The sequence below is a fragment of the Saccostrea echinata genome, unplaced genomic scaffold (genome assembly GCF_033153115.1).
Source record: "Saccostrea echinata isolate AGI-Se365-2 ecotype Australia unplaced genomic scaffold, CSIRO_AGI_Sech_v1 ptg000042l, whole genome shotgun sequence".
NCBI lineage: Eukaryota > Metazoa > Mollusca > Bivalvia > Ostreida > Ostreidae > Saccostrea > Saccostrea echinata.
Genome location: NW_026889791.1, coordinates 2,032,562 through 2,104,650, shown reverse-complemented (window position 1 = coordinate 2,104,650; position 72,089 = coordinate 2,032,562). Strand labels below are relative to the sequence as shown.

The window sequence follows — 72,089 nt, the reverse complement described above, 5'->3', positions numbered from 1 at the left end:
CTTTAAACAGTATTGAATGAATGAGCAACAGATATAAATTCTGATAACAAAATATTGTAAAATAATTATATTATTATTTTAACGCACATATTGCACAAATTTAAAAAACGTTCCTTTAATGTGTCCAGAAAATCACCTGTGATTGTTATTCGACCAAAATTATACCAAATCCTATCTAAACTGCATCAATGTGCGAGAGATTGTCTTGCTTCCATATCTTTTTTTCTAATGTACTGGGCGGATGTCCATTTTTTTTTCTATTCTCACAAAACGAGAGGAATTTCTGCTGTTAGAGGTGATCAATCTAAAAGAAAGGATCAACAACCTGCCTAGCATTCACTCAACTTGTATTTAAAAAAAGATGTTCACTTTTAAATGTCTAGTAATATTGCATTGATGAAAATCATTATAATGTGCTTCAACTGAAATGTAATGTATACACTAACTTCTCGAAAAAGCCTAACCGGCAATACAACATGTCTTTGTTTCTATTTATAGACCAAGGGCAGTCGTTACAGCAGCAAATAAACAATCTACAAGAAAAACTCCAAAATTGTACCGGTGAGATAACGTTTTAGTTATTGAAAAAACGTTGTTTTTCTTCTCTGTGAGAAAATGATACATACATGTACCAGCATACATGTATGTATACGTTAAAATTATCGGACAATTGTTAATTGCTAGCAAGTTTGATATTTGGTATTAAAGATTTTTTTTTTATAAATCAGAAACTCTGACGCATGATTGTGATCTCAGTACCCCCCCCCCCCCACCCCCCATCGAAGTCAGGTTAAAAAGTTTTATGCATTTATATTGATGAAACATAACAGTATTTAGTATGGTTTTGGGGGAGTTCATATTAAAATAAAAAAAAAAAACAAGAAATTAATTTCTTGACAGCAAATCTGTACCACGCCGATCTAAACAAATGAAATGAACGAACAGACAGTGCTTGGGATCCCATCAAAGAAGAAACCTGTAGGCTTACTGGGTTTTAAAAAACTGCACGTTTCTCCTTTTACTTTGATTTTTATGCTGATAGAACTCTGTGTTGCTTATAACATTTTTTGTTAAAGCAAACCATTCCCCATGATTTTTCTTAATGAAAATTCTTGGCCTGGAATGGATATTATAAACAGATATGCATATTTATGCCATAATGGATAATATTTTAAGTCGGTCCATCGTGTTCGTGCATGACTTGTATATTAATACATTCTACATAAAGTGTTGTTGCGTCCTTAAGTCTAATTTTCCTTTCTCTGATGTTGTAAGTATATTAACCATGCTAATATTTTAGTAATAAAACATTGTATTGACTGAACTTTTGCATCAACCAAGTTCACTATATAAGTTCAGATTCAAATTCAGGTATAAGAAGCGAACAAAAGGACCCCCTTATGGTAAATTAAATTAGAATCAAATTTTGGTAATTAAATTTCAACGTTTTGCATTTCTTTTAAAAAGTTTACCTGATGAAAAATGGATCCAATATCTACTTACGAAATGATGGTCGAATCCTTTTGCCACCTAAAATGGCGGTACAAATTAACAAAATTTCGGATGGTCTCAATTTCATGCTAAGGCTATTGATAATGATTGTGAGGAAATAAATCAAGAAACGTGTGTAATTTTTATGCACAACAAATATAAACTTTAAAAATCCTAAATGTTCGAAAGGAATTTCTTAATGAAAGAAAAACGCCTCTAAAATATTTCAAAAAGTTTTATTAAATATTTAAATATAAATGTTTTTATTTGGTGGATTTCAGGGTAAAGATGTTCAAAGAAAATGCAAAATGTATTCATGTTTTTATTGGATACAGTTTGCACCAGGAATGCAAGTTGTCATAATTTCCGGTAAAAATAAAAGATATATAACCATGTATATATAGCTACTGCTGTGTGGGAGATAGAATCATCATTTGTTTTATAAGTCATTGGCCGATTCATTGCACACTGATGAAGGAATTTATTACATAGAATAATTTAGGTTTAAAACCTACTTTTTCTTGGTTTTTCTAAATTTGTGAAATTTCTGGAAAAAAAATCTTTTCAATGTCAGCCGAGGAATGGATTTTGAAGATGCTAAGGTTTATAATAAATACGAGTTTAAAAAGCAATTAGTTATTGAGAACACTTTGCAATTGTTTACTAGAAGTCCAGTTAAGATGAATTTTTCCTTATCATTCTGATAATGCACATAAAGAGGGTTTCTAGTTCTGTTCATATCATTATTATATCTTAGAAATAAAATGAGATGGGGAGATCAAAAGATAACAGTTACCTCTTTCATATATATTAAACAGCATGTCCAGATGTGTGGATTCCTTTAGAAAACAACTGTTACTTATTTTCTAATGCAAGTGCCACATTTGATGCAGCAAAAGTGAGTAAAATTAAGAAACTAAATTCAGTACCTTTTCAAAGCTGCATTGCTAATAATTCAAACGAAATGTTCAATGTAATTCTACACATGATTCAGAACTGTTTGTAAATGCTTACACAGTGCTCATTGCTTTATAGGATATTTGTAACAGAGCCGGCGCTTATATTCTTGAAGATCAAAGCCCAAGGGAAAAGTCACTAACAAAAACAAATGGTAAATATTTCTCTTTCAAAAATCTTAATAGAATTACTTGTTTTCTTTGCACCATGATATTTCAAACTTATGAAGAAAGAAAAAAAAATGCACCTCCGTAAAAATGCGAAGAAACAACATATTTAGAGAAAAATTAACCTAAACAAAAAAGAAAAAAGAAAAAAAATCCCATTCTTATCTGGCTTTAAGGTACAAACAGGATGTGGATTGGCGCGACAGATAACCGTCAAGAAGGAGTCTATGTCTATGAATCCACGGGGTCCAGGGTGAATAATAGCGATTGGGTCACAGGTCAACCAAACGGAGGAAGAAATGAAAGCTGCGCAGTAGCTTACAAGGAAGAAAATTGGCAGTTGCATGATTATCCATGTAATTATAAGTTTGATTACGTCTGCAAGAAATCAAGAGAGATTTTAGTCTGATGTCGGCATGACCTTTACTTCATACAACCCTAACAAAAATACTATTGTGAACTATAGTTTAGTAAACTATAGTTTACTGTAGTAACTATAGTTTACTGTTGTAAATTTTGGTTAACTATGTTGATATGTTGACGCTTTAATTTACAATTTTGACTATTGTGATACACAGCTACATTAAGGATCCCCATATCTACATCAGCTTATACATAGGTTTTCGAAAACAATGATCACATCCTTTGTATTCTATTTTGAGGGTAAGAAAAACTTAAGGGGATAATAAATAAACATTTTACAACAAGGAGAAACGGCATGGAATTCACAGAATGTATATTATCATGTACAAAAAGGAGAAATGTACAACACATTTTTTGTATGTTTACAAAACGTGTATGGCAAAATAAAATTTACTCTGTATTAAATATTTATCAAAGGTAAGCGAATTGATGCAAGGTTGAACACCCCCAACTCTTCACAAAAAATATTTAAAATCAATATTTAAATGACTGGAAAAATGATTTCGCCGGAAACTCTAGCGTCGTAAAGAAATTGAAGACTTGATGAGTATTTTCAACTGAAAAACCTTTAATTTAGTATTTTATCTCCATTTCTTTATACACATGATCATTTCATTTATTAACATGTGAAAATAGACACCTTCATCAGAATTGTTTTAACATTCTATGTCCCTTTGTTTATGAATGGGTGTATCTATGAACAATACTGCAAAATAAAACGGTGTTCATCTTTCCTTAGTCACTGAATATGCAAATGCTCTCATTTTTAATTTTCCTTCAATGTTTTCAAAAGTATACTCAACAGACAAACGAATGACACGAGGAATCGGTCAAACATACACATTATGTGAACAGCCAATTCTTTTCAAAATCCTCAGTTTCAATCATGTTTGAACTCAACAATCTTGCAAATCAAGAACGTGCAGTTTTATCTTCAGTTTTATAGCATGTATCGTCAGGAATATTGACATCAAGATAACTAGGTTTCAAAACAATGTTTTCTCATCTCTCAACACTTTCTGTTTTTTTTTTTTTTTTTTTTTTTTTTTTTTTTTTTTTTTTCCTCTCGTATTTTGGATTTATCAGAGGTAAATTATTATCTGTGGTCCAGGACGACTTTTTTTTTTTCAAGAACAACACTGACAATTTCTGATCTTGTGTGTGCGACAATTTATGAAACGTCGATATAAGAATACCAAATGAAATTATGAAAAAGTGAAATATGCTACATCTATTGGAATTACGAAAAAAAATATTAATATCTGACACATTCCAACAAATATCAGAACAGCAAATTACGTGTTCTAATGAGGTTTGTAATACTTAACTGAATATTGAACGAAAGTTCGATCTCGCTGTACTGACTGAAATGACGTCACTGACTAGTTTGAGAAAATTGCAAAATTGTAAAAGTCCGAGTGAGATTCTTGACTTGACGGGAAATGCCATGTGATTTTCCGATTGTTCCATTATTGTCTTTAAAGAATAACGACTTTTGGTCGTGAATCATTAAACTTTTTTTTGATAAAATGTTATCGACTTAACAGAAAAAGGCCGATGTTGTTCTCAACTTGACGGCCAAGAAGTTTATGAGCCAATGCTCACTAATAAAACCCCCGCTTTGATGTGAATAAACATGCATATCCCAAGTGTAATACGTAACCGCAAAAGTGATGACGTCATTATCCTAGAGCTGTACCAATGATATTGGATATTGAGGATGAGCATGGTAGACTGGCATTGGCAATTCAGTGTATACATGGTGTAGGAAATGATAACGACTACATTTCCCAGTACTTGAAAGAACTGGAGCAGGAACGTATACACTTGGGATAGGGGAACATTCTGATGTGAATGTACACAAGTTCAGTTATGGACAGACACAAGGATGAACAATAAGTTGACATCAGATTCGTACAAAAATTAATCCCATCATATGGCATGCCTAAACAAAGAGTGTGCTAAAATTTCAAGCATCTGCAATTAGTAGTTGCTGAGAAAACTGTGACCAAAATTTGTTATGTATGGTACGGACAGACGCACGGATAAACAGGAAGTTGACATCGGATTCGTACAAAAATATTCCCACCATATGGCATGCCTAAACAAAGAGCGTGCTAAAATTCCAAGCATCTGCAATCAGTAGTTGCTGAGAAAACTGTGACCAAAATTTGTTATGTATGGTACGGACAGACGCACGGATGAACAGGAAGTTGACATCGGATTCGTACAAATATGAATCCCACCATATGGCATGCCTAAACAATGAGTGTGCTAAAATTTCAAGCATCTCCAATTAGTAGTTGCTGAGAAAACTGCGACGAAAATTTGTTATGTATGGTACGGACAGACGCACGGATAAACAGGAAGTTGACAACGGATGCGTACATAAATGAATTCCACCATATAGCATGCCTAAACAAAGAGTGTGCTGAAATTTCACGCATCTGCGATGAGTAGTTGCTGAGAATACTGTGACGGAAAATTTGTTACGAACAGACAGACAGACACTCAGACAGACAAACAGACACACAATGGTCAAACAGTATACCCCCCTCTCCTTCGGAGCGGGGGTATAAAAAGCCTGTGTGATGTTCCATTTGTTCCATAGTTTGTGATTGGTATACAAATGTGGGCAAGTGAATCTCGGGAATTGTTGAAAAAACTAGTATGAATGGATGATTGCATGCATTTTTTAATAAATCCAATTAGATTGATCATTTTAAATTGATTGTAATCTTTAGGATACGTATTGTTTATTGCTGTCTTACTATCCGTAATTTTTTTTTTTTTTTTTTTTTTTTTTTTTTTTTTTTTGCTTTAACTATAATGCTAGTGTAATATCTAAAAAAAAAAAATGGGTGACCTCCCTTTACTTTTATTTATATCTTTGATGATGCTATAGCAGGCGACCTATGGGTTCCTTGGAACCTTATAGTAACGATTGGTAAGAATACAATTCAATAAAAACCATATTCAATAGGGTTATTTTATTCACATACATATGGCATCATCAATTTGGTCTTTTTAACTGTGATTCGACCTAAGGAACCATGTCGAAATGGACAGACGTACTGCGAATACTTCTCGAAACGTATAAAAAAAAAAAAAAAAAAAAAAAAAAAAAAAAAAAAAAAAAAACTGATGCCAGAAATGTCCTTCAATCTTTTATTTAATTCAAACATATAAATGACAAAAATTTCACTTTATTCAAACCAACTTGTACAACCAAAAGAATCCATAGGTCAGCTTTTTTTAGTGTGCAGTACCGTACAACTGACAAGGACAGGAATATTGACATGGTGATCATTTACATAAGCTAATGCATGTAAATAATGTTTAAGAGGATAGAAATGAATTATAGTATCCAAACAATTTTGATGCAAGTCCTTTCCTCTCTTCTGTCTTTACTATTAAACCTCTCTTTCTGATGTTGATCTAATGTTCCCTTAGAATCCCCCCCCCCCCCAAAAAAAAAAAAAAAAATCGACGGCAATTTCATCTGCGATTACTACCAATTAAAATTAATGGAATGCAGATGACACACATGTAGAGACAAATCAACCTTAGTCCGGCTTCCTCCACAATTTCCTGTATCGGGTCAAATTTCTACAACAAAGACGCATAAAGTATCGCTCTATGATATTTACGCTGCATTTCATTTCCGAAATTTTGCATTGCATATCCGAATTTTTTTTTTTTCATTTCCGACAGCTCCTTTTTTATATGTCTGGATTTTTCAGGGTATATTTTCCGCGATTTAATGTCCATGCATATGGGATTAAATTTTTAACAAGATATAAATATTACGCTTATTTCAAACCATATTTTCCCAATAAAAAAAATTACAATGCACAGTATACAAATGTAACAATATGTATAATTAAAAGTTTTGCATGAGTTAAATGGGCACTCATGTTCTAGTTCATAAAATCCAATTTTTTTCTAGGATTATATGTTCGTGACTGCGCGAAATTTAATGTTGGATATCATTAATTTATGCTTTAAAAATATTTTAAAAGCAAAGTCTTCAATTGTTTTCATTGCTGGAAAAGTACTTTATGATTAATGTCGGAGATGAAAACTTTAAATGTGGGAATTTAAACCTAAAACTAACCTAAAATATTCCGGAATTATAAAGTGGAATTTTTCTTTCGGAAATGAAATGTAGCTGATAGTTATTCTATATGTCAGTTTTCCTATTTGACATGTGCATTACCTGTAAAAGATGTTTCTGAACATGCTATAATTTTTAAGCCCTTGACTTTGACCTTCATGTTTGACCTTATTTTCAAAAAAAAAAAAAACTTTAGTGGTTACTTTTGAATGACATATGATTGAGCGTTCATATTTGACACAATATGCCATAAATAATGGCATCAAATCTACTAAAACACCGAAAGCGGTGGAACACAATTCTTTGAATTTGTTTGTTTGGTTACAATTACGTCAAAAGGTAGGTTAAAATAGGTAAGTTTGAATGGGGAAACAAGAGACCCATGGGCCACATTGCTCACCTGAGCACATTGGCCAGGGAAAAAAGCAAAAATCAGTTCAGTATTGAAAAGTTTACAGGGAGGGGGGTGTTGAATTTTAAACTACCTGATGATGCTTTAATATCAATATAACAAATGGCTTTGCTGTTCTTGAGCAGAAGATTTTTTCCCATATCTTCATTTGTAAAAATTTGATTCCCCATTGTGGCCCCACCCTACCCCCGGAGGCCCTCATTTGAACAAATTTCATTCTATTCTACCCAAGGATGCCTCCATATCAATTTGACTAATCATGACTTTTCTGTTCTTGAGAAAAAGATTTTTTGCTATATATTCCTCTGTAAACTTTGATCCCCCATTGTGGCCTAACCCTACCCCCGGGGTCATGATTTGAACAAACTTGAATCTTCACTATCTGAGGATGCTTCCATATAAATATGACCAATCATGGCTTAAAGAAGAAGATTTTTAAAGATATTTTCCTATATATTTCTATGTAAAACTTTGATCCCCCATTGTGGCCCCACCCTAACCCCGGGGGTTATGATTTGAACAAATTTGAATCTTCACTACCTGAGGATGCTTCCATATAAATATGACCAATTATGGCATTCCTGTTTTTAAGAAGAAGATTTTTAGACATATTTTCCTATATATTTCTATGTAAAACTTTGATCCCCCATTGTTGCCCCATCCTACCCCCGGGGGTCATGATTTGAACACACTTGAATCTACACTACCTGAGGATGTTTCCACATAAGTTTCATCTTTCCTGGCCCAGTGGTTCTTGAGAAGAAGATTTTTAAATGATGTCATTATTTTTTCACTAATTCCTAATTATCTCCCCTTGAAAGAGGGCGTGGCCCTTCATTTGAACAAACTTGAATCCCCTTCACCCAAGGATGCTTTGTGGCAAGTTTGGTTGCATTTGGCCCAGTGGTTCTTGAGAAGAAGACAAAAATGTGAAAAGTTTACAGACAGACGGACGGACAGACGGACAGCTAGACGGACAGACGGACGCCGGACAAAATGTGATCAGAAAAGCTAACTTGAGTCTTCGGCTCAGGTGAGCTAAAAAGGAAAAATTCTATACAAATACATGACTCCATTGTTAAAAAAATTATTTTAAGTTTACTTGAATAAGGTTTAAAATTAAATTATTAAAAATAAAATAATAAAATTTTGTAAAATAAACCTAAAAATATTTTCATACTAATTTTCTTTCAAATAAGCCCATCCTGATTCCAGAAAACTCGTCAATACATTGTCCTAGACCCAATTTCAAATAAAGATAATGAATGATTTTATTAAAAGCAGTCTTCTACTAAGAAAGAAAAAAAATTGCTGAAACCTCCAAATATCGACTTTGTAAATGAATGCTCTTGTTTATCAAAAAGTTTTTTTTTTTCTTTAGAATGTTCCTCTTCTAATTTCACTTTCTTGTTTTGAACGTTTTCAAATTATCTGGCTCGTATAATAGGATCTTTTTTTTCTTTTCTGCTCGAAAATAATTTGATTGGAATTGGCACTATTTAATGCAGTTTCCTTACACATCATTGTCGATAACTTTGAAACTTAATTTACACTTAAAGTTTTGGTTGCACTTGTTATAAATCTTTAAGGAGCGATTATTTGTTCATTTCACGTATTTAAAAAACGATGAAATTGTCACATATTCCAGGAGACAATATCATTAAGTGATGGTATCGATTAGATACAATTCGACCGTTTAATTTTAGAAACAAGGTCAGTTCAAGGTCATTATCTTTTCATTGCCCTCAAGAATAAAAAAAAAACTGTTGCCTATCATGTGATGCCATCTTCAATTTCAAACGAATAAATATATTTTTTTTCCTTTTTTTTTTTTTTTTTTTTTTTTTTTTTTTTTTAATAAAATGATGTTACCATAAAGTGTCTTCCAGATCATACTACCAAATTGACATAAATTACTAAACTAAGATAGATATTGGCTAGTCCGAATTTCCTCTATTTTTCCTAAATTTTATGGAAAAATTTGATTTTTTAATATGCTTTGAATATTGAAAATTTCCTTATTTTCACCCAAGGTAAATAAGTCATAAAAAGAAAATATTTTTTTCAGAAGCCCGACAAGAATCCCTCCTTCATTTTAAGAGGATATTTTTCTTAGTTGAAAGGTCTACCTACCGGTTGAAGGGTTAAACTGAACTTTTTGTAAGCATCTAATTTTGCAACAAATCGATTGCGGAGGAATATATTGTTCTTGATGTCTCCATACATTATTTCAATATGAGCTTCCTTGACATAAATATCAACAGTGGTGTTTTGATAACGTCTTCTGAAAAGTTCATCATCTAATTTTTGGCCAAGATCGTTAAATACATCTTCATATTTTGATAAAACTGATTTGTTTGTCCAGCACAGCAGATGAAGATCTTCATGACATTTCCCCTTTGTACCTTGCTTTAAAAGAAAGTGACTTTTTTATAACAAATTGTTATTTGATAATGTGAAAAGATTTCACTGTATATAAACTTTATATCATCTTTTCATTTCTTTTTAGCACTGTTCCTTTGAGAAATAAAAATGAAAAAAAGATTATCACACCAATGATTTCAAGATTGAATGTTCTTTTTGAAAAAGAAAATAGACCTACTTACCAATGGGTGTTTTAATTTCAAAACATCACCATATTTCTGAAATGAAAACATTTCCAAAGTCTATATTTTACAGTATGTGCTCACTTTATATGTATTCACACAGTTGCTAATCACATTTTATCTTTTGGTTATTTTTTTTTCAATCAAATGTATTTTTTTTCTTACATGAGGAGAATACATTTGCTGTGACCTTCAACTGGACATTTAGAACTATTGACGACAGATTATCAATTAGCAATAGTTACTTTTACTCATAATCAGACTTTTTTTTTAACCGTAAGTCATTGCATTGATACATGTAATTTAACAACAAATGTTTATGATAAACGTGTTTACATAATCTTGTCTATCATCAACTTCTTTTTTTATGTAGCAAGATAACTTTGCCACCTGCATATTAAATTTATGCCTCCTAGTTAATTCGATACGCAAGACCATGCTCTACGTACGATTAATTTTTAGAAACAGGCAAGCATTGACAAACAAGTTGATGAAACAGGAATATCAACGGTCTTGCTTTTAAAAAGTCAACATTTCGTTAATTTCGTGCTCGACACAATGACTTATCAGCAAAACCGATATACATGTATCATGATGTCGAATGTTTTTCATGCAAATCGTTCAGTATCTTTTGCACACTTAATTGCCTATTTTTTTGTTGTTGTTGTTGTTGTTGTTGTTGTTGTTGTTGTTGCCCATTCATGACAAGGAGCATAACGCAGGGTGTGAATGATCAAAAATGCATTTTAGATAACATGTCTAAAAAAAATATGATCATTGACCTCAAATTTTATATTAGTAGAATAATAAAAATGTAGGTAAACTTAGGTTTTAAATAGTTTTAGAGTTCCCATCCTTCAGATTTCTAAAGTAAAAACAATATGGATAAAAATTTTAACTGGAATAATTCATAAGATTCTAGCAAAATCTCCAATTGTTTACTTTGATTTAACATCTCTTTTCTATTTTTATTTTTCATTATCCACAACTTCACGTAAATACAGTGGTTATATTTTAATAATTAACAAACGCAATAATCGTCACAGTTAAGGGAAAAAACAAGGTATTTTCAGAAAAATACGCAGGGACAACTAACATGAAAATTGTTCTAATATATTATAATGAAGTTACAACCATAGCTCCACGATAAACAATAATTGGATTTTCATTCCTGTTAGTGGAATTTTTGTCGTCTGAAAAAAAAGCCATCCTGAAACATGTCTGGACAATTTTTTGAAGTTAAGTACGATAATCCCTAATTGAAATAAGTATTTTTATAGCTCAGTTATCTTTCTCGACTATCAAATTTAAAAATCGCCCAGACTATTAAAAGGTGCGTCTTTTACTGGATATATATTCTTTTAAATAATGCGCTGTTTAAGGAAGTGGAATTTTATATTGTGAAACTAAATTTACCTGTAGTCTGTATCGGTCACAAATCTGTAAAAAAAAAAATAGAAAAAAAAAAATTCCGATATTGCGATTGATAACAAACTAAGCATTATTGAAAGTTGCTGTTTTAGAATAAGGGGAATGGTATATGGTATACAGAAATTTCTTAGTGGTACTTAAATCTTAATGCACATTTAAACATCTAAAATTTTCGTCACTAATAAGGAATAGAATTTTTAGCCAACAAGCATATATTCATGCTTTACGCTCTCTTTACAGTTTGATTGATTGATTGATTGATTGATTGTTTGTATGTTGGTTTATGTCCCATTCGGGAATCTTTCATTCAAAATAGATTTCACCATATACCGGTGAAGGGTATCAAATTTTGACTTTTACTCAGCACTCAGACCCATTGAGCAGTAAGGGATCTATATCGTATTAACACCTGCAGTGAAACGCGGCCTCTTTTTTAAGGTGCCATCCAAAGGACCTGCAACTTTTCACTTCAAAGTACCGAGCGCTTGGCAAAGTAACAGTTGCTACCGAAAGGAGCCTTCTACAGACTGAACTACCGAGAAGGTTTTTACCCTTTAATATCAAATTCATTTCTTAAAATAAATACATGCCAGCATATCGTTTCATAAGTCCACTTTAGCATCATCGCTGATAAAAAACAAAATTTAAAAGTATATACATGTACAAGTACAGTCGAACCTCGTTATCTCGAAAAAGAGGAAAAACTTCAAGATATATTTAAGGATTCAAGATATCAATGGTAAAACATGTATACTTGTAACAGGGACATTTAAATGCCTCTGCTGGGGATTGAATTCGGGGCCTCTGGCTTGCCAGTCCAGAGCTCTACCGATTGAGCTAAAGGGTTAACCCACTAGCCCAAGCCAGTAGGAAGCCATGTATCTGACACTACCCCATTGTCCCCCCTCCAGAGAATGAGATGTCCTCATCTCTTTTTGGAGTACCGACGCCTGTGGGGCGAAGTTCTGTGGTCAATCACTTTCACCCGCCAGAGAACACCCTGGTCACAACGTGGGCGCCAAATGTAACAGAGACATTTATATGCCTCTGCTGGGGATTGAATCCGGGGCCTCTGGCTTGCCAGTCCAGAGCTCTACCGATTGAGCTAAAGGGTTAACCCACTAGCCCAAGCTAGTAGGAAGCCATGTATCTGACACTTCCACATACTTATCATTGGTATTCGAAGTTTCGGTGTTCCAGATTCTGAAGTTTAACTGTATTTTCAAAGTTTTAATTCCTGTAGATAACCAAATGTATCTAAGTTTTTTCTTCAATTACTTAAGAATTTTCCCATTATTTTTTACGTCATATACACGTATTTACTTGGGTCGCTTACCTTTTCAGAAAAGTCGTCACAATTTGCCATGATCCTTGATGTTCATTGTACGTAGAGGCAAAAGCAGTATTTTCCTAAAATATAAGAACATCTTTTTTTCATATTCTAAACTTAAACCTCTTTTCCTCATTACACATGATCTAAAAACTAAATCTAAAGTGAAAACTAAACAATGTAAGCATACTGAATGCATGTTAACTTCGTAGATTTTCGAAAGGCGATAAATTTCGACAAACTAAAGTAATTGGGTAATACAATATTTACAAATAAAAAAAAAATGGACTGTGCTATACATGTAATTCATACTAAATTAATGTATCAAACATATATAATACTTGGTTGGTGAGTACACCCGGAGTAGTTTAGGGGTATTTTCAGTGACATTAATAACACGTGAGATAGCTACATGTACGAATAAGCATTTAATTAAATTCCATTTATTTAAAAGTATTTCTTAAGAAGTACTTAAGTGTATACATATGGAACAACATAACTTTTTTATGACATTGGCCAAAGGCACCCTGTAATAGTTAACATATATACTGTCTTGAAATTATTGTGTTCTGATAAGGTCATTTACATAAGTGAAAGAAAGTGTTAGGAACAATGCGCAAGGGCGAAGTCACAAATTAATAGCGGGTTGTTCATAACGGCGCGTTGCTGCTCAGCGCTAACGCGTTGTCGCATTTAAAAGTGTAACAGCGCGTAATTCGAAACAAAAAGCCCACGCAATAGCACAAAGTGACAACGTACACGTGCGTTGTCATTTTTTGCTAGCGCATTGTTCTGACGCATTTTTACACTTTTGCAAATGACCCTTTCGGGACACCATATGAAATGAACTGTTGTTTACATACATGTAAAGGATAAATCAAATTTATAGGTACTTGTAAAGAATTAGATTGTCATTATCATTAAGATAATGTACTCTTGATCTGTATAGTCCTTGCCGACTTTTTATATAGATAATATCAAGAATACCTATTTCAAGGGAAAAAGGAAACACATACACGATCTTACCTATTTCCGCTGTTGTGTTGCAAATAAAATTATTAAGTCGTGCTAGTCTTTTTCCTAACAGATACATGTAGTGTTCTAACATGACAGCTTTGTTCGGGAGTTTTAAACGCAACTTATCTTATGGTTGATTTAATAGGCCGAGTTAGATATATCAGGAGTCACACATTTCAAGAAAAACAAAACGGACTAGGAAGAATTGGAGAAACGAAGATAAACATGTCATATCACCTCTTTCAAACTCACTCAGGTGGTTAATAAATAGGGAAAATATATTTATTTCCAACAGGAAAAGAAACTCGCTTTATGTTTTAGATACAGTATAACGTGCAGGCGCGGATCCAGGATTTTTTTTCCTTGGGGGAGTCCACTACAGTAAAAAAAATTTCGAACCCAATGAATTTCATTTAAGGATTCAAGATATCAATGGTAAAACATGTATACTTATCATTGATCATCAAGGTTTCGGTGTTCGAGATTCTGAAGTTTAACTGTATTTTCAAAGTTTTAATTCCTGTAGATAACCAAATGTACTTAAGTTTATTCTTCAATTACTAGAGAAAAAAACGTAAATACCATTTTCAAACGTGAAAAACACCTATTTTGTGGTGGCGATGGTGGGGTCCACATTTTCTTAGGGGGGGGGGGGTCCAAAGTCATTTTTTATTTGCTTCAGTATATACTTTAAATAACTCTGCAAATTCCAGGGGAGGGGGAGGGTCCGGACCCCCCGAACACCCCTCTAGATCAGCGCTTGACGTGCCATCACAAGGGTTTGCTTCCGCCGTGTTAAAAAAAATAATATTTAATATATACAAGAATACGATTTTTTTTAATTTAATTTAATTTTTTTAAAGATTTTGAAAAAAAATATTTTTTACTTGCCGGATGCAAGCTGTGGTGCAAGAAAGCATCTACAATTAAATTTTGATACAATGTTTTCCTTTGGATGATTAATAGGGTGACCTGGTTATTTTATGCGGTTTGGGTCAAGAAGGATAACTCAAATTTAATGGAGCATCAAAAAAAATATTAAGTGCATTATATTTCCTGTACATCGGCAAATTGAGGAGAGCATCTGATCAAGTTAAAAAAGTCTGTAAAGATTTATTTCATTCTATAAGTCATTTGCCGTTCAGTGATTTTCTGTCAAGCAGTATAAGTAAGTTTATTACCTGTTAAATTTTGGCATTCACTATCCGCCATCTTTGATAAAAACTTTTTTGAAACAAATGCAAATTTCAAAATAAATGAATAGCAATAAATATCAATAAATTTAAAAAAAAAGATTTCATCGCTTTATGCGCCATGTTACAAGCGATCGGGACGAGGTCTTTAGGGCGTGAAGCCCGTACAAAACTACAAGAGCGAACATGTCATCCATCATACCAACCCAAAATGTTGGTTGATCAATGCAGCCAGTAACTTCCAGATCTACAGTGGCAGTATCTAAGTCAGCATTTGCAATTGTAACCTGAATATCTGAATATTGCTTTAAACCCCCAACAGATGCTTTTGATGTGCTTCCTAACATTGCCCCCACCAGAAAAGTAGTAGAAATGTCATATAAAAGTTAAGATTGGAAGGGATATGATTTTCAATTTCGCCCAAATTTTTTTTTATCGAGTTTTCTTTGAATTGGGGTTCGGTGGATGAAGAATCGTTGCTTTTTGATATGCAGCCCGTTGCTCGATTCAAAATAATTGTCAACCAACAAAAACACTTTAAATGCTTTTCATACAACTTTTAGTGTCTTTAGGGGGAAAAGTATTGCAAATATTTACCCCGTTTGCAAGCATTGTAGTTGGTCTTATCCTTTTATGAATTGTAGGTTTGGCCTCGGAGCCAATCCTAAGTCTCCTTGCCAAAACAATCAACCCTACAGGCCTAGATTTTCACAACAGTGTCCTAATTAAAAATTCCTGTAATTTTTTCAATAGATTATGCGACCTCGGTAATACAGTCAAATCATTTTTTTTCAAGGGGTTGGGGATCCATCCCATTCAAAAAAAATTCCATCCCAAAAATGTCTTGACAAGCAAAAAAATTTTCTAAATGTGGAAAGAACTAACATTTATGTATTTCGGGATGGTGATGGTGGGTCTAGGTTTTCTAAAAGTGGGAGGGGGTCCAAAGTCATATTTTATTAATTATTTGCTTAAGTAATACATTTATTAATTCAGCAAATTCCAGATGGATCTGGACCCCCAACACCCTGTAGATCTGTGCATGTAACACCCCTTTCTCACATCGCTGCCTCTTTATCCAGTTAACAATGTGGCACATTTTTTGCTAATGGTTTTAGAAGTTTTTTTCTTTATTTTATCAAGGATTTCGAGGTAGAAAAAACGTAAAGGGCATAAATATGAAATCTGCTTCAGATGTGAAAGAAAATAGAGAAAGAATTTTTAGGTCGTCTATTATTTCCGTAGAGATAATTTAAATGGACTTTATTTACATAACATTGCTCAAAATGAATGGTTATTTAATTACACTGCATTTGAATGTAGTTTTGAAGTAGTGTATGAAAAAGAAATGGTACTTCAAAAAGCTGGAACCGACACCCCCAACTAAAATTTGGATAATGTATTATGGCCCGACCCTACCCTCAGGTGTCATGATTTGAACAAACTTGAATATGAGGATGCTTCCATAAATGTATGACCAAACATGGTTTTGCTTTTATGATGAAGAAGACTATAAAAGATTTTTCATATATATTGAACATATAGAATCGACACTACCTGAAGATGCTTCAGTATTATATGAAACTAATACAATGTAATGTCTTTTCTGTTCTTGAGAAAAAAAAACATTCAAATTTTTCCAATCCATTCCTAAGAAAACTTTTGATCGCCTATATTGGTAAAAACCAACCCTCCGGGGTCATGAATAGATCAAAACTGAATCTACACTACCTGATGACGCTTCCATATACATGTAAATACTATTAATAATGACATTGATGTTCTTGAAAAGATAAAAGATTTCTCATAAGTACCCTATGTAACATTTTCTTTGCCCATGGTTGCCCCAACCTACCTTAGGGGTCATGATTTGGACGCAACATGAGGATGCTTCCATATATAGAAATATGACTTATCATGACTTTGCTGGTCATGAAATATGAAGATAAAGAACAGTAACCCAGCCCAAAAGGCCAACACGAACCTCTGAAATCAGGTGCCATGGAGGAGTAAGCATCCCCTGTAGACCTGTCGCCTAGAAATATGACATCATGACTTTGCTGGTCTTGAAAAGAGGAATTTTTAGTGAAATTCTGCTATATTTTCAGCTGTATTTATCCTTGATTTCATCAAATAACATGCTTGCTGTTTATAGCGCAAGTTATGGTGAGCATATAAATAGACAGTAATTGTACTGAATTTTATTAAATTTTCTGCTGATGCGTTTGATAATGCGAACACACTTTTTAAAACGGAAGTAACATTTTTAACATAGCAACCAGTGATTACGGTGGTATTCAAGAAAGAAAGGATCTCAATTTTTTTCATACATGTGCACAAATTAATGCTTGTAATACATGAAAGATGTTTTTCGAATTTACAGAAAAAAGATGATTTATGTCTGCATGGTAACGGGTATGGAGGTCCGTTGTGACAAATGAAAAAAAACAACCTTATTACATGTATACTTTAATCTGGTGGAACCGATTTGTATCGTCTAAATGCAATTAATCGTAAACAATCTTTAAGATGTCACCTATACAGGTACATGTAATCCCAAGTATAATGTTTCTTTTCTTTGGATGATCATCCAAAGCCACAAGTTCAAACGATTAGTCTTATTTGGAATAGACGCATTTTTCTTGTATGGCATTACCTGTAGATATGATATTTTACATGTATAAATTCTGCACGATTTATTGATTGTCTTGAATTATATATTTTACTATTCTCTACACTGAAAATAAGCTATGAATACAAGAATGTGATTATTTCTACAACGATAAATGAAATAGACGCATTTTTCTTGTATGGAATTACCTGTAGATATGATATTTTACATGTATAAATTCTGCACGATTTATTGATTGTCTTGAATTATATATTTTACTATTCTCTACACTGAAAATAAGCTATGAATACAAGAATTTGATTATTTCTACAACGATAAATGAAATAAAAGGAGAAACAGCTTTGTAATTTGAAAATTTAAGCAATTTTCAATGAAATATGAAGATAAAGAACAGTAACCCAGCCCAAAAGGCCAACACGAACCTCTGAAATCAGGTGCCATGGAGGAGTAAGCATCCCCTGTAGACCTGTTGCCTTGTGCTGTTTGGCATGATCGTATAAACAGAAAAATCCATTGACAATTAAAGATGAAATTAATGGGTTACATGTAAAAATTTGCATGAAAGTCAACATTCGACTCAACGGCAGATTGTATTTGCATACAAGGTCATACAATGTAGAATTGACCATGGAAATTGCGAAGTGTTGACTTAAAGCGAGATTGCAGAATATCCTTAATTCATCAACTTGTTTGACAGAAGCCTTCTTCGTTTTAAAAATTGTTCGTACGTGGAAAAACCCCACATGCAGGTAATAATGGTATATTCCTACATAAATAAGGGAACTTGGCGATAGACAAGTGGAAGTCTTCAGGTTTATCATGAAGTTTAGTTGTTGGTTTACCATCGATCTCTTTCTCCAATATCAAAATATGAAGTAGTTGTTATACTCTGTGCTGTCTTTTATCACTGATTCTAAGCGTACTTTGATTTTTGGAAAGTGCAGTTATATTTCGTGTAATTTCTGTTGGATGAAAATCATAAAAAAAAATAACTATTTAGTACTTTTATGCTTCATATAACGATTTATTGCAATTGAACTATACAAAATCGGTTCCATCAGAATAAAGTATAAATGTAATGAGTTTTTTTTTTCTATTTGTCACAACGGCCCCCCTTACCCATTACCATGTAGTCAAAAATCATCTTTCCTTCTGCAAATTCGACAAATCTCTTACATTGCAGGTTGAAAGTTATCATAAGTATCAACTTGTGCACATGTGTGAGAAAAATTGAGATCCTTTCTTTCTTGAATACCACCGCAATCACTGGTTGCTATGTTAAAAAAATATAACTTCCGTTTTAAAAAGTGTGTTCGCATTATCAAACGCATCGGCAGAAAATTTGATAAAATTCATAACATGTAAGGGTGCCAGTTAGTGTCCATTTTTATACTCACCATGGCCTGCCCTATAAACAGCAAGCATGTTATTTGATAAAATCAAGGATAAATACGGCTGAAAATACAGGGAAATTTCTCTATAATAGTGATATAGCGCTATTATAGCGGAATTTACGTTTCCACGATGAAAACTTAAAAACTTTAAAGTGTTGGAAATGAAAACTATAAAGTTTAGCAAATGAAAACTATAAAATGATAGCAGTTGAATATTTCAAAACATTCCGGAAAGGAAATGCAGCCATCAGAAAGTTTGGCATGATTTTAAAGTCCTCTTCAAGAACCAATGGATCAGCAATAATAGACTTTAAATCTACATTACAGTTACCAGTTAGGAATTAATCTTTTGAAAAACAAATACTCAATGGCCAGTCATATTCATAAGACAGTATCCTCAGGAAGTGTAGATTCAAATTTGCTCAAATGTTAACCCAAAAGAGTATGTTGGGAGTACAGTAGGAGATCGAAATTTTACATGGGAACATTTGTTTGTTTTTGTTTTTTTTAAGATCTTCTGATAAACAGGAGGACCATAATTAGTCACAATGATATGAAAGCATCCTGAGGTAGTGTTAATTTGAGATTGTTCAAAAAATCTCCCTGTTGGGAGGGACAACTGAACATGAGAAAAACCATAAACATCTCAAAGACAGGATGTTCCAAATGGCCGTTTGGATAATTCCCGTTAAAATTGATTAAGTGATTTTTTTTTAACTAGGAATATTTTTGTGAAAGATTGAAATGGATATCCGTTCTCAATGTGCCAGCAAAACACGTTCAAGTTTAGGTTTAAAAAAGCACCGAGACAAGTATATATTTTAGTGGAAATAACAAATTGAATTCAAAGTGAAAGTCGACAATGTATATTACTTAAGTATTTAAATATCTGAACGTCTTTTATATTTTTCCTCTTTCGGGGAATGACTAAATGGGTAAGAGTTTTTATTTATTTATTTATTTATTTATTTATTTATTTATTTATTTATTTATTTATTTACTTACTTACGTTCTAAGTTTTTGGTTTCAAAAACTTATGACACTATAATAAATCATCAATAGTCTTCTTGGGGTTCTAACGCCCTGTTCAAATTACACAAGGATCAGAAATGTGCAAGAAGAGCACTACATTAAACACTATTATAAACAAGAGAATGGGTTTAAATATTGAAGTACAAAAAAGAAATAAATGTGTCATATGAAACATTAAAATAGAGATAAACCCCCTCCTCCGATATTTTTAAGAGATTCACTTCTTTTGCAGTAGATATGCTCGCTAGAAAACCCTCCACTTAAAAAAAATGAATCCTTTAAGAATGAAATATATGGAGATAAAGAACAGTATTCAAGCTCAAAAGTCCATTAAACAATACAACATTAGGAGCAGAGCAAACACGGACCTATAAACATCAGAGGTGGGATCAGGTGCCATGGAGGAGTGAGCATCCCCTGCCGACCGGTCACACCCGCCGTGTGCTCCTTGTCATGATCGGGAAATAACGGGAAAATCCGTCGACAATTCAATGTGTAGATAATGGCCTAACAATTAGTATGAAAAACGTCAGTCAGCATTTGACTCAATGATAAATTGTATTTGCTGACAAGGTCATTGTATCGACCATAGAACTTACGAAATGATGACTTTAAACGAGAAAGCTGATATTCTTGTTTCATCAACTTGTTTGTCAATAATTTACCTCGTTTTAGAAATTGTACATACGTAGAACATGCTCTTGCGTATCGAATCAACTGAGAGATATATACCCCGTATGCAGGTGATGAAGGTATATTGCTGCATAAGTAAGGGAAGTTGACGATTGAAAAGTTAAAGTCATCACGTTTATCATAAAGCTATATCTTATTAATAAATGTCCATATTTTTGGTAAGTATTTATTACAATTTTATCTGTTGACAAAATGCTATAAACAAGACAACAAGACAGGATGCATGCACATTGTAAAATAAAAAAAAAAAAAACCTTATCTTTATGAAAAACGTCTTTTCTATAGAAAACTTCACATGTTTATGTAGAAATATTTGCTTATCAATACATCCTATACATGTAACTACATATGTTGACTATGTCTCCCATCTTGCGCAAGTCTAAGCTCTGCATTCGATCAGTTCAGAAACCGAAGCAGCTTATCAACAATAAAGTAGATGATCTACAATTTAATTCTTTACACAGCTTTGTTAAAGGTTACCATTATGTAATTTTTGTAGTTTTAAATTGAATTTCTTTGGATAGTTAACGATTCTTTTCGTCAATTTTGATCGTTTGTGTGCATTTAAAATTTTACAACGACTTTTGATAAATTCAAAAGGCCAAATGTTGAGGAAACATGAAAATCTTCCGAGGCTTATCACCCAGGATCATAAAGCAGTCTTAGACTCTGAGGTAATTGTTTTCGATTGCCTTAAAATGTTTTATATGGAGAACATATATAAAGCAACAAAGCTTAAAATGTTGTTTAAAAACTATACTTGTTGATGTCAGTTTATAACAAGTATTTTTATCCATTTTGTGAATGATTGAAGGTTTAAATCAAGTTTGACTGCTTTTTGATCGTGGAATCAGATTTCTCTCCTGGTGTTTTCTGGGTTTGTATTTAGCTCTTTTCTCAATTTGTATATACAGTTTTCATATGACGTATTTTCTCTCCGAGTTATTTCCCTTGGCCGCCATCTTGGTGGTCAACCTGGTAATTTTTCCTCTTTGTCTTACCAAATCTAACAGGGTGTAGCAGAAATATTTGGGGGAAAATCCTTATAGAATAAAATAATGAACTAAATGAGGCTTTAAAAAATGTATATTTTTCCGAAAAACAATGCTTCCTACCCCACAATGACCATTATGAGACGTTAAAGTTGGTTGAATAATGAAGGAATATGAACATCTTGACCTCCAATACGGCGGCCAACGGGAAATAACTTGCTAATTTGGACCTACTGAAAACTATCTATATTGCTTTTACGATTTGTGATTTTATACACTGTTTATTAATTAACCTTTTTCATCCTCACATTAAATCAGATGGCACACCGTGCCTGCTTATCAGTGTTGCTTTTTAACATTAATTATCATATCTTAATTAGAGTCAAGATAGCACTTTTCTTGAAGTTTGACGTATTGAATTTACACTGACTGCGAAACCTTGAGATAGAAAAGAAATGAGGAAAGACTGTTATAATTGTGAGTACTGAGACATTTCCCCTAAAGTATCAAAAAACATTAAACATTTCGTCTATAAATATTACAAGATTTGTTATAAATTGATAGCTAATTAATAATAAGTTTTTGAAAAGATTTTTTTCCACAGTCAGTAAAGAGTTAAATTGCCTACATTATACAAACTATTGATATTAAGATGTTAAAAAAAGGCTAAAAACTTTTTTTCAGGCTAAAAGATGTATATGCATAATTATGTAAAGTCCTTTGTGAATATTTTACATATAGCTGCATATCTTGAGTAATTTTTCCCTTTGCACTGCTCATTTAACAAGGGGAAGTTTCTTTTCTAAAGGATTTAAGGTCCTTTTTGAAATACAACTCTAGATCTCCTCAGAATTTCATTCATATTTTACCAAATTTAATTTAAGCACTCTTTTTGAGTACCTTTCGTATATTTTTTCTCCCTTTATATTTCTTTGCTGGGTTGATATTGTTCTGAAAAAAAGCAAATATTGATGTTTGGGAAAATATTTTTATGTCAGCTGCTTTAAAAGGAAAGGTGGTGTGAAAATGTGAAGAATGCTTGTAGTTTCAAATATATAAAAATAATAATCAATTTGTGAATTTAGTATAAAGAGTAAAGTCCTTTTTATTAAAATCTTTGAAATTACGATTAACATTTCTTTTCTGCGGGAGATTTCTCGGCAAAATTTATTTTGTTATTAAAAAATAGAGCGGTATTCTTTGGGTTAAAACCCTAGCAATAAAAAATTATATTTTCCTGAGAGACTAACAAGCTAAACACTACACAATAGATGAACTCCTGACAACTCTTTGTATTTTAACCATGCTTGTGATATGACCTTTGACCAAATGGACTTTCAGATATTTCTCCATAGTACAAAAAATGCTGAGTCATAAAATTGTACTTTTGATATATATACATGTAGTTTATCTTAGCTTTTTGTTGACCAAAATTGTTTATATTTACGCATACTTTGATGGAAAACTTACAAAACAATGGAGCCACTCATAAGAAAAAGATGATGTGTCATAATATGATAAAAGGATCCTTTTGACCTCTTTGGTTTGTGTGTATGTTTCATTAGTTGCTTGTAGTCATAGGCTAATAATTTCAATCTTTGTGAGATGTTTTAAGATTGTGGAGATTTTACATTAAGTATTCTTTATTGTTAGATGAAATATAAAAAGAAATGTTATTAAAATTTAATTTTTCATCTTCATATTTATTGCACCATAGTCATTTTGCTCGCCTTGTTCTTCTTACAGAAACAAACTTTTGAAAATGCACTGAATTCCTAGTTACGCGATTTCCGTAAAAATTCTAATATGCATTCATATCATATAGAACTAATTACTTTACTAATGATATTCAGACTGTGCAGGAAAATTGGTTTGTTAACATTGTACCAATGCAGATTTATTTCATTAATCTTTTTAAATCGTTTTAGGGGTATTTTCCGCGTCTATCGATCAATGCCCGCTGAATAAAACAGAATGGGAGAACAAATTTTTTTGCCAAGGAAAGGAAGAATACCATTGCTTTCTAATGGAGGACACACTATCTAGAAAGGAAAACTGTATTGAAGTAACTCTGATACCCGAAGGTTGGGACAATAACTTTTTAATGCGTACAAATAGCAAGTTTAAGAAGGGTTTTTTTTCCTTAAAAATACTCTTTGTTAAATAATACTTTTTGGCATATAAATTTCAGAAAATTATTGTGTTAAGTCAGTGCCAGCCTTACATCATAGTCACATGTCCACATATAAGTTTCTGTATCACAGTATTGAATATATGTAGAAAACTGTCCAATATTCACAACATATGGCTTCTTACATTAGAAGGCATGCATCATGACAGACTGTACAAAAGAAAGGTAACGAAGTAATAAGGTCTACAAATATAAGAAACAGTGTAAAAATAAGAAAATAAAGTAGGTGAATTACGTCCTTTATTAAATATCAGTCCTTATTTGAGGCTTAAGAGAACAATGCTTTACATCTGCAGATCCCATAAGCTATGGCGATATAAAAGATAAAAATAATGGGCTTAAAAGGTAAGAAAAGGGAATCAAGCTAATGTTTATCGTTGTTTGAATGCTTGACTGTGGGATGTTTAATAATACAGTGAGGGGATATTATGTTGACTCTTGTTCAGGATTTACTGTGAATTACATCTGTACATTATCTATATATGATTTTGAGGGGCAAATACAATGAAACTACGTGTGCGTTAAGCCCCGTCCCCTCCCAATGCCTGTTGTATTGGAACTAGAAGACATTTACAAACGTGAAGGCTTACAAAGGCATTTAATATCAGTTTACATTAACCTTAAAGCTGCAACTTGAAACTAATAAATTGAGAATAAATTGAGAATTAATAAAAATTACATATTGATTTGCCCTGATTTTTCGGAGTTTAATATCATCTGGACAGTAAAGAATCTTTTACGAGAATGCATGAAAACGCAGGCAAAAGAGTAAAATCAACACAGGCACCAGCATGGTTAAGAACAAATATCAAACTGCAGGCTCTCCCAAATTGAATAAACAAAACAAAGAAAAATTTGACTTCAACATAAACAGCAGGCTTGTCTTTATGGTCTGTCAGCAAAATGCAAGTGTAATAACATGATCATAAAAACAATCGAAAAAATGAACAATGTATTTAGTCAAACAAAATTTGACACAGTTTTCAATACACTTAAAATGCATAATCTTCATCTCTAAATAACAATAAACAGAATGTAAGACATTACTAACAATATGGGTCGGAAACCTAAATTACGTAGATATGAACATATACTGCTAAACTTTACATTTTCGTGGTACATTCGTGGAACACTTTTATATTTGCTCTTCTATTTGAATATTTTATATTTATTTACATGTTGACGATAAAAGAGGCACAATGAAGGGATCACTTAGACCTTCTTTGGAAACTGTATATGCAATTTCTTATTACAGCAATCATTCGAAATCGCAGAAAACAGATGTAAATAATGGAAACATAGGGACAACAAATGGTCTCAGATCCCGTAGTAGAGTTTCGGGTTAAGTTTCATTATGAATCAATCTGTTTCAAAATCAGTGTTTTGATTTTAAAACTCCATATTAAAGAGGATCTAATCTAATTGACATATATAAGATTCGATTAAATAAAACAATACATAAAATTGATAATCTAATATGAGAAGGAACGAAAGAGAGAGGGGGAGAGAGAGGGGGGGGTTAATTGTAAACAGAGATGTATCCGTTCGTTTAACATGTCCATCATCCAAGACTACAAAGATTTCAATGTATAAAAATAGTTAATAATTATATAACACTGAATTATTATAATCACACATTGTAAACGACACGAAACATAGACGGCGTAGACAGAAATTTAAACGAAATTTACATCAGACTAGATTTGACGTAAATCTGTTAAAATTTCAGGGGAGACAGGACACATGTCACGTGACACAATCAACTTCGTCATATTCTCTGTTGCTGTAGATGCTTAAAACTGTTAAAATCACAGGTAAACTGTTAAAATCACAATTTCTTATGTATTTTTTTACAATCTGTTTAGCTTCAACATTTAATATAAAAATATTGAAGAGATTTTAAAGATCATGTAAATTTGTACATATTGAGGAATTTATTCATCCACCAATCTGTTTCTTTGCGCTGCAGTCTAACATGTCAGTGACGTCAGTGACATATGAATTCTCAGTGCAGTGACCAAGTACACATCGATTACACGTTTGATGTCATAAATACAGATACGGTCAATGCATTTGATATTTTAATCAGGAATAACATGTAAACTTATAATATCAATAATTTTTGTGTGTTCGGTAGCAGGGATTTTCTGTATGTTTATCGAACTAGCTTGTTTAAGTTTTCGTTGACGGCACAGTTGTTTTCCCGTACATCATTGACAATGGCGCCCACGTTGGGACCCAAATGTCACAGGTGGTGAAAAATCAAGTCTCAACCGGGACTCGAACCCAGGGCCTCTGGCGTACCGTGCCAGCGCTCTAACCACTGAGCTATTGAGACCCGATATATTGACTGACTTTCACGCACCTGTGAACCCGGTGACATATAATTGTCAATGGTGTTAACTTTTTTAATTAACAGTTCTTGGATAAGAGAAAACTCCGACAACTGTTCAATGTAATTTATTTATCTTCCATCGACATGATGGTATTTGATGAAGTATTTAATATGTTATATCATCAATGACATGGTGATCTACAATAAATATGAAAACTTACGTACCGTCCATTCACACATTAAATATTTAAATGAAATTTATATCAAGTATTTAATTCATAAGTTGATTTACTGAAAATATAAAATAGTTTAATTAAAATATCTTACCATGTAGACAGAATTTTAAGCTCCTAATTATGAGGCTATGTTACGGACAATGACAGTCCTCGTAACGTCCGTCTATATCAGAGGGTTTTCATAAAGTGAATTAAAAATAATATTACTGCATGCAAAGGTTAATAAAATTCGTGCCAGCCATGCGCAATGACTGGAAAAACCAGTCAAACACACCCATACACATCCCATACTCACCATATGACATCAGAGGTCATGAACTTTCAAACCATGAATGAATGAATGAATGAATGAGATGACGCATGCGCAAATTATCATACATAGTAACATATAGTAAATACTAATCCTGTGGCATTCTCCCTGTGCAAGAGGAAAATGTCTCCTGACATTTTATCTGAAAATAATTTGTGAATCATTATACTATGAAAAATACTTAACTAACAAATCTAAATTGCATTACAAGCATCAAGTCATAAAAATACTCTGTTATGTATCATAACCATCTCGTCATAAAACTCCATTGTTACATATATTGTAACCATTATCAAGTCATAAAACTATATACAGTAGAGTCCATGTACCACTATCATGACATCTATAGTTTTATCCAATATCATAAAATACTGTGACATTCTCTCCCTGTGTCACTTACACATACCAACTTCTTGATTTCTCTGTGTCACTTATACATACCAAACCTGCTGATTTCCCACATACCAACTACCAAATCTATCAGGAGGTTTTTTATTATGGTAGATCTCCTTGGAGATCTGGGCGGTGAAATTACTGTAACAGGACTTACACTCCTAACATCTCCATTTTGTGATAAAGATGGGGATAAAGGTGGTAAATCAAATTTGGGTACAGACAGAATGTGAGACTCTTTGTCTGTCTTTACAGTCGAATCTGGATCGAACTGTGTTGATTGACGATAACCGCGACTTCAGTTGTCGGAACTTACTTTGCCCTCGGTACCGAAAGATTTTTGAAAATCATTTAACTGGTAGATACTTGATGTATCAGGCCTAGTCCGACCTCTTTTACCTGTACTTACACTATACAGCTCATCCTCACTCAATGATGAGGTATCCTCTGAATCCTCCTTTTCAGCTAACCTAGTAAACTGTCTCGTCTGTTTCTCTGTTTTCTTTGGATATCTTTTTAATCCTTCTGTGGGAATAGTGGTATCTGAAATATACATAAATGGTAATAATAAATTTCTATGTAAAGTTTTGATCTTTCCTTTACCTGAATCTTTTTGAACTTTGTAAACTGGTATTTCTGGATTTGGAATGTCGATAATCCTGTAAGGTTCTTTTTCCCATTTGTCTGATAATTTGCTCTTTCCTGACTTAACTAAAACTCTAATCAATACTTTATCTCCTATTTCTAGTTGTGAATTTCTAACTCTGCTATCATACTTCTGTTTGTATCTGTCTGTGCTTTTATCCATATTTGTCCTAGCAACTTTGTAGGCAAAATCTAAACGTTTCTTTAGTTTATCCACATAATCTTCCCTGCTCTTAGGCTTTTCAGACAACTCATCCAATCCTAGGTAAGCATCAATGGCAAGTCTTAGGTGACATCCAAACATCAAATAATGTGGAGAATACCCTGTGGTGTCATGCTTTGTAGCATTGTAGGCTTGCACTAAAGGTTTAATGTAGGATTTCCAATCCTCTTTCTGATAATCATCAAGCGTACCTAACATTTTTTCATTAAGTCTGGTTAAAGCGTTCTACATTCCCATTCCCCATAGGATGGTAAGGGGTTGTCCTACTTTTACTTACTCCTGCGATGTTACATAACTCTCTCACTAACTTACTATCAAAATTTCTGCCTTGGTCCGAGTGTATTCTCTTTGGAAATCAGTAATAAAAGAGGAAATTTTCATAAAGGACTTTAGCTGTTGTTGAAGCTTTCTGATTCCTTGTAGGGACTGCAACTGCATACTTTGAGAAATGATCTGTTATGACTAGTATGCCCTCGATGTTACCCTTGGACTTCTCTAAAGAAAGAAAATCAATACATACCAATTCCATTGGTTGCGATATTTTGATGGTAATAAGGTCTGATCTAGGCTGTTCTCTGGTCTTACTTCTAATACATCGGCCACAATGCTGAACTTTCTCTCTAATATCCGTATCCATTCCTGGCCAATGGAAACGCGTCTTGACAAGCCAACTGGTCTTTTCCCTTCCCTGATACTGTAGATTCCTTATTTTACGCGAGTACTTAATATCGCGAAAAGGCCCAAGGGCGTCAAATCGCGAGATCAATAATTCGCGAATGGGTGATTTATCTAGAGATTTTACATGCATTAAAGCACCATAAAAATAAAAACGAGTAATTTTAATTCGCGAGTGGTGCTTCTCGCGTAATTACGCGTTAATTTATTCCTCGCGTACATTTAGGAATCTACAGTATCCTATATCATCATGTAAACCTTTTAAAACTGTCCCTATCATACTCTTTCGCGGGTATGTTAAGGCTACACCTAGAGATATCCTACTTGCCTTTACAATATGACGTCATAGTAAGCTGTATGACGTGATCTTTAGAAATAATGATTTCTTAACATCTATATTTAAAGTTTAATTTCAGGTCCAAGAAATGAATGGAATCATTCAAAAACATAATATAAACTAAATCTTGTCGTTTTTGGGTGGTATAAATAGCTAAATATTTATCACGGTGATTAAATACCAAACCCATGACGTCATAACTATTGATCAAATATTTGCCGAGTGAAAATGAAACGTGACGAGAATTCATGTAAACAAATATATGAAATGGGAGTTTTAAAGCATATACCGTGAATGTTATGTGTGATTCATAAGGAATTAAAGATTAGGAATCAGGTACGCTGATATATTCTTATCATGTTTTCTTATAATGAACACAGGCAGTGCTTTGAAATCCCGATCAGCCTTTCCTCTGTCGCTCTATAACAACAAAGATGCAAAAGTTCAACACTACTCCGCATACTGTGAAACATAATTTTTGTTTGTATCGAAAGGTTGTATTCTATAGTACTTGGAAAGTGCTGCTAGAATCGTGTGGTTAACATAAATTGATGACAATTCCTTGATCGTAAGTACAAAATGTAAAAATTTTAGTAAGGTTTCATGCAAAACTTTGGAATATTTTTTTCTGTGTTTGGAGAGTAGGATTCTAACAGCACTTTTCATGGTCCAGTGATGTTTTTACATAATTATTTTCATAAAAAGAAATGAATTATCCCCGGGGTAGTGTTGAACTTTTCACTTTTTCATTAAGGCAATTTTTCTATTTATAGACGTCACGTGATGACGTCGTAGTGGAGTGCTTCTTTTAGCCTAAGACTCAATGACGTGTATGCAATGGAGAATAATAGTAAATGTTTTATCTATGGCTTTTGCGATTTATCAATAATACATTTTACGAAAAAAGTCTAAATTCGCCGAAATATGATCTGTGTACTGCCTTAACATACCCGCGTTGGTAAAACAAGTTGCCTAATATTCATTCCATCAATCTGTGTATTCCTGAAAAATACACCTTTCCTAATCTCAAAACTTTTCCTCTCTCTTAGGTACTTCTTAATCTCCTCTGTCTCTGTATCAACATACTCGGTATCTAACCTCTCACCAGTTGTTGACAAGTACTTAACCTTACTTATCACTGGATCCTCATTCTGCTTCTCTTTCCAATTAATGGTACTCAGTTCCTGTGATTCTATTTCAGTCATATCTGGGTTGAGTTGACCAGTGTCTGTAATGAGTAGACTTTCAGCTAATGGAAGTTGTTCTCGGTCAATGAGAGCTGCTTGACACACTGCTTTGACAGCCTCTGGAAAAATCTGGAGATGATATGGACGTCTGGTTAACCCGTCTGCATCTTGATTTAATTTCCCAGATCTGTAATATATCCTGAAATTGTAATTGCTCAAAGCAGCTATTCCCTTGGAACATGCTTCACGCATTTCCTTAACTCATAGAATTCGAGGACGAATTTCTACAAAGAGGGGGAATATGTCACCGGGTTCACAGGTGCGTGAAAGTCAGTCGATATATCGGGTCTCAATAGCTCAGTGGTTAGAGCGCTGGCACGGTACGCCAGAGGCCCTGGGTTCGAGTCCCGGTTGAGACTTGATTTTTCACCACCTGTGACACACGAAGTTAATAAGTTTGATACCATTGAAAAGAGCTGGAAAATTTGCACTTATAATAACGTAATTTTCTTACATTTATGACGTAATAACTCCAAAAATGACGTCAGAATCTTGAATATTTGGCATACTGAAAAGTCGCGTTTTCTGTCCACATGAGAGGATTGAAAAAGGGCTGTCACAGGCTTATTTGAAATGATATGTCAATGAAAATTTGCATGGAGGTACAGTAAGACTGTAAGAATGGGACGGTAAATCAGCAATTCCCTATTTTAATTTTTTGCTTGATTAAAAAGCACGGTAATTTTATGATAGGCGTTCATAAAAGATTTTTATTTATATGACATAGCTGGATTTTCAGTCAATTATTTAGCTCTCCACTATATTAGATAAAAGATATTCTATATAAAACTGATGTGTAACAATGCTGTTTTCCACAAATGTATCTTGAGTATCAGGAGCCTTACGTTTACGAAAAAGACGTACAAAAGTCTTCCCCCGGACTTGTTTTTGTGCGTATTTTTTCATATTATTTCAACTTCGGCGATCCAAAACTCACTATTCTTTTTGACTTTCGACTCAAAAAAAAAAATACATCCGAGTTCCATTACCATGTACAATCTTATTTATTTTCCATAATTTAAAAAGTTCGAACATACCGAGTTATAGTGGGGTCAGAACTACACCGGCACCATTTTGGTTTTTACGAGAAAATATAGGACAACCTTAGCTTAACCTCTCTTGAGCTTTAATCGTTCCCGCAAAATTGGTTAAAACACCTGACGAATTAATGCCAGCAAACTCTGTAACACCATCCACTATTCTCCTGCGATTGTCAACTTTGTAATTTTCTCACAGCAACGTCTTTTTTACCCAATATTTTGCGCGAGATTCGATAATAACATGCTTTATTTGACACATTCTTAAACCATCTCAGAACTATAGGAGACCCTGAATATAAGTTCATATGATAAACCGTAGACTATGTAAACATTTTTCTAACTGGCAGTTGTGTCCTTTAGCGTGCATCCGAGTAAAGAACAAAACTAGACTTCAAAATTTTACTTCTCTGAAATTGTGTCTCTTGTTACGTCATTTTTATGGTCAGTATGCTAGACATTCGAGATTCTGACGTCATTTTCAGAGTTATTACGTAATAAAAATTACAACGTGACGTCACAATATGTTTATATTTTTGTGACCTATAAATTTCACTAGTGCAAGGGCATAACCAAATTAAAATTCTAAGTTAATATCATAAATATTTTCAACACGCATTGTAGTTTCTGAAAAGTGCTGCGATCCTATATAGATTCTGCTATTTCATTGTTACATGTAAAATCGTGTTTGTATGACTGCAAGCTGTATTTTTTGCTGGTCAACGGCATTAAAAATAGATATTATAATGAATTATTTTCAAGATTTCGCCAGGATCGCAGCACTTTTCAGATACCTTAACACGTCTAGAGTTTATTTGTAAAAGCCTACTATGATACCATTGAGTGTATGCCCTTGCACTAGATTGATTTATTAAGACCCTTAAATTACCCTCTGATGTACTTGCATACAAATATACGGCAGTATGAATTAAACAGGAAATGTACGGAAAGTATATGAATAAAATCATAGAGAAGACACTGAATCCAAGTTAATGGCCTCTGAAATATCCGTAAATAATATTTTATTTAATTATAGAATACATTTTTCTTTGAGAAAAAATTACTTGATCCACCTCTCACTGCATATAAACTGCGTCAAGTTTTACGAAATGACGTCACATTGCGACAAATGACTTGTTTATACCTTGTTATGTGGGGTTTAGCTAACGACAAAACAGCATGTTGTAGTAAGTTTTAATGTAGCTTGATGGTCTCCTACAGTTTAAATAGCAAATCATTTCACTTTGTTGTATTTTAAGAATTGTTGGTTTTGTATGATGTCATAGTTAAATTTTCCCGTACAAATTAGGCTCCGCCCCTTTTTGTAGCCTTAACTGTGCTGCGTGTTTGAATGGCATAGACCCATTGCATCATTCATTACTCATTACTCATGTCAAACGTTGCATTCTTCAATCTTTTCCATTTGCATTGTATAATTTTTCATTTGTATTGTATAATTTTCAAAACTATTCTATAATTTTCTTTTTATATTGTATAATTTTTCATTTGTATTTTATAATTTTTATTTGTATTCTTTAATTTTCTATTTGTATTGTATACTTTTTCATCTATATTATATAAGTTTTATTTGTATTCTAAAATTTCCATTTGTATTCTATAATTTATTTGCATTGTATAATTTCTTATTTGTATTGTAAAAGTTGTTATTTGTATTTGATACTTTTTTTCATTTATATTACATTTATATCCGAGGATTGTTTATTTGTTTCGTTACAAAGGATTTCATTGGTCAAGTTTTAGCCTGTATCGTGTTGAAAACGAGCTAGATGTTCCGGGTGCTCAAAGCAAACTGGGCTCATAAGTATTTGCATGCAGGTTAGAGGACGGCATTTGATTCTAAAAAGGGAGCCATTGCAGATGGCAAATAAATAATCTATCCTTAGAAATGTTGACTGGGAAAATAAATAATTTGACCTTGATTGGTGGTACTTACGGTACCCCCTCCCCCACTCACCCTTCCCCAAGAAAATGAGTTTTCGGGTTTGGGCAGATTTTTCTTTTTTTCCTTTTTCTCCTTGTCTCTTGTTATATTGGAAATGAATATTCTCTCCTGCGAGAGAATGAAAATAAATAATCGGATTCGACAAACCCCCCTTCCCCGAAAATCAAACGGTCGTCCCTTGGCATGCACGTAAATAGAGGAGTCCAGTTTGTGTTTGTAGAGAGTGTACGATGGGAATTTTGGGAAGAGTACCCGACGGTTGCATGTTCGTTCGCCCTAAAATTTGTTCGCCCTTATTTGTATTATAGAAAGTTGAATAATGAACCAATGGATTTTTTTAAAATAAATAATATGTACATTGGTATAAAAATTGCACACGGGAGACAACAGACGTATGCATGTGGCACACTAAATACCTCTCCTATCAAAGACCCGGCAGACCAAAAAAAATTAACGTCTCCATCCTTTAATTGTTTTCAAAACATAACGCAGATTATAAAAAAAAATATACACGGATATGATCCCCTAAATTACAGTTACATTATTAAGTATAATTAAACCAATTAAGCATGTAAAAAGCATTAATATCAACTTTGAATTATTTAATTAAGATTACGGTAATTAAAAAAATACTGTAGCAACATTTGAAAAAAAAAAACACCAAGTCGTAAAATTAATTGAATAAAATTAATAATAAATGTTATTAAAATTATACCTCATTTTTATAGTTCTATTAAACACGTTATATGATTGGTTCTAGATTATCATGTGACAGGACCATCAAACGTCATATTTCCCTGTCGTTGTCATGCTTTTCATCATATTCAACATCTTCGGATACAGTGTTTGAATTTGAGAGCGGTATTGAAATTGATAGTTTATGTTTATTTTTAAAGTTTTTGCTTGTTTTGGTATAATAAACAATTTATTACATGATCGTGAGGGAAATATGAAGATTTATTCAGCCAAGAAATATCATATTCCCCTCGGGCGAAGCCCTCGGGATGTATGATTTTTCTTGGCTGAATAAATCTTCATATTTCCCTCACGATCATGCAATAAATAGAGGATATTCAATGTTTCGAAGATGAATATGGAATTTGTTTCACGAGTGGGACAGGATTTTTGACATTTTCACGAGTACAAAGCACGAGTGAAAATATCAAAAAATCCTGTCTCACGAGTGAAATAAATTCCATTTTCATCTACAAAACATTGAATTTTCTGATTATTACATTTTCTTAGATTTTCCTTTTGCCTCTGTCTTTTCGTAACACAGTGCCATGGGCTGTGACGTCATAGTTGAGCGGTTGAGACGTCATAGCTACGTGATTGCGAGATTGAAAAACGTTGTAAACATGAATTAATTTTTAACGACATATTTGGAAAAAAACTCTAACTGTATAACTATTAGTTTCTGTCAGGATGGCTCATTAACTCTATCTTATAACAGGCCGGTGTTTTTTTAAAAACGCTCTTCGTGAAGGGAAGGAAAATCGTAAGTTTAATTTGCCGCACTTCTGATATTCTCACACTGTGAAAATACCATTTTGATATCCTTTCACACTGTGTCAGAATATCACTTTTATTCAGTAAATAAATTACTGTATTTCACTGTTGAAAATGTAATAAATGTATAATATTTACTATATACTGTATATATGTATCAGGGCGAACGAGATATAGGGCGAACAAGAATAATGGCGAACGGACCCTGTGCGAACGGACTCATGCAAACAGGTAGATAGGGCGAACGTAGTTAGAATAATCTAACTGTGTCTCGGGACAGGCCTTCACCACAGTTAGAATGCCTCCCATATACCCGTAATGTAGCAGAAAATTGCAGAATCGCTCCGAAACGATTTTGGAGAAAATTAATGAAGTTGCATCACAGGGGCTTGCTCCCGGCGTGTAATAATTATTTATTAAAAAAAAAAATCATATACGGTCATACTAAAACAACACAAGGGAGGACGCCATTTTGGACCCCTTCCTCTCTTCAACCTCTGTTTTCGTTATATTTCCCGTATTTTACTGACTCACCGCCTCGGATCTGTCAAGTAATGATTCTTCTAGGACATAATGCTTAAATTTTCCCCTTGGAGCCTCTACAATACACATTTCAGACTAATAATGCAAACCTTTTTGAGACTGTAAATACTTTTCATCTAAAATTTAATCCATATTATGGAAGAATTCAACACTTTTTCACCAACGTTTTTTACTCGTTTCAAATTTACACATCATGTTGACATTCGGAACTCTCGGGATTTTTAATAGTAAATGAACTGAGTTAGAGTGAATGTCAGACACCTCGGTCCAACGACACCTCGGCCCATTGACACCAAAGTGTGCTAATCGTTAAACAAACAAGAAGACACGGCGCATCGTTTGAAGTCTCAGGTGCGTGTCATATCGGGTGGTGACAATGACGAGTTAATTACGAGCAGGTTAAATTAATCCGATTGTTGGGTACAAACCACACATCTACCTTGGTTGGTTTAGGGAAATATGTCCATTATGCAACGAAGATCTATCAGGTTAACGTAACTTCTATCTGTGAGGTTAAGTTGAGTTTATAAATTAAAAAAAAGAAAAAAGAATCAAGACATCTCATTGATCAGGACAGAATATCTCAGGATATATGCTTCTATGCACTGGTTTGTACATATAATTATTATATATAGTTAAGTGTACAATACGCCCCTACTACAAAGTGATTTTTTAGTAAAAGAATTCTTAACATTATGAAATGAATAAAGTTGCATTTTCATAAGCAGCAAAATAAATATATAAATAAATGGACCTCCTATCTACCCCTCAATAGATACAGCAGCTGACATCTATGCATCTTCGCTAGCCCATATGGGGAGCAGAGCGGACCGAAAACCCTTGGCTAACATCTATGCTGTCATTCGTTCAAAAATTTCGAAATTATCTGCTCCTGTTTATCGTATACATATCGTCACTATAAACATACATACATTTATATTACCATAGTGAATACAAATAATAATTTTAAAAAAAAAAATCCCTTGGACCGAGGTGTCTTCAGTATGGGCCGAGGTGTCAATAATTTTGGGCCGACCTGTCAGGGCCGAGGTATCAAACATGACGGGCCGAGGTGTCGCTGGGCCGAGGTGTCTGTCTACCGTTAGAGTTATCTCCCGTATTTTCTTCTGCTACATTGACAATACACGGAACGCATTCTATCGTTAAACCGGGTCCGTAGGACATTTATCATTTTAACGATAGAACATTCTATCTAGGGCGAACGCAACTTATCCGTACTGGCTAAGTTTGTGTTGGACACCTGAAACATCTCGCTCGTTTTGAAGCAGACTAAAACTTGACCAATGAAATCCTTTGTAATGAAATAAATTAATAAACAATCCTCGGATACAATACAAATGAAAAATTATTGCATACAAATAAGAAAATATACAATACACATAAGAAAATATACAATGCAAATGGAAAATATAGAATACAAATAAAAAATTATACAATACAAATGATTTTTTTTTACAATACAATGGAAAATATCGAGCACAAATAAATATTTTAATCCAAATGGAAAATTATAAAATCCAAATAGAAAATTATAGAATCTAAATAAAAATTATACAATACAAATGGAAAATTGAACAATTTAACAATCCAAATAAAAAATTATACAATACAAATGATAAACAATATAAATGGAAAAGATCGAATATTGCAAAGTTTGACATGCCATACATTACAGTACTTTGATTGTATTAATAATTATCGGGATCGACATTTCAGCTCAAAACAAAAATAAAACTTGCAGAAAATGTTCCAACTGTGTGCATGTACTTTCTTTAAATGTCTGCGGTATTGTTTCTAAATTAAGAAATCCTGATTTTGTTGAATTCATAAATAATTATGATATTGTTTGCCTCACTGAAACAAAACTAGATTTTTATGATAACATTAATATTGACGGATACAAGTTGTTATCACAAGTGAACAGGGTCAATTGTAAAGCACGTTCTGGTGGTATTTGTGTTTTTATACGTGAAAACCTTCTTGGATATGTCAGTGTTGTTAAAGGTAGATCTGCATGTTCTGATTGTGTTTTATGGTTTTCTGTTGATTCATTATTTTTAAAAAAAAAAACATTTTTTGGTGTTGTTTACATTCCACCTGAAAGTAGTGTTTATAGCAATATTGAGTTGTTCAATGATATTGAAACTTTCTTAATTGAAAATGTTGACATAAACAATGATTATTTTTGTTTACTAGGTGATTTTAATGCTCACACAAGCACTTGTAAAGAATTTGTTGATATTAATAAGGATATTCTTGACTCATGCAATATCACATCGGATGATGTATCCAACAATGAACTTCAAATTTTAGAGTCTTGTAACATACCAGTTAGCAGAAGTTCACAAGACGGGCATCATATTGACAATTATGGCAAACGTTTGTTACAACTTTGTGGTAATTGTAACCTCTTTTTTGTAAATGGTCGTGTTGGCTCCGATCAAGGTATTGGTCGAACTACTTGTAATAACTCTGTATTGGACTATGCTATTGTGTCACCTATTATGTTTAAGAATATCATGAACTTTATTGTTCATGATTTTGACCCAATTTTAAGTGATGTCCATAGTCCAATTAGCTTAACTTTATGTACACTGTTCTCTCCTAGTTACAGTAAAACATGTATTAATGATTCAGGTGATGCCGTAGTGAATTCTGAGGTAGTTATTGGTTTAAAGCCCCGTTGGGTAGGGGACAATGCTGCATCTTTTATAGAAAATATTAGTATAGATCAAGTGGATGACCTTTTATGCAAACTGGAGAATGTTGACCCCCTTAATATTGATTATGATTCAATTAATAGTCTAGTTGATGATTGTAATTGTATCATCACAGCTGCAGCTGATAAAGCAAGTATGATTTTTGAGTATAAAAAAAATTTTAGTACATGTAACAAAACAACCAAAGTAAGTTCTAAGAAGTATTTTAATAGTGACTGTTATACGAAACGTAGAGAATATCGTAAAGCCAAAAAATATTTCCAAAAAGTGCGTACCGACAATAATTATAGTGACATGGTTTTTAAGAGTAGACAATATAAGAGACGTTGCAAAACAGTGTAAGGAATACCAAAAGTCTTTTATATGTAAATTGCGTGGACTACGTTCAACTGATCCGAAAGCATATTGGTCTCTATTAAATAAAAATTGCGAGAGAGGTAAAGGTATTATTAATACCGTAGCTTTAGATACCTTTTATAAACATTTCAAGGAACTAAACAACTCTGTAGTAGATTCTGATATTGATTTGCCACATAATTTATATGAATATAATTCAACGATTAACCAAAATATTACTGAAAAGGAGGTTTTCGATGCTGTTAAATCATTGAAAAATGGTAAATCATGTAGTAGTGATATGATACTCAACGAATTTTTGAAGAATTCCACTAGTAAATTGATGCCAGTGTTTGTCAAAATTTTCAATATTGTCTTTGAAAGTGGAATTATACCTGAATCATGGGCTAAGGGAATAATATGCCCAATCTTTAAAAATAAAGGTAATCGTGCAAACCCAGACAACTATAGAGGAATAACTATACTGAGTTGTTTTGGGAAACTACATGTATTTTGAATAATAGGCTATCCTGTTACGTGGAAAATTCTGGTATTCTTTGTGAAGAGCAGGCAGGTTTTCGGAAAGGATACGGAACTGTAGATCATATTTTTAACCTGAAGTGTCTTATCGACTTGTATTTAGCCAGGAGTAAAAAATTATATTGTGCATTTATTGACTATAAAAAAGCCTTTGATTCAGTTAATAGAATTTTACTTTGGCAGAAACTTCTGCGCAGTAATATTAATGGTAAAATGCTTAATGTTTTGCAGAACTTGTATAAAAATGCCAAATCTTGTGTAAGAAGTGGTGCGAAATGCTCAGAGTTTTTTACGTGTAATATTGGTGTGAGACAAGGTGAAAATCTATCTCCCCTTTTGTTTTCATTATTTCTTAATGATTTGACTGATTTCTTGTCCCATGCATATAATGGGCTCACTGATGTTGGTAAAATATCTCATTTACTTTTTGATAATGATGATATTGAGGTGTTTTTTAAGTTGTATTTGCTACTATATGCTGATGACACAGTTATATTTGCTGAAACTGCATCTGAGTTACAGTCTGCCCTGAATGCTATGTATCTTTACTGTGAAACTTGGAATCTCAAAGTTAATGCTTCAAAAACAAATGTTGTAATATTTTCAAAAAGTAGACAACCTGAAAATACTTTTTTCATGTACAATGGTGAGAAATTATCAACTGTAGAAGAGTTTCAATACCTTGGCATTATTTTTTCAAGGAAGGGTAACTTTCAGAAGAATAAATTAAGACTTGTGCAACAAGCAAGGAAAGCTATGTTTAGTGTTTTAAGTAAAGCTAGAAAGCTATGTCTGCCTGTTGATATTTTATTACAGTTGTTCGATGCAATGGTTGCTCCTATTTTACTGTATGGTTCAGAAGTTTGGGGATACGAGAACAATAGTATTATTGAGTCATTACATTTAGAATTCTGTAAATATATAATAAAAGTGAAAAAATCTACTCATAATGATATTGTGTATGGTGAACTAGGTAGAGTGCCATTGTCTGTATCCATAAATGCCAGGATGGTTGGCTTTTGGCAAAGAATTGTTTCTGGAAAAAATGTAAAGATCTCTCGAATGTTATATGAAATTATGTATAATCTTGACAAAGAGGACATTTTCCAATTCAAGTGGTTGTCACATGTCAGTAACGTACTGATCAAATATGGTTTCGGAAATTATTGGAAAGATCAATTTGTTCCAAAAAATGTTTGCTTATCTAAAAAGGTTAAAGACCAATGTAAAGAAACTTTTATATCAGACTGGAAGTTGAATATTTTTAATTCTCCTAAATGTGTTAATTATAGGATCTACAAAACAAACTTTGGTCTAGAGAAATATTTTTCTTTGTTACCCTTTGATCTTGTTTATAGTTTAAGCAAATTTCGATGTGTTAGTCACAGATTACCTATCGAATGTGGAAGGTTTTTAGATATAGATAGAGCAGATAGATAATGTGATCTCAGTAGTGTTGGAGAAATTGGAGATGAATTTCACTATATTTTTAATTGCAATTTTTTCAATGATGAAAGAAGAAAGTACATACCTGAAAAAGTTTACAAAGTGAAAAATATCAATAGTTTTGCTGACCTGTTTAACAGTGATGATAAATTTACCTTAATTGGCTTGGCTAAATTTTGTAAGATTGTAATGTCTTTATTTCACTCTTGAAATTCCTTCCAATACCTCTAAATTAATATTGTATAAATGTTAATCCTTTGTTCATTTGTTACCTTTTCATTGTTGATTTATTTCTTTTTGTACTTTTATGCCTCATGTGAGGCCTTAAAGTGAATAAAATGTTTCAAATGTTTCAAATGTTTGTCTAAAGGGGTCAAATTGCCGCGAATAAAGATTTGGCCGAGAAAGATTTGAGAATATGACGAGTGCTTGGAGAATGTAGACCGACCTTGCTAAGGTTAGTATCCTGACGTATGTGGCAAATATACAGTATCCAGCAGGTCCAATCCAAAGACTATTTCTACCTACGTAGCTATTAATAGCTACCTAGATATTTAATTAATAAATCTACCCAAAGTAGCTATTTTTACCTACTTTTTGTATTACTTGCATTTTGTGGCCAAACGGCGCAATATGGTGAGTACCAGATTTCTTGATAGTTGATACAGTCGGCCGAGGCTTTACGCACGACGGTCGTGCTAATTACCGATGTTATCCGCACGACGGTCGTGCCGATTGCTAAACTTATCCGCACGACAGTCTTGCGAATTATGGAGGTTATTCGCACGACAAGCTTTGAAATGAATTTATATTAATTATATTTTTGTAACAATGAAAACTTAGTCTGTTTATATATTATATTATACACTTGATTAGACCATCTTTTATTTTTATTTTTATTTATTTATTTTTTTTTTTTTTTTTTGCCCACTCCTTACCGAAAGACTAAATACGGTCTGATTCAAAACGTTTTTTGACCTTCAGAAAACAATTATTCAGTAATAACTATTTTAACTTCATATTTGCAGGTGATTTTGAATTTTTTTTTTTTTTTTTTTTTTTTTTTTTTTTTTTGCCCCTACCTATACCTACCCACTTGAAGTTTTTTTTTATCCTTAATCGGGAGAGGGCAAGCAAACATTTTTTAAAGATGGTCATATATATAAAATTTATTTAATTTATTTATTTAAATTGAGAGAGAGAAAGTATGGAGAAAGAATATAAAGACCATAAAAAAGGAAAGAATGTTATTGAGAGAAAATATCTTTATTTATTTTTAATTGCTCCAATCAAAATAATGTTAGAAATGCCCAAGAGATGATACAGAGGACGAATAATAAAATGTTTATTACACAGAGACACGATGAAGAAAATTTGGCAAAAATGAATGTTAGAATTTATTCTATGTATTAAGTGCATCCCTTCTACTTTAGATTAATTAAAGTTTTTGGTGAAAAGTATAAGTTCGTTGTACATATTTCCGCCAACAATATTAAATAGAGTTATCTCTCTTGTGTCGTGTGGATAAGAAAGTTCTGTAATAAGCACGACTGTCATGCGGTTAACAAAAATAATCGGCACGACCGTCGTGCCGATAGAAACTTCCGATACAGTCACGCTGATGATGAATACGACAAAATTTAGGCAAAAAAATAATTACATCATAAATTGACAATTTTGCATTAATTACTATGCAAAATTGTTAATTAACGAAGTAATCATTTTTTTGCTAAACTTTTGCTGTGTTCATAATCAGTGTAACTGTATCAAGAAATTTGGTACTCACCATGTTGCGCCGTTCGGTCGTTTGGCCGTTTGGCCACAAAATGCAAGTAATACAAAAAGTAGGTAAAAATAGCTACTTTGGGTAGGTTTAAATACCTAGGTAGCTATTAATAGCTACGTAGGTAGAAGTAGTCTTTGGACTGGACCTGTCCAGTGGTATCGTGTTTGTCATGGAATAATAAGGAATGAATAAAGTTTAAAATACTTTTCTCAAAAAGAGTTAAGTTTTGTACTGCATCCAAGCATTGCATCCTCCCAAATACTCACTATTCATCTCCATCATCGCTTTTAAATAGCTCTCATCAATATGTATTAACATATGGAGTTTGATAATTTTTATTGATAAAAATATCTTGAATAGTTTCTTTGAAACTGAGTTAATCACATGTAAAAGAAAAGTGAAGTCCGGGTAAAGGTCCAAAAATGGTGGTGCAGTTCATCAATATGCATCAGCATAAAATTGTGGATAAAAATATCATTATCTTAAATAGTTTCTTTGAAACTGAGCTATACACAAAATTAAGAAAAGTGAGGTTAAGGTAAAAAAAAAGGTAGAGGTACAAAAAGACTGATGCAGATCAATGATTTTTTAAGTCTGATTTGGTGCCGAAATTCAAAAGATGGACATGACAAACACTTATGTCCCTGCTGTAGCTATGACATAGTTACAAAATCTTAACATTTAAGAAATAAACGACGATTATTCAGTGAACATAGTGTTTTGAATAGCAATTGCTAGCAAGCATTATGGAATATATATGCAAGCAGAGCAATTGCTATTCATAACACCATGTTCACCGAATATCATTGTATTATTACTTATATTTGCATTCTGTGATGTTGTCAAAAATATCAGAGGAAATCCTGGCCTCCATAAGGGCTCAACTGCTTGTGTAACGTTTCCGGGTTCTTTTATGGGATTCGGCTGTTCTATCTGAACAATTTAAGAATTAATCAATTTTCTCAATCACAAATTTAAATTAGAAATATGTACACTATCCCTCTCGTTTCTCGGGAGCACACGCGCCTTCCAAGGACTGAAGCGCGTCTTGCCTTCAGCCAAACAAATGTTTAAAGGTACTTTTTATAAATATATATAACCAACCAAAGTCCCGAAAGCCTAATTCAGGCACGTAAGACTTTATTCAAGGATTCCTTTGCAGTACCTACCATGTTCAGCTCTTCTGTTCTAGACCGTCTTTATAAGCCAGTCGTCAGCAACAGACTGCCACAAACAACCCGACCGTCTCCGTATATATACACACTTTAGGTCACATGACCTGCTGAGAACCGAAGGGAACAAAGAAATAGGAAGTCATCACAATGTAACTACCGAGAAACGAAGGGATAATTTGATTTTGATTACAGTTTTGCTTCACTTGTCTCCAGTGAAGAAAAACATGACAATAAATTCAGTAGATCTGATTAATCCACCTTATCTCCAATAAATCACATACAATATATATTTTATTAGGTCACCTGAGTCACTCAGGTGACCTATTACTATCTGTTTTCGTCCGTCGTCGTTCGTTGAGTGTTGGTCGTGAACTTTTGAACATTTTTAGCTTCTTTTCTGGAACCACAGAACCAATTTCAACCAAATTTGGCATATAGCATCTATGGGTGAAGGGGAGTAAAAATTGTGAAATTTATGGCCCCTTGCCCACCTTGGGGCCTGAGGGGTGGGGCTAAAACCATCAAAATTAGTGCAATCTTTAAAAATCTTCTTCTTTACTCCTGGACATCAAGCAGTCAAACTGTTGGCAGAATTGTAATAAGCATTGAGCTCTCTACCAAATTTGTGAAATTCATGGCCCCAGGGTCAGGGGTTCTGATTTTAGGGCAGGACTCTAATGATTTTATAGTGAAAATGCATTAATTCTTTGAAAATCTTCTTCTCTGCTCCTGGGTATTAAATAAAGTAACTAAGTACATAGTTATGATGAGCAAGAATGCCTCTTCCAAAATTATGAACTTCATGGCCCCAGGGTCAGGGGATCAGGTCTTAGGGTGGGGCTCTATTGATTATATATAGTGAAAATGCATTGATTCTTTGAAAATCTTCTTCTCTGCTCCTGGATATTAAATAAACTAACTAAGAACATAGATACGATGAGCATGGCTGCCTTTTCAGAAATTTTGAATTTCATGGCCCCAGGGTCATGGGTTCAGGTGTTAGGGCAGGGCTCTATTGATTAAAGTAAAATTGCATTAATTCTTTGAAAATCTTCTTCTCTGCTCCTGGGTATTAAATAAACTAATTTAGTGCATAGTTATGATGAGCATGGTTGCCTCTTCCAAAATTGTGAATTTCATGGCCCCAGGGTCATGGGTTCAGGTGTTAGGGTGGGGTTCAATTGATGTATATAGTGAAAATGCATTATTTCTTTGAAAATCTTCTTCTCTGTCCTGGATATTAAATTAACTAAGTACATAGTTATGATGAGCATGGCTGCCTCCTCAGAAATTGTGAATTTCGTGGCCCCTGGGTGACGGGTTTTTGAGATATGGCGGGGCTGTATTGACTATATAGGGAAAATGCATAAATTCTTTCAAAGTCTTCTTCTCTTCTCCTGGGTATTATTCAAACAAAGGAAGTGCATGGTTATGATAAGGAAGAATGCCTCTTCCAAAATTGTGAAATTCATCGCTCCTGGGTCAGGGGTTCAGGTGAAAGGGGGGGGGGGGGCTCTATTGATTATATAGTGAAAATGCATAACTTCTTTCAAAATATTTTTCTACTGCTGGTAATAAAGCAAAGAAACAAGTGTATAGTTATGATGAGCAAGGTGCTTCTTCCAGAATTGTGAGTTTATGACCCCTGGGTAAGATGTTCTGGTGTAAGGGGGGGGGGGCTTTATTTATTTAATAAAATAGTGAAAATGCATTTCTTTGAAAATCTTCTATGCTTCTGGGCATATTCAAGGCAAACAGAATAAAATTTTAATATGTAAGGGTATTTTTAACAAAATTTTGAACACCTGGATTATTTAGTCAAGTGTTCTGGTCCTGGCCAGGGCTCTATGAACTTGTATTCTGCTCAGCAAAGTTATTCCCCTTTGCCATTTACCTTTGATAATTAATCACTGTATATAATGTATTTGAAAGGTTAATAGAATAAGAGAATTATGCAAGAATATTTATTGTATAATACAAAAAGTTCTTTCATAGTTTTAATGATCAGGTAGACTTGGAAATAATAGATGAATAAAAGAGAGGCAAAAAAACTTATATTTTTTAATGTTCTTCAAAGGCCAAGAGAGACCATTGTGAGAAGTAATAATATGGGGTTAAAAATAGACATTTTGTTAATAGTCTGCATGGTAAATAAATTGTGATAAATGGGGGACAGATAGATTCTATACCAATTATTTTGTTGATGCTTATCATACTATTTTTCTTGCTTTTGGGCAACAAAGCTTCATTTATCAGTTTATGGATCCTCTAAATTGTTGTATTGTACTCAGGTGACCGTTAAGGTCCTTGGGCCTCTTGTTACTTCTTCTTAACCACAGCACAGACCTGACCACTGTTATCAGTAATCTGAATACAAACTGCACCATCTTCAAAAGTTCAAATTCTCGTAAATTTTTGTTTTAATGCAGTTGTGACGACATCGTTCAAAGTATTGAAACTCTTTGAGAAAAATTATTAATAACACTATTATGAAAACTAGAGTGTTACAAGGAATGCATGTGTACTGTGTAGCCTGCTTTTAGCTTCATCTTGTTCATTAAAGATGTTGATAAATCTAAGAGTTGTCAGCTATTTATTTGCTACTATAGTAAGCACTATAGTTCATGCATTTGGCAGCAAAAAAAAAAAAAAATAAAATCTATGAATAGTAAGACTGCCATGGAATCTGACAATCAGATAGAAATATAAATCTTCAACCCCTCAAAGCTAAAATGAATATTAATGAAATTTAAAATTCTTAGAAATAATTATTTATCAGTTATTTAATTAATATGTATTTTCAACTATCCTTGCATAGAGACTTCAGTCTGTCTTTACCGCAATTGTCAGTCTACACCATCCATTTTGTAATACATATCTCGATGTATTTTCATAGTACTTAAATTTCAGTTTTTGTGGTTACTGTATATCGTACATTGTCATGAGCTCATGAACACATATAAGTGCTAATTTTTAAATCCCTGCCTTTCTAAATTCAAAAGACGTAAGTAAAATTAAACTGTCTGCAGTATATTTTGCAAATTAGGTCAAAGGTCAAGGTCAGTTGGACTGTAACACTGGTATTTTTTTCAAAATATTTTATGAAAAGCAGTGCACATGCTAAATAGCCTAGACTCAACTCTTTAATGTCAAAATAAGTTGTATATCAGGACTGTGAACTATTTTAAAAAGTAGGTCAAAAGTGAAGTTCAAGGGTCAATAGGTCTGTAACCATGGCAAAATACAAAAGCCATAGTGTCAAGCTATGTATGTGCAAAATATGAAATCCAAACCTCTTACAGTTCTCGAGATATAAGGTGTGACAGATGGACGGACAGACAGACAGACACCAGGTAAAGTGATCCCTAAGTGTCGCTCTGCTCTGCAGGCAACACAAAAAAAAGAATGCTTTTATATTGATTTTAACTAAGAATGTTTTTCTTATGTTTCTTAAGTTCTTAAAATTTATTTTAAGAGCTGAAATCATTCTTGAAATAGAAATTTTGCTTTGTCTGAATAAAAAACACCCTAGCATCAAGACTTATTATTCTTTGTAACTATATGCATAATTAAAAATGAATAGATAAATTAAAGGTATAGCAGCTCTGTTTAGTTAGTAGAAAGTTTTGTTTATATACAATTAAAACCATTGACCAATATTTATTTTAAAAAAAAAGTTAAAGACATCTCAATCAGCAATTTTAATCATTTTGAATTTCTTTTTTTTTCCAGATGATTTCATTAAAAACTAAAATTTAATCCCTTTGCACAACATTTCATATATACTCCTAAGCACTACATGTTGTAGCTTGTTCTGTGCGAGTATGAGAAACAAACTGCACTCTTAGCAGAAGACATTGCATTCATAGTGATATGAATGCAACTGGTGAGCAGTCTCGATGAACTCCAAAATGTGTGAACTCTAAAAACGAAGTCTTTGGCTCCATCATGCATTGTGGCAAAATGGCATCCGATGTAACAAACGATGGGGAACATACTAAAGACCTGACCTACTAAAGACCTGACTGACCTGACCAACATAATTTTCTCCAAAAATCAATATTCTGAATTTTTATATCAAGTTTTTCATGATAATTTCTTAATCATAAGTTGTGATTCAATTGAATAAAGATTTATTCAATCATTTTTACCAAATTTATTGTCATTTATCAATTCATTTCATGAAAATTCAATGACCTGACCAAAGTTGAAATGACCTGACCAAATGATAATCATTCATAATTGTTACCTTTTTAAAAATATTTGATACATTTTTCAAATTTGTTCTCTATTAAAATGATTAATACTTTGAATAAAATGTTTTTACCAAATATTTAGCCTTTATCCATTCATTTCATGATAATTTAATGACCTGATCAAATTTGAAATGACCAGACCAAATGATAATCATTATTAAACTGTCTTTTTAAAAATATTTGATACATCTTTAAAATATGTTCTCTATTATAATGATTAATACTTAGATAAAATGTTTTTAGAAACATTTATACCAAATATTTAGTCACTTATCCATTTATTTCATGATAATTTATTGACCTGACCAAATATGGAATATGACCTGACCAAATAATAATCATTCATAATTGTAATCTTTTTTTAAAGATATTTGATACATCTTAAAATATGTTATCTATTATAGTGATTAAAACTTAAGATAAAATTTTTTAGAAACATTTTTACTAAGTATTTAGTCAATTTATCCCTACATTCATTTCATGATAATTTAATGACCTGACCAGATATGGAATGACCTGACTGATCAGATATTTTTACTTCAAGCTTAAAACTCTTAACTTTTGTGTATGTCCAAGCACACACACTTTTTAAAATCTTTCTATTCTTACAGCTGAAATGAAATAATTTTTTTATATCCAAGTATAGATGATAAAATCAATATTGACCTATAAATCGACTGTACGATGACCTGACCGATCATTTTGAATGTATATTTTCAGATATTTATAAGGTGCTTTAAATAAAATTTGTCTTTTGTATAATTTTCCATTTATAATTAAATTATTAGTAAGTAATATCAAGTTTTTTAATATTATATGAATACATAAAGACCTGACCAATGTAACAAACTAAAGACTTGAAGGAAATTGGAAGTATATATAATTACAACTGTATAGATTGTTATGAAATCTAATTTAAACTAAGAGAATTGTTCAGAAAGTTTGGGGAATTTAACATAACGTCATGAGGTTCTAAAAATTACTCTTTCTATATATTTCACACAGAATGAATAACAGTGCACTCATTAAAAACATTTCTCTATCACTTAAAATTTATTTTGCTACGAAAACTAAGGATTCATCTTCCCATAGCTAGTGATGTCAATTTACATTACTGATTATAAGCAGTGCATGCATTCGTCATAAAACATCTCTCTTCAAAATAATTTCTGCATACAAGGATAAAAGTGATGATTATCCTCAGTCTTTATATTCACAAGACTTGTTCTTCTTATATGTTATAGGGTATTTTTTCTTTCTTTTTTTTTCTTCTTTTTTTCATTTTGAATAATTAAACACTTGATTTCTTTTCTTTAAACAAGCCAAAAAAAATCTTAATTTATTACCTTCAAGCATGCAATCTACTTTCAACTACATCTCTGAAATTAATAGTAAAGATTTTTTTTAAAGTTTGGCCTAACCATGTAAAACTCTGTTAAATATTTAAATCTGCAACTTTTGTCTAAACTTAATTAAATGTTTATGAAGGTTGCATGAAATTGTGTACATGAACACCTTTAATATAATGTTTTGTTGCTCTTCCCCCTTTTGTCTAACTTAATGCTGTTACAAAGTTATTAATAAACAAGTAAGTTTATTAATTTTTATTAACTTGAATTTTAATCAGTAGTGCAGTATATAAATGTAGTCCACTAGTTATACACAAGCTCCTTTGAAGGGATAAAAGTAGGTAATTGTTGAACAAACAATGGGTGACAAGTGCCCCTTTTGACACTTCTATCACAATATCAGAGTAATTAAGCGGATCAACAATTATCAAATTCACTATTTGATATGCAGTTTATAGATTTGATTTAAAGAAGCATTCTTTTAATTCATTTGATAATTTTCACACTCCTTCATTAAAAGTAACTAATTTTGTAAATATGTATACTATACACTTTGCTGTATCCATAATTGATTAAAAAAAAAACCCAATCAGGTTCAAGCACAAATTAAGAGCCCTCTATACACTGCACACTAGATTTCTGATTTTTTGGTATTTTTATGCAGATAGAGTGGTCTGCCCTTTGATCAAGAATAAAATAAAATGAAATGTACACTTTATTACTTAATTTGTGATCAAATCAAGCATTCATAACGGTTTAAAAGGCCGAGATGAATAGATAGAACACCTCATTTGCAGGTATTTTGCCCACTTATGTAAACAACAGTGATTTATGTTCATCAGTACTTCATTGTCTTTGAACATTTTTCCTGGGGGTAAATGCAAGGCAACCTATGTTGAAAATGTGATAGATAAGCTCAATCCTTACACCTTTACACACTATAACTTTCTCAATGTCCAAAAAATATTTTCCTCTAGTGTATAGAGGATCCTTAAATATTATTTCAATGATTTGATTTTGAACATGTTTTATTGTATATAACATACTAAAAAGATTGGATACAAGTTTTTTTTTTTTTCAACTTAATTAATAGATTCTTTCCTTGTTATATACACAATGATTACTAGATCTATATGCATGATTGTCATAACAATTTACAAATCATGTTATACATGCAGAAACAAGATAATAAATATATTGGAAAGGTTAGATAAATACTGGTACCGTAGATTTATTTTAGAAGATGCACGAAACTTTGATATTTTCAACTTTGTGCACTTTTGTATGTAATTTACATACTTAAGTGCACAAAACTAAGAATATCAAAGATTGTATATATTACATGTATCATTAATCAAGATTTCTTTTATGGTTATTTTTTTTCTTATTTTTTACCGTTTATTTATTTATTTTATAAAGTTCGTCTATTTGTTTTACTTAATGTATTTATGTCTTTGAACAATGTTAGTTTATATGTTTATATGGTCGGTCAGGTCTTTAGTAGATATGATCAGTCATAATGGCTGTTATTAGTGCATTGTGACTTTATTTTATTTTTTTGTTGAATGGATAATAACATTTATTCAATTATTTTGTGGATATTGGCTTTTTTATTGCTTCAAACTCTTGCATAATAGTAAAATGGATATACGACATCGAATTCAATACTACCGGTAAGAATTATTTTCTTGATTTATTATCTCCTTGATTCAAATTTTATTTCGTTCCTACAATAAAGGTGCTTTTATTTGTTTTTGAAGACACCCAGCTTGTATTTATTTTAATCAGAAAATGCGTATTTTTCACTATTGGGCAGAGATATTCACGGGTTCATATTCAGAAGACAGATGTGACCTTGATTTCTAGAGAAGTGGTTTTTAAATTTTTCATATTGATAGATAATAGTTTAAAAATGTTTTCATAATAATTTATTTCGTATATGATAAAAAAAAAATACATACATGTATGTAAATAACGATGGTAAGAACTTGTGCATTCAATTCAGATGTGGTACACAAATAAACATGATAAAAAACCGGAATGCTAAATTTTGTGTAAAATTCAGTCCAGTTTTTAACCGTTACAATATATATTGTTTTATTTTGCATATATATCCCTTTTATTATGCATATTTACTTCTCAAATGTATAATTTTCTCTGTAATTGATATACACAGTAACTTTAAACGTCAACTTTGAAAGTAAATATCTCCTTTTTTGCAAATAAAATAAAAAATCTGACAAATACGATCTCTTCTGAAGTCTTTTATTTCTGAGTACTGGCATAATTGCCACACTTTCCAAAACTTTGCACGGACACTTTTTGTAGACCCATCATTTTTACCGAAAAATTGCCAATTTTTATGTGTGTGTGCGCATGCATGGACTCTATTTTCGGAGTCTTTTTTAGTATCAATTTCTTCCGGAAATGCTGTTTTTGGATTTCGTCTGGTGAGTGTAGTGGGAGAAAACAGAGAGTATGCAAATATTTCCAAAAGTCCTCTGAAATTTCTTTTTAACATGTTAGATAAATATAAATATATTAGATTTGTTGCCAATCTTTGACAAAGGTTTATGCAAGTTTATGTTATTGGAGATCACTTTTTTGTAAACTCTTATTTTTGTGAGATACCTATTTGGTAATCATGAGTGACAATTTTTTGGTGTGTATAATCTTTAACAATGCAAATTTTTGCGAGAAGACTGTCTTAGATAAAATTATGAGAAATATAAAGCTACTGTGAGTGAAAAGTTACATACTGTGTTTTTCCTTAATATAGCCAGACAAGTACCATGCTTTTAACTTGCTTTATAAGTGATTTCTTTGTAAATTTACAGGGGGAAAAGGCAGGTTTTTTTCCATCTAGATCACCTACTCAAAGCTCTGATGAATAGTTAAACAACTAAAATCCTAATACCACTTAAACAAAGAATAAAAAAAGACAACTACACATGGAAGGTAGCTAATGGAAGGAGAAATCCTGAGGAATGTAACATCTGCTTGAACGCTGCAACCCCCTCAGAACACTTCCAAATACATAGTACACAGGGACACATACATTTGGGAAGGTATTCTCTGACTGGAGACACTTGATGGAGACCCATACTAGTGATAAACCTCATAAATGTGATGTGTGTGGAAAGGCATTCAGTCAATCAGGTAATTTAAATTCACACATGAGGATACATACAAATGAAAAACCTTATAAATGTGATGTGTGTGGGAAGGCATTCAGTCAATCCGGTAATTTAAATTCACACATGAGGATACATACAGGGGAAAAACCTCATAAATGTGATATGTGTGGAAAGGCATTCCGAGAAGGGAGTTCCTTACAGGCACATATGAGGACACATACAGGTGAGAAACCTCATAAGTGTGATTTTTGTGGGAAGGCATTCCCTTTCTCAGGTGAAGTACGCAGACACATGAGGACACATACAGGTGACAAACCTTATAAATGTGATGTTTGTGGAAAGACATTTACTATGTCACATAGCTTACAGAGGCACATTAGAACACATACAGGTGATAAGCCTTATAAATGTGATGTGTGTTGGAGGGCATTCAAAGATACAAGTTCCTTAAATGACCACAAGATGATACATACAGGTGACAAACCTCATGAGTGTGAAGTGTGTGGGAAGGCATTCAACCGATTAAATCACTTACAGACACATACAAGGATACATACAGGTGATAAACCTTATAAATGTGATGTATGTGAGAAGGCTTTCCGTGGACAAAGAATTTTAAAGCAACACATGGGAATACATATGGCTGATAAACCTTATAAATGTGATGTTTGTGGAAAGACATTTTCTGCGTCAGGTAGCTTACAGAGACACATTAGAATACATACAGGTTTTAAACCTTATAAATGTGATGTGTGTTGGAGGGCATTCAAAGATACAAGTTCCTTAAATGACCACAGGAGGATACATACAGGTGACAAACTTCATGAGTGTGAAGTGTGTGGGAAGGCATTCAACCGAATAAATCACTTACAGACACACACAAGGATACATACAGGTGATAAACCATATAAATGTGATGTATGTGAGAAGGCTTTCCATGGACAAACACTTTTAAAGAGACACATGGGAATACATATGGGTAAAAAAACTTATAAATGTGAAGTGCATGGAAAGTCATTCAATTCCTCAGGAACTTTACGCACACATATTGAGATTAATACAGGGGATAAACCTTTTAATTGTGATGTGTGTAAGAAGACATTCAACCAATCAGGACATTTAAAGAAACACATGAGGACACATACTGGTGACATACCTTTTAAAAGTGATGTGTATGAGAAGGCATACACTGTATCAGAACACTTACAAAAAATCATGAGGACACATACAGGTGATAAATATTACAAATGTGATGTGTGTGGAAAGTCATTTATTTACAAGTCCATGATAAAGGGGCATATGAGGATACACACAGGTGAGAAACCTTATAAATGTGATGTGTGTGGAAAGGCATTCAACCATTCAGGGAACTTACAGAGACACATGAAGACACATACAGGTGAAAAACTTTAAAATGTGATGTGTGTGGACGGACATTCAACAGATCAAAGTCTTACAGAGACACATGAGGCCACATACAGATGATAAACCTTATAAATATGATGTGTGTGGGAGGGCATTCTCTGTATCATGTAGTTTAGCAGCACACATAAAGATACACACATGTGATAAACCTTTTGAGTGTGATTTGGATGGTAAGGCATTCAACCATTCAGCTAGCTTACGGAAACACATAAGTACACCTACAAGTGATTAACTATGATAAATGATGGGTGTGGTAATAGATACAGTCAGTCAGTTGATGTATGTAACCTCCCCTTCCACTTTCTATATGAAGTCTTTGGAAAAGAGCTTTATCAGTCAAGGAAGTTAAATGAGACAGAGGTTTGAGGACAATTTCTTACGTGACAGCCGAGTGAGCTAACAACTGGAAATTGGTCTGGTCATACACAGAAGCACACGAGGACAATTATTCTGAAAATCCCATTGAGACTCTATAACCACCCCGCTAAATCCGTGCCTGAGACATTGTCACCGATTTTTTTCTGATCCACAGTGTTTACACGATGACAATGGTGAAAGCATTGTTTTCACAATTTATAGATGAATGAATAAGTTCAATGGCTAATTGATTGAACATAAGCCAAGTTCAAAAAATTCTTTGTTTGCAGTTGCCAACCTGTAATTTTTAGAATGAGTAGGTATGTAGGATTTTTTATTTGGGAGGGGGATTCAAATTTTTTTAGTTTTCAGGTTTTTGTTGGATAACAAATCATAGGGATTTTCGTAGAGCATGTAGAGTAACTGAAGAAAATAAGCTCCACTTAGTTAAAGCTACAAATGTAATTGACAAAATTTAAAAAATCAGTTTATAGAAAATGAAACATTTTCATTATCCTGAAAACTTGAACTTAGCCCCCCCCCCCCCCCCCCCAAAAAAAAAAAATATCTGAAGAAAAGGCTGAAAATTATTTTGAGTCAGATGCATTTTAAGTGGGTCGGTAGGCAAAAGCAAACAAAAAAAATATTTTAATCTTTATGTAATTGCCTATTTAGTATGTATGATAATAAATGCAAAATATACAAATACAATGGACACTTGCCTATTAAATAAGGTATTCAATATATACAGATATGTTTTTGTCATTTGCCTAGTGCTACAATTCAGTACAAAGAGACTTGGCTATACATCGTTGCTATTTGTCACTTATCTCCAACAACAACAAGTCACACTGGCTCTCTGTGATTCTTTGTTCACTTCGATAAAGTATACAATAACTTTATCCAGTCTCTTGTTAACCATGACTTTACCTGACAATAACTCATCAACTGTCAAACACATAACCACTGTGACTGTATTCTCATTCAATCAAATAACCTGTTAATTAAATTATATGCAGAATTTCTTGATTAACACAATCTCATTTGCTTCACTTTTTAGCTCACCTGAGCCGAAGGCTCAAGTGAACTTTTCTGATCAAAGAGTGTCCAGCGTCTGTCTGTCGTCTGGTGTCTGTCGTCTGTAAACTTTTCACATTTTCGACTTCTTCTCAAGAACCAATGGGTCAATTTCAACCAAACTTGCCACAAAGCATCCTTGAGTGAAGGAGATTCAAGTTTGTTCACAGGAAAAGCCGCGCCCTATTACAAGGGAAGATAATTAAGAATTCTATTTCGTAAATATCAATTACGAGACCACGTGAGATTGTACTGCGCATGTGCGGATTCGGTGTTCTGTAATTTGTGCTGGAGGAGGGACGCACTTCTCTTCTGTCAACGTGGTTGACGAAATTTATTTCATTGCTGTCAAACGAGGTTTGATAGGTTGCAGTTACGTTTTTGGGACGCGGTTCCTGCGTAGTTGTCTGTTTTAGCAGACTTTTTGCTTTTTTCCGTTTTTTCCGGTTGCACGTGGTTGATCGCACGTGGCTCCGACTATGGCGAACGCCATGTTGTCTCCAGAGAAAAACGCAGTTATTCCTGCAGATAAAGCTGAGGACAAAACGGGTAACACCAGAAAAAGAAAAGTTGAAACCACTGGTAGTAAGAAACCTAGCAAATCCATCAAACCAGACTCGGAGTCCAGTCAGCATTCAGTGGCTTCGTCAGCGAAGGACAGAGGCTCAGATGTTCGCAGATCTAATGCATCACCAGGCCCGAGTGGCTCTGACCCATCTATCACGGACGTGCTTAACGTTCTGAAGTCGATCCAGGAAAGTCAATGTAAGTCGGATCAGAACTCTAATAACTTAAGTCATCGTGTCGACTGTCAATGAACTTTTCAGAATGGCGGAGGATTACGACGATTGTGGCGATTATGGCGTTATTCCGGACAGTGACGTGGTCACTGTTAATGACGATATTGCCGCCGATCATGACAGATGTCATACTGCTGATACTAGTTCTGTTAATAAAAACTCTGCGACATCGTCAGGTGCTGACAATAAATTTAAATCGACGGGAGAAAAACTCAAAATCAAGGAGGTATGTGAAACTTATGTAAACTAAAGAGTTAGCTTCATGTGTTAATGACTGGTTTAGACAAGGGGTAGAAGATGATAGATACACTGAACTTACGAAAGACTCGGTGAATGCTAGACCAGATAATTGTGAAAGTCTAGTTACAGTAAAAACAAACCAGTTAGTATGGGGATTCCTTCAACCCAGTACTCGTACAGTGGACAAGAAACTACAAAATGTAGAGACTTCTGTGGTTAAAGCAGCTACCATTGTGGTTAAAGTGTGACAAAATTGGTAATTTCGATGACCCATGTGTCTTTGACTTGATAAATAGAAGCATGGAAGCTTTAGCTTTGCTGGGCCAGTCTAATTATCAAATCAACATGCTTCGCAGAGAACTTATGAAAACAAACATGAAAGGGGAGTATTCCCATTTGTGTTCACATAATGTGAAATATACGTCCTATCTTTTTGGGGATGATGTTCCTAAAACTGTGAAGGAAATAGGTGACTGTAGTCGCATTAGTAACAAACTAAGCAGTTTTCCTATGCAGCAAAGGTCTGACAGAGGTTTCTTTAACAGAAATAGCTTTGGTAACATTCGTGGACGAAGATCCATTTTTCAAAATCGGTCCACACAGGGACAGACCAGAGGTTACTCTGGATACAATGACCCAAAAAACTTCAAAGGTCGTCGAGGGAGCTCTTGACCCAACATCAGTAAGTAGACTTCCACGTAAGACAAAAATTTATTTCAGAAAATCAACTTTTTGTAACTGGAAGGTTGAAACAATTTATTTCTGAATGGGAAAAACTCACTTCTGATAAAAGCATTCTTGATATAGTCCAACATTTAGAGTTTGAAAATGACTCTCTACCAGTTCAAACTTCTCTTCCTCATCAAATAAAGTTTAATGAGAAAGAATGTTCATACATCAAGAAAGAGATTAGTAGACTTTTGGAAATGGAAGTAATTAAAGAAATTGATACAAACGATGTTGGATTTGTGTCGACTATTTTTCTTAGACCGAAACGCAATGGGGAATTTAGAATGATTTTAAATTTGAAAGAGTTGAATCAGTTCATTAAGTACCATCATTTTAAGATGGACACATTTGAAAGTGCTTTGAAGGTTATAACCCCTTATTGCTTTATGGCATCAGTGCATCTTAAGAATGCTTAGTATTCCATACCTGTAGCTATGGAACACCAAAATTTCTTGCAGTTTTCCCGGGAAAATAAATTGTTTCAATTTACTTCCTTACCTCAAGGTCTATCTAGTGCCCCTAGATTGTTTACAAAAATTATGAGGCCTGTATATGCTACATTACGAAGATTAGGTCATGTGAATGTGGGGTACATAGATGACTCTCTTTTGGTAGGAGACACTATACAGGAATGTAGCAAAGGTTCAATTGCAATGATCACAATGGTTGAAAAACTGGGATTTTTTGTGAATTATGAAAAATCAGTCATAAAACCAACACGAAAAATTGCTTTTCTTGGCAATGTTATTGATTCAGTTAACGTGATTGTTACATTAACAGATGAGAGAAAAGAAAATATTTTTAATGAATGCAAGAAATTGTATAACAAATCAGAGAAATCAATCAGAAATGTAGCATCAGTAATTGGTTTGATGGTTTCCAGTTTTTCAGCCTTTGAATTTGGGCCCCTGCATTATAGATCCCTTGAAAAGGAAAAAATTGCGGCCCTTAAATGTTCTTATGGAAATTTTGATTCTACAATGTGTATAAGTGATAAAATGAAGGACAACTTGTTATGGTGGATAAACAATGTTCACATTGCTTGTAGACATATACGTCATGGGTCTATAAATTTTGAAGTTTACTCCGATGCTTCATTATTGGGTTGGGGTGCCACCTTCAATAATCAAGAAATAGGTGGTCACTGGTCAGACACTGACCAGTCTTATCACATCAATGCCTTAGAACTTCTTGCATGTTTTTATGCACTGAAATCTTTTTTCAAAGACCAACATCATAAGTCAATCAACGTTATGTTGGATAATGTCACTGCTGTTAGTTACATAAATAATATGGGCGGCATTCATTCCCATTTATGCAATGAAATAGCAAGTCAGATCTGGGCTTGGTGCATTGATAGGACATCTGGCTATTGGTCGCTCACATACCTGGAGTAGATAATGTTGTTGCAGATAGAAAATCTAGAAAGTTTGAGGATCAAACTCAATGGAAACTAAATACTAATGTGTTTAATGATATAACTACTTTATTTGGAATGCCAAAATATTGATTTGTTTGCAAATAGACTTAATGCACAAATCGATACGTATTGTTCGTGGAAGCCTGACCCCAATGCAAGTTTTGTTGGTGCATTTATTGTTGATTGGAGCAAATATTATAGTTTCATTTTTCCTCCTTTTGGCTTGATAGGGAGGTGTTTGCAAGATCATAGAAGAAAGAGCAGAATGCATCATGGTGGTGCCAGTCTGGACAACTCAAGTGTGGTACAACAGAGTTTTGGAACTGTTGATAGAACATCCACAAATCTTGCCTCAACAGGAGGATCTACTGTACCTTGTACATTCTAAAGAACGTCATCCATTGAGAAAATCCATTGTGATGATGGCATGTCGTTTGTCGGGAGACATTTCAATAACTCAGGCTTTTCGTCTGACGCTACCAGTATCCTCATGGCGTCTTGGAGAGGCAGTACAAAGAAACAGTACAAGACTTTCCATACGAGATGGCTTTCTTTCTGTTGTGAAAGGAAAATTAATCAATTTCAAATTTCTTTAAATCATGTTATCGAATTTTTGACTATGTTGTACCATAATAACTTAGGTTATAGTGCTCTCAACACAGCCAGAGCATCACTGTCTGCATTAGGGTTTGTCATTGATTGACATGCTATTGGGTCTCACCCTGCTATTATTCGCTTTATGAAAGGGGTCTTTAATTTGAGACCTCCTGCACCTAGACATGAATATGTGTGGGATGTTACGACTGTTTTAAGTTTCCTTAGGAAATTGTCACCTGTGAAATATTTAAGTTTGAAAAATGAAATATATGGAGATAACAAACAGTATTCAAGCTCAAACGTCCATTAAACAATACAAAATAGAAGCAGAGCAAACACGGACCTCCAAACATCAGAGGTGGGATCAGGTGCCATGGAGGAGTGAGCATACATGTAAAATCTGTATGTTTATCTGTTTAACTTGTGCTGCTAGAATACAGACTGTTCATGCCTTAAAATTGAGTTGTATGCAGAAGAAGAAATCTTCATTTGTATTTAACTTTGATACTTTGTTAAAGACTTGTAGACCAGGGTTTCGTAGGCCAAACATTGTTCTTAAAGTCTATCCAGCAGATAGGAGACTATGTGTTTATACTGTTCTTGTTGAATATTTGAAAAGAACTTCCCATTTACGCAGTAATAATGATGCTTTATTCATTTCATATGTAAGGCCTCATAATGCTGCATCTAAAGACACATTGTCGCGTTGGATTAGATATGTAATGTTGCGTTCTGGCATTGATATCAGTTTGTTTTCTCCGCACAGTGTTCCTGCAGCAACAGTTTCAAAGGCGTATTTTAACTCTGTGCCTGTTCATAAAATTCTGAATAAGGTTGGATGGACCAATGAAAGAACTTTTGCAAAGTTTTATAATAAGCTAATTGTATCGCTAATACAGTTTTTTCTGAATGGTGTTATGACTGAATAAATCGTGGGTGTTCGAAGAGGAAAAAATGTTTTGTTTCTTTAAAATCTCACGTGGTCTCGTAATTGATATTTACGAAATAGAATTAAAAAAATAAACGAGACTTACCTTGGTTAAGGTGAAGTTTGATTGAGATTCTATGAGGAAATAGAATCAATGAAGAGATCACGTGCCACCCACCCACCCTGCATATGCATGGAATGTAATTAAATGTATGATTGGTTAAATTTCATTTACACTGATGTATGATGTATACATGTGTGTAAATGAGGTAACAAAAAAAATTTTCGCATTAAATCCTGAATCCGCACATGCGCAGTACAATCTCACGTGATCTCTTTATTGATTCTATTTCCTCATAGAATCTCAATCAAACTTCACCTTAAGGGTTTGGTTTTGTGTGGAGCCAAGTGAGACTCACTAAAAATAAACACTTTAATATCTCAAAAATTAAGCCTTGCTAGCACTTGAAAACTAGTCCATGTCATCTTCATAATAAAAACAATCTCTGGGTATATGCAGCTTAATTGACACTTGCAGCAGTTTGCAGCTATGAAGTGCACAATACACCTGCAGGACTGCGCAGCCACAGGTTTTAGTAGTGCACCAAAAAATCCAAAAAAAATATGAAATAGTTAAGCCAATCAAGTGGCTACAACTATTTGTGAAGAACCTTTGTTTTAAATGTAAACTCACTTCAATAGGTACAATTCTTTAAATGCATACGAGGGTTGTCCGTAAAGTTCGTGGACAACATTGATAATTACTGACAAACATTGATAAACTATATGAAACTATTATTTTCATTAAATTCATGTTTCAGTTTATTAATATGCAAGTTTTAAAGGTGCTTAGACACAGATTTGAAGTTAATATTTTCTCAAATTTTCTGTATAATATCACGATATATATATTGCAATAGCATTGCACACGAAAATATAATTAAAAACTTATTTTATCTGCAAATTATTGGAACTACGAATTCCTGGACGATTTTGATTAACACATCCTTGCACTTTCACGAATTTTATCTTTATCCTTAACATTTAAGAAAAGAAGCGATTTTGTTGTGTATAAATGAAAAACATTACATCTATAATCCAGAAAATTCAGAGTAGAAATGTGCGAAAGCAAACCTCCTCACTAATATCGTCAGCCCGTGCTCAGTGTTGTGTACAGAGTTTAACAAATTGAATACACCCTTGAAACGTAAACTGTTTTTCTAAACAGGGCACGAGCTCTGTTATTGTTAAAGTTTACGATTCACCGGGTGTGTTCAATTGTTAGAGTCTGCACACACCACTGAGCACGGACTGACAATACTGTGAGTGGGTTTTGCTTTCGAACATTTCTATTCTGAATTTTCTGGATTATATTTTTAATATTTTTCATTAATACACAACAAAATTACCACATTTCTTAGGTATTAAGAATAAAATTAAAATTTGTGAAAGTGCAAGGATGTGTCAATCCAACGCGTTCAGAAATTGAAGTTCCAATAATTACGAGATGAAATAAGATTTTATTATATTTTAGTATGAAATGCTATAGCAACATATAAGTCATGAAATTATACAGAAAATTTGAGAAAATATTAACTTCAAATCTGTGTCCAAGCACCTTTAATCACAAACAAAGCACAAATAGTTATATTTTATCAGATACAAAAAAGATACACACTTATACCCGGAGCACTAAAACGAAAATCATTGACGTTACTCGACGTCAAAAGCTAAATACATTAAGTTTTCTCAACGTAGTCACCGTTAAACTCAACACATTTCTTATGTCGCTTCAACCAGTCATCAAAAATGTGCACAAACTGTTCTGGTTTCTGTCTTAGATCCTGCAAATCATCAAACCTCTGTCCGCGTAAAACGACTGTATGTACGGAAATACGGCAAAGTCACGTTACGAACTTCATTTTTTACAGCTTACAATCTAGGAAAGATGGTCCTCCTTCACTCATGTCATCTAGTAAACTGTCTCCTCCGTCCGAAAATCTTCTGTGCCGCTTAAACACTAAAGAATAGATTACTTTACCATGTTTTTCCGACTGTTTAAAGAATTTATGAGTCTCTGTTGGTGTTTTTCCGATGTCTACACAAAATTATATCATTGTTCTCTGCTCCACCTTTTCCGAAAATGTCCCTTTTTCGAACAATGAAGATCCTTTCTTAATAAACTCTGACCTCGATTTCTCTGCCATTTCGAAACTTTGAACTTTCAAATTTTACAGGTTTGACGTTATAACTTTTGTCAACCTTATAATGTAAAAGCCATCCAAATTTCCGCAGAATTTTACAAAATACAAATGAAATGTATAAAGTTATAACTTTTTAATAAAAACTTTGTTCTCCGGGTCACCATCCCAAGTCTAATAATGAAGTCATAATTGTAATTATACACTTAAAATTGAATAAAATTTTTCATTTTGTAATTCACACATAGTAAAGAATTATAAATATACTAATGATAAATATCTATGACGCAACTTTTATTTAAATTTTAGCTAGTCCACGAACTTTACGGACAACCCTCGTACTTGTTAGTTCAACAAGAAAATGTTAGCCATGAAAGTAGTCCCAACCACATGGCAATGTGTTAAAAATAGAATTAAAGAGACTCACTGTTGATCTAAAAATAGCACTCTATATGAAAGCCCAGATGTATCTAAAGTATTACTCTTTGGTGTGTACAAATCACAGGGAAATTAATGTTAGAAAAATAATATTCTCCTTAAAAAATATGCCAAATAAGATGTTAAAAATCTGCAGGGGGGAATGAAAGACTAGTGTAAAATTTAAATAAGAGGCCTGGCCCACAATGTTCACTTAACCATCTTATGGATGACAGATGGACAGACACCATAGACTCTTTGATCAGAAAAGTTCAATAGAGCCTCTGCTCAGATGAGCTAAAATGTAAAATGTCTTTGATTATTGTAAAAAAGTCACCAAGAAGAACAAAAGAAAAGGATGATAAATGAACTTTTTTAAAATCTTAATCACTTCCAGGATATTATATTTCTTTTAATATGTTAATCAGCATATGCAAGTTTGACTAATTTTTGTGAATGTTTCTTTAAAGATATAAGGTATAATTTTATAAATAAGCTTCAATTCTAACAATATAACTCTAATATAACTCCAAGATATTTGAGATCTGTGTTCTAAGCATGGGTTTCACAAGAGTGACTTTAAAACATTTTTTGCATTTAATGCACTAAACAATAAATTAGATAAAACAGTATTATAATATCCTGTATCAAGATCCCAAAATGTTCTTCATTGTAAACTCGTGGAAAGTTCAAATATGTATTTTTGTTTATGGTCATAATATGTTCTTTTTCAATGATGTTTGGAAAGTTAAATGCATATGTACATAGAACCATGAAATCAGAAATATTTAACTTTCTCAAGTCATATCATATGGAACTAATTCACTGTCTTCACATGTTGCTGATATTTTCTCCAACACTGCTTTCCAAAAGATTAACTGTTGAGACAAACCAGCATGGACCTCTGTCATTTGGATGATGTCCTTAACTTTGAAATGTAGTAAAAAAGTGACTCCCATCTAGCCACGAACCCCGTTTTCACTTAGATCCGACACTAATTTAGTGTTTCGGCGGTGTGATAACAGGCCAAGCAATACATAGATATTCTATACTAATTATAATTAGTTATATAAGTCCGCCATCATCTGGAATCCACTTATATATATCAATATTGTATATTCATTTTATTTGTTTTATTATATACCGGTATGTTCTTTTTAAATAGTAGAACCGGTAAGGGAATTTCCCAAGGTCAGTAAATGACACACGTGACCTAGGGAAATTCCCTTACCGGTTCTACTATTTAAAAAGAACATACCGGTATATAATAAAACAAATAAAATGAATATACAATATTGATATATATAAGTGGATTCCTGATAATGGCGGACTTATATAACTAATTATATTTAGTATAGAATATCTATTTATTGCTTGGCCTGTTATCACACCGCCGAAACACTAAATTAGTGTCGGATCTAAGTGAAAACGTGGTTCGTGGCTTGATGGGAGTCACTTTTTTACTACATATTAAAACTAAATATTACGAAATAATTGACGATTTGGATTTATCAGTGCTCCAAAGGAATATTGAAAATAAAATCAATGAACTTAAGGCAAATGGGTATCTAGATAAAGTTACATATAGATTTTTAATGGATATTACGTATCCACGAATAGGTAGATTATACTTACTACCTAAACTTCACAAATTAGATCAGACGATGTTTGATCTTATCAAAGAACAGGGCCACTGCAATCAAGAAATCATTTGCCCGGCACGACCTACTATCTCGCAATGTGGGTCGGCGACGGAACGAATCAGCCAATATGTTGATTACTTCCTAATACCAATAGTCAAAACACAATCCATTTACATCAGAGATAGCTCTGATTTTGAAGACTTAGCAAAGGAACAGCCACTAGCCGCGTTAAATGCCTTAGTTTTTGATGCGGCTCTGGGAACGAAAATTGAACCCTTGGGCCTCAAGAGTTCAACCCCCGTCAAACCCGTAGGGTTCATTTTGTACCTTGGATTAGTCCATGGATATAATATAAAACTTTTGATATGCATAGTGAAAGAAGCTGTTGAAAATCTTCCCCGTTTTATGGAGCGCCGTTAAAAGGGGGGGGGGGGGGGCAGACACTTGACTTTTATAGATACATTTGTGTATTATATTTTTGATAACATTTTTAATTAAATATATTGTTATACATGCGGATTAAAATGAAACCAAAGCAATTCTTACGATGTTTATTAAATCATTTTACGTTCCAGTATATATTTTTAATACAGCCGTTTTATATACTCACTACTCATATGATTAATCAACATGTACTTGCATTAATATCTTAATCCTGTACGTTAATGGAGTCTTTATTTTTTGTTTATTTAGAATCTATTTTATTAATACCAACTTAATTTTTAGTCAATCACAAACCAAAGTCCTTCAATGTTTTCAGTAAGTGATACACAATTGTGTAAGTTCAAAAGATACTTCCAAACCATATTTCTTATATGAGTATTTCATGCGTAAAATAAATTAAAAATAATTAAACATTTTTCAACATCATACGGTGTGCATTTGTAAAGATTTACATTCAAAATATGCAAAATGTAAATGCATCAAAATTCACGTCATAAAAATTATCCTAATCCTTAAACGAAACAATCTTTTATTCGTTACTTTAATTTGATATATGTCCGACATAAATAAACAATTTTTGATCATTTAAATTTAGAAACATGCATAGAAACCTTATGTTTATAGACCTACCCTCAATTTTTCATAACTTGACCACCACTTGTTATTTCTAAATCACGTGACTTAGGTGATCGATGTTGGAAAAAAAAAACCCCATCAGAATCAATCAATAGAATGATTTAAGTTATATAAAACCTCATTTTTAAGTGATTTTATCGTAGGCCGGAAAATGCCCTTATAGAGAATCATCCTTTGATTCCCTATGGTGGTGCCACGCTATCCTTTGGGGTCATAATTTGAACAATTTAGAAACTACACAACCCCAGGATGCTTCAACAATAGTTTCAGCTTTTCTGGCAAGTGGTTCATGAGAAGAAGATTTTTAAAGATTTTTCCTACATATTTCACTGTAAAACTTTGATTCCCTACTGTGGCCCCTACCCCTGGGGGCCATGAATTGAACAATTTAAAATTTACACTAACATAGGAAGCTTCCACATACGTTTCAGCTTAAGAGGAAGATTTTTTAAAGACCCCACCCAATTTTTGTCTTTTTTAGATTATCTCCTCTTGTAAGGGGGGTTGGCGTTTCATGTTTACAATTTAAACTCCCCTTCACCCGATGATGTTCTGTACCAAGTTTGGTTAAAATTGACTCAGTGGTTCTTGAGAAGAAGTTGAACATGTGAAAAGTTTACAGACGGACGGACAGACAGACAGACGGACGGACAACAGGTAATCAGAAAAGCTCACTCGAGCTTTCAGCTCAGGTGAGCTCAAAATCTCAAAAGGGTTGAAATTATTTGAAATAGCATATACACACTGAAGAGAGCAAAAAGGATCATTTTCTTATACTATAACACAATTTTTCTATATTAGTAGGTCATCGCTTCATTTTTTTTTTTGGCAGAGTTTATCCTCAAAGTTTGCGTAAAAACATTAATTTTCTATATAAAAAAAAATAAATATGAAAACCAATATCAATCACAGAAAATAAAGAAACTGATTTATTATGGTGAAAAATTGATATACCAAATAATTGTGTTTAAATATTCATGTTTTTAATAGGTGTGAATATCCTCTTCGTTCAATTATTATTATTTGTTTCTATACTGTACTGTACTGTGATTATCTTAACAGTTCAGAAATGACTGTCGCGTAAGAATTGTAAATATTTGTTGATACCACTCAGAAAGAAATGATCACCAATTTTAACTGCCTTTTATAGTTACATTGTTTGTTGGTAAACTCATTCTGAGTAAGCTCCGTCCATTAAATTAATTAACCCCGCCCACTGGGACTGCTGGGACTGCTTTCTGGGACCGCTGGGACCGCTGTGGGACTGCTCTGGGACCGCTGTGACTGCTTTAGCAGTCCCAGAAAGCTGTCCCCGGGACTGCTCTGGGACTGCTTTGTGTCAGGTTGGGTCTGGTTGGTACTGTAGCAATGTATTTGTCACGGGGGTTAAATACCATACCCATGACGTCATAACTGTTGATCAGTATTTGATGAATGAAAGTGAAACGTAACGAGAATTCATGTAAACAAACACTAAAACATATGAAATAGGAATTTAAAAGCATTTAACATGAATATCATGTGTGTTTCATGCGGAATTAAAGCTTATGAATACGGTACACTCATTTATTTTTACAATTTCTTCGTATAATGAAGGCAGACAGTGTTTTTACATCCCGATCAATCTTTCCTCTGTTGTTCGTGATAACAAAGATGCAAAAAACTCAACACTACGCCGCATACTTTGAAACATAATTTTTGTTTATATGGAAAGTTCGAACTCTATAGTTTTTGGAAAGTGCCGATAGAATCGTGTGGTTAACGGGAATTTATGAAATTTTTTCGATCTTATGTTCAAAATGTAAAAATTTTGGTAAGGTTTTATCATAAAGTGTTTAATAATTATTTCTGTGATAGGAGTGTAGGATTCTAGCAGCACTTTTCATGGTCCAGAGATTATTTAACATAACTTTAGTTAAAAATAGAAATTAATTATCCCTGGGGTAGTGTTGAAATTTTCACATTTTCATTTAGGCATTTTTTTCCATATATAGACGTCACACCATGACGTCGTGGCGGAGTGCTTCCTTGAGTCTAAGACTCATTGAAGTCTATAGAAAGGGATATGATAGTATATGTTTTATCCATGACTTTTCCAATTTATCAATGTAACATATTACAAAAAAGTGTAAATTCGCCGAATTCTGATCTGTGTGCTACCTTAATATACTTGCGTTGTTAGGTTAACAGAAACATGGAACAAAGACCCAATCGTATTTGCATCCATCCTAGAAATAGTTGAAATCCATTTAGTAAAGGGTCATATCAACAATTCATCAGGACTTATGTAGTCTAGTGGTTAGCCTGTTAGTCTCGAAAGAAAATGATACTCAGGATTTTTATTGCCATGGCTCGAACCTCATGAATACCACATCATTTTTTAATAACAGAATATTTTTTGCCGAGGAAATTCTCCTCAGAAAAGTTTTGTTCATGATAATTTCATAAATATCAATAATGAGAACTTGAATCTTAATACTAAATTCACAAATTGAGCATGATGTTTATATATCGGAAGCTTTAGGCATTCTACACACATTGTTCACCAATCTCCTTTCCAGATTTTGGTGAAGGGTTATGAATTCATTGTAATCATAAAATCAGGATGCCAACTAAATCTCTCATCAACATGTTCAACACATTTTCAACAAATCCTAATTAAAAAAGAATCGCATTGTCTTTTATGCCTGATAACTTGCAATCTCAGTACGTGAATTGCAAATACCTTGAGAGGTATGTGTCACCAAAGAAGATGGGCGAAGAAAATGCCTATGGCTTCACATATTCAGTTTGTGAATTTAGTAAAGATCTTATTATCGGAAAGTCGGAAATAATGACAAACGAAACTTTTTCCGCGGAAAATTCTTTCAGAAAAATATTAATCTAATATTTCAAAAAAAAAAAAAAAAAAAAAAATGTGGTAATCTTTGGGTTCGGAAAAAAAAATCCCGATGCTTAGACAATATCTTTCTTTTAGAGACTAACAGGCAAATTAATAAGCTACAAAGATCGTGCAAATATGGGCATTTAATTTACGTTTGTGAAATGACCTTGACTAAATTATAATGAATTTTGAATAACTAATAATGTATCAGGAAAATAATTTTTTTTTAGGTTTAGTTGGTTTTCGCCCAATGTTCTTGTTAACCAAAATATGAAAAGTTTTAAGCATACTTTAAGTATGATCTTTCAAAAAAAAAAATAATAAAAAATAAAGGATGAAGACATGAAGTATGAAAATATGATAATTTTTGCCCTCTTTTGTGTCTTTCTGTATCTATATGCTATTTAATTCTTAAAGGAATAATTTCAATCGAGAGATATTTGCAAATTTTCGGAGATTTTACAAAAAGAACACATTAATGTTAAATGAAATAGCTAAAAAAAATTGCCATAATTAATTGAGATTTAATTTTTCATTTTTCGTTTCTCATACAATAACCATTATGCTCGCCTTGTTATCCCATCCTCTTTTAAAATAAAAATGTACATATGTATCTCTCTTCTACACATTTATTTGTCAAAGTTCAACTGAAGAAACAACACAGTACAGAACACAAAATTAAAAAAAACAACACAGTACAGAACACAAAATTAAAATAAATACAAATTATATGAATATACATCATGCATAAATCAAATACATACAACTTATTTAAGCATACATGATTCATTTCATCCAAATGTACTTAAGGACAATCATTAAAAAAATCAAAAAAAGGAAAATCTTCAAATTCTACTTTTTCGTTGGAATGAGCCACCATGTACTTGAAATACTAGTAGTGAATAATTTCCTACAAACATCACAATACTAAGGTTTTTCACCTGTATGTGTCCTTGTGTGTATCTTTAAGCTAAATAATCGGTTGAATGCCTTTCCACACACATCACATTTAAAAGGTTTTACACCTGTATGTATCCTCAGGTGTCTATTTAAATCCGAATTTTTACAAAATGCTCTTTGACACAAATCACATTTATGAGGTTTATCTCCAGTATGTGTCCTCATGTGTCTTTTTAAGTCTGTTAAATATTTGAATGTCTTCTCACATACATCACATTTAAAAGGTTCCTCACCTGTATGTATCCTCATGTGTCCCTGTAAGGTATCTGGTCGGCTGAATGCCTTTCCACACACATCACATTTATATGGTTTATCACCTGTATGTATCCTCATGTGTCCCTGTAAGGCATCTAATCGGTTGAATGCCTTTCCACACACATCACATTTATAAGGCTTATCACCTGTATGTGTCCTCATGTGACTCTGTAAATTCTGTGACTTTTTGAATGTCTTTCCACACACATCACATTCATATGGTTTATCACCTGTATGTATCTTTATGTGTTTCTGTAAGGAGCCTGAATTGTAGAATGCCTGAGCACATACATCACATTCAAAAGGCTTATCACAAGTATGTGTCCTTATGTGTGTTTGTAATTGGCCTGATTGGCTGAACGCCTTTCCACATACATTGCATTTATAAGGTTTATCATCTGTATGTGTCCTCATGTGTTTCTGTAAAGAACTTGAATCGTAGAATGCCTTAGCACATACACCACATTTAAAAGGCTTATCACAAGTATGTGTCCCTCTATGTTTTTGTAATTGGCCTGATTGGCTGAACGCCTTTCCACACGCATCACATTTATAAAGTTTATCACCTGTATATGTCCTCATGTGTTCGTGTAAAGAATCTGATTCGCTGAATGACTTAGCACAAATATCACATTTAAAAGGTTTATTACCAATATGTATTCTCTTATGTCTACATAAGTTACTTGATTGGCTAAAGTCCTTTAAACAGACATCACATTTATAAGGTTTATCACCTGTATGGATTCCTATGTGTTTCCGTAAGGAACTTGAGTCTTTGAATGCTTTAGCACATACACCACAATTAAAGGGCGAATAGCTTGAATGTGTCACGTGTCTATGCGAGGTACTGGAATTGCTGAATACTTTACCACCCAGGCCTATGTCACAATCATAAGGTGTTTTACTTGCTTGTGCAATGATTTTTCTTTCTGAATCCATTGTCTGATTATCATTAGCATTATAGTTGGATGACTTTCCAGCATCACTCTGACTATGTGAATTGGTTGAACACGCTGCTTTTTCCCTCTGTAAATTTAGCAAAAAATTGTTCAAGTAACTTTTTTGATGATAATAAGTGGATAAATCAAATATTAGAAATGAATAAACCAGCCTTTTGCAAACATTTTTGCTGTTTTCTTTTTTTTTTTTTATTTTACAGGTGAATAATACAAAATCCATTTCGGTAAATATCCACGTGTCTTCTTTTTATATTTCTATATATTTAAAGCAATTTAGTTAAACTATATTCTAAATATATTGCTTAAATAAAATCTAAATTTTCAAAATAATAAATAAATATATAAATCAATAAAAAGAAAATTTCAAAAAAAAAAAAAAAAAAATAAAAATTAAAAAAAAAAATAAAAAATCAAAAAAATTCAAAAACAGAAGAAACAAGATGTGTTTGTGAAAAACTTGATGCCCATGTATGGCAACTTATAGCAAAGGTTAATCTTTCTCAAATGCAAATCAAATATGTTGGTACCCAAAGTAAGATCTTGTCTCCAGGAATATACCTGTGAAATATGAAAGCCCTAGCAGCAACCATTGAATAGATATGTTAAAGGTTAAAGTTTTTGGAAAAGTAAGTCAAACATCAGGGCCAAGGTCAAACGGTCAAACTTAATGGTGCCTAAGGAAAGGCCTTCTCGCAAGAAATATACTGGTGAAATATGAAAGCTGAAGCACCAATCGTTCAAAAGTTATGACCAAGACTTAAGTTTTTCAAAAGTAGTCAAACTCCAAGGTCAAGGTCAATCGATTACAATTGTTTGTATCCAAAGGAACGTCTTGTCACAAGGATTACATATGTAAAGTATGAAAGCCCTAGCACCAACGGTTCACAAGTTATGGCCAAGGTTAAAGTTTTTCAAAAGTAGGTCAAACTCACGGTCAAGGTCAGGGTCAAAGTTGTTGGTATCAAAAGGAAGGTATTGTCACAAGGATTACATATGTGAAGTATGAAAGCCCTGGCACTACTGGTTCACTAGTTATGGCCAAGGTTAAAATTTTTCAAAAGTAGGTCAAGCTCCTAGGTCAGTGTCCAAGGGTCAAAATTGTAAGTACCCAAAGGAAGGTCTTGTCACAAGGATTACATATGTGAAGTATGAAAGCCTTAGCATCAACCGTTCTAAAGTTATGGCCAATGTTAATTTTTTTCAAAAGTAGGTCAAACTCCAAGGTCAAGGTCAAAGGGTCAAAGTTGTTGGTAACCAAAGGAAGGCCTTGTCACAAGGATAACATATGTGAAGTATGAAAGCCTTAGCAACAACCGTTCTAAAGTTATGGCCAATGTTAATTTTTTTCAAAAGTAGGTCAAACTCCAAGGTCAAGGTCAAAGGGTCAAAGTTGTTTGTATCCAAAGGAAGGTCTTGTCACAATGATTACATATGTGAAGTATGAAAGCCCTAGCACCAATGGTTCACTAGTTATGGCCAAGGTTAAAGTTTTTCAAAAGTAGGTCAAACTCCTCGGTCAATGTCCAAGGGTCAAAGTTGTTAGTATCCAAAGAAAGGTCTTGTCACAAGGATCACATGTGTGAAGTATGAAAGCCTTAGCACGAACGGTTAAATAGTTATGGACAAGGTTAATTTTTTTTCAAAAGTAGGTCAAACAACAAGGTCAAGGTCAAAGGGTCAAAGTTGTTGGTATCCAAAGGAAGGTCTTGTCACAAGGATTACATATGTGAAGTAAGAAAGTCCTAGATTGTTCAAAAGTTATGGCCAAGGTTAAAGTGGGGTAAAATTTACAAAACTGGGTCAAACTCCAAGGTCAAAAG

General features: G+C 33.2%; 4 protein-coding genes and 2 non-coding genes across 6 annotated transcripts in view; 3 read left to right on the top strand and 3 right to left on the bottom strand.

Annotated features, from left to right (window-relative positions):
* LOC133201054 (perlucin-like protein) overlaps window positions 1-3,785 on the top strand; it is a 6,039-nt gene extending 2,254 nt beyond the window's left edge. The window contains exons 3-6 of the mRNA XM_061336855.1: window positions 499-561; window positions 2,310-2,389; window positions 2,527-2,602; window positions 2,792-3,785. Coding sequence (XP_061192839.1) covers window positions 499-561; window positions 2,310-2,389; window positions 2,527-2,602; window positions 2,792-3,024 — 452 coding nt within the window. The 3' untranslated portion in view covers window positions 3,025-3,785. The remainder of the gene's footprint in view (window positions 1-498; window positions 562-2,309; window positions 2,390-2,526; window positions 2,603-2,791) is intronic.
* Window positions 3,786-6,202: 2,417 nt separating this feature from the next.
* LOC133201093 (uncharacterized) lies at window positions 6,203-13,011 on the bottom strand. The gene is made up of 5 exons (XM_061336892.1): window positions 12,941-13,011; window positions 11,590-11,613; window positions 10,174-10,209; window positions 9,701-9,976; window positions 6,203-6,647 (listed from the first exon to the last, which is right to left on the bottom strand). Exons 1-5 carry the CDS (start codon window positions 12,968-12,970, stop codon window positions 6,537-6,539), a joined length of 477 nt encoding a protein of 158 aa, XP_061192876.1. The 5' UTR covers window positions 12,971-13,011; the 3' UTR covers window positions 6,203-6,536.
* Window positions 13,012-26,343: 13,332 nt separating this feature from the next.
* Window positions 26,344-26,416, bottom strand: Trnat-ggu (transfer RNA threonine (anticodon GGU)). Its single transcript has one exon. It is a non-coding gene; the product is annotated as a tRNA-Thr (tRNA).
* A 4,349-nt stretch (window positions 26,417-30,765) lies between these two features.
* On the top strand, window positions 30,766-30,838 carry Trnat-ggu (transfer RNA threonine (anticodon GGU)). Its single transcript has one exon. It is a non-coding gene; the product is annotated as a tRNA-Thr (tRNA).
* A 10,128-nt stretch (window positions 30,839-40,966) lies between these two features.
* LOC133201139 (zinc finger protein 728-like) lies at window positions 40,967-54,625 on the top strand. Its single transcript, XM_061336920.1, has 2 exons — window positions 40,967-41,051; window positions 51,998-54,625. The coding sequence occupies exon 2, from the start codon at window positions 52,253-52,255 to the stop codon at window positions 53,708-53,710; it is 1,458 nt and encodes a 485-aa protein (XP_061192904.1). The 5' UTR covers window positions 40,967-41,051; window positions 51,998-52,252; the 3' UTR covers window positions 53,711-54,625.
* A 14,171-nt stretch (window positions 54,626-68,796) lies between these two features.
* Window positions 68,797-72,089, bottom strand: part of LOC133201134 (zinc finger protein 883-like) — a 22,283-nt gene continuing 18,990 nt past the window's right edge. The window contains exon 5 of the mRNA XM_061336916.1: window positions 68,797-70,336. Coding sequence (XP_061192900.1) covers window positions 69,023-70,336 — 1,314 coding nt within the window. The 3' untranslated portion in view covers window positions 68,797-69,022. The remainder of the gene's footprint in view (window positions 70,337-72,089) is intronic.

Bases quoted from the DNA above. Each gene is read 5' to 3' on its own strand.
- LOC133201093 (XM_061336892.1), bottom strand. From the start codon at position 12,970: ATGGCAAATTGTGACGACTTTTCTGAAAAG. The intron at 11,614-12,940 runs GTAAGCGACCCA...TTTTTTTTACAG, and splicing joins GTGACGACTTTTCTGAAAAG to ATTTGTGACCGATACAGACT. The intron at 10,210-11,589 runs GTAAATTTAGTT...TTTTCATTTCAG, and splicing joins GTGACCGATACAGACTACAG to AAATATGGTGATGTTTTGAA.
- LOC133201139 (XM_061336920.1), top strand. From the start codon at position 52,253: ATGGAGACCCATACTAGTGATAAACCTCATAAATGTGATGTGTGTGGA.